Here is a 72,089-nt window from a genome sequence, read left to right on the forward strand (position 1 = left end):
GTCTACCTTTTCGGTATGCTGTCCAACCTACAATAAGGTGACCATCTTACTTCTCAGGTGAAGCAACGAATGTGATCGGCTTCAAATAGAACGAATGCATATCTTCTTAGGCGGCAGACATCACTTACCATCCGGCTTACCATTTCTTGAACTTCATTGCCATGTACAAAAACACACCTTACAGGAAAAGAGAAGCGCTGGCAATATTGCCTATAATATTATGTAAAACTTCCAGAGATTCCAGGATGGTTATTTTTAATGCCCGTTAAAATAAAATTACTCATACGTGAATATATCGTAAGATTAATGATTTTGAATACCAATTCCATTTTATTTGTCACGCCAGACAACATTTCCGACCGGAAATGTCATACAAACCAGAATACAATACTTTAGCGGGTAATTTTAATCCCGGACGAAAACCACAGACGAGGGAAAATACGAATATTTATGTACGAAAACAGTAATATCATTTACAAAAGATAAGAGTGAATTTCAAAAAGTGAAATTGTTTCATAGCTTTATTTTGTTGATAACCAATTAGAATAATAGGAAAGATACAATTGTATTATAACATCGCATGTATCTAGTCCAATTGATCGTATGTAATCATGCTGTTCATAGATATGTCTAATTAAAACCAAAAGAACTTGGTCATATTTAAGGTCGACCTGAAAGGTTTACCTCTGAATGTTAAGTTTGAACTCATCATCGGAAGTGTCTCTGGCTCTGGCTTACTACACAAACCACTAGTAATTATTATAAAAATAAATGTCCCAACTGGTAAGAAATAATTAATTGAACGATTCCAACGACATCTCATATGTTGAAACCGTCAAGCCGTTTGGGCTGCGGGGTCTGTCAAAGAATGAGATAGACATACGCTCGGCAAACATTACCTACCCTTCGTACTTGGGTGAAAAATACGGCAGCCTAACATCACTGTTATAAATGTTAATAAATACTCGAAAATCAATATTGCTTCTACGGTCGGTTAAAACGAAAATATTTACCTCTTTTTTTAAGATTCATATATCAGAACTTTAATTGTTAATTTTAATTTTTATACAAGGGTTTTCATGACGATCTTGTTATTTTTTGCATTTTTTTTTTGTGGAAACCTAGTGCTTTGCTTCTTTTTCCTGCAAATTAACTTATGTATTTAAATAATAGCATGATTTTTAGCTGTAGCAGATATGTTAGTCCTGAAATAGATTATTTTTTAATCTAACCAAACTATGTATATTTCACCGTAATAAAATTGTAAAGCAGTATTATCAAGAAAAGGATATTATGAAAACCCAGTGAAGTAAACCTTCGTGTTCCGTATAAAATATTAATGGAATCACACCGAAGTCTGCCTGTTATTCAACGCAGAATTGAATTTCGGTTTTCGAAAATGAAGGTCCAATTACGGACGTGATATAAAAGTTTGATAATTGGGTTTAGGAATTGAATTGTACGGACTAAATTGTCTTAGGTAATAAATGAGTTCAAAAAAATATTCAAAGGCCTTTCTTTGAATACTTTTTCTCTTTTCAATTAATGAAGCTTCGATCATGTTTTTATTATCATTAAAAAGTACGGCAAATATAAAATCAACACTCCATATGAATTCATGCAAATAAAAAATCCATAATATTCTATTATTTTTTTTACTTCGACGTGTCAACACTATTTATCATTATTATTTATCGCATCATTATTATTTCAACATTCCTCACCTACTTATTACTGTTCAACTAAAAATGTGTTTAAAAATCCTCTTTTGTCTCGTTTCTTCAAGAATTATGCTTAAAGATTTATCTGAAGTAGCAAGTCACCACCTGATGGAAAGTTCTTACCGCACTAACTAACATCTATAACCAATTTCATAAAGAACAATGGCTCTAGCTAAAACTGGACTGAAACTCATGAACTACTTCACGTTAGAAATAGGTGTGGCAGTGTACTTCCCGCTCGCAAACATACATGTCCTACCTAACATATTAGATTTAATATAGAATCTACGGAACCATGTATACAGGGAACGTCTCGCTTTTGGCGTTCCAGAGCAAATATATTTCCGTGGCGTACAACGGAGCTCAATGAGCGGAAATGCGTTGTCCTACTTTCTATCCTTTAAGGTTTTATGCTTTTTGTTCATTTCTAGGTTTTATTTAATGCATTCCGTAATTAAAATGAGGGAACTTTTTTCATAGCGTTACGGCTTTATGAGTTCCTGGTGAAACGCGTTTATTAAACCATTGCGTCTCTAGAGGGCGTTCTCTCGGGGTTGTGACGTCATTCGTTATCAGGGACGAACCTCTAACTAGATCGATTACGTAATTAGTTTGATTGGTGTACTGAAGAATTTTACCAAATATACCAAATAGATATACCATAAAAATTAAAACAATAAATATTTTTACCCGACTGCCAAGGAATGGTTATGTTTTTCCTATTTGTTCTTATATTTTCTAACCTCATAATATCCTTTTATCCGCTTCATACAAATATTTAAAAACGTTTTTTAAAATGTCATTGTGTCTGATAAGTAGTTATATTAGCATGTTATATTGGACAAAATATTGCTATTTTAAAAGTTAAGAAAAGTTTGAACATCGGCTTTTGTCATATGGTAATATATTACAAGCTGACATGGCAAACGTTGTGTTGCCATATAAATAAAAAAATACGTGTGGCATTCGGAGACTGCCGCGGTAAAGCTATTGCATAGTATTTTTTATCAACTTCTGCAATTACAATTATATATTTATTTTATTTATGCAGATTTTTTTTTCTTTTGGTTTGATATTAATTCAAGTTATACTTTAAGTGTGGTGACCGATAAAAAAACATTTTTTTCTTTTATTAAATACATGAGATGTTAATATTGTTCAAAATATTTTTATTATCTTTCAATACATGTCGGTTCTTCAGGAATATTTATCATTGAAACTATAGGTTTATGGTAACTGAAATAAGAAACATAAGTTTGAGACTTGATATCTTCTAAATATCTGGAAAATACTGCGTGTATGGTGGTTCCATATTTTGTTGTGGATTCTTATGGATCATTATTCATATTCAAATTCAATATTTTCGAAAGAAAACTTGTCAACCGCTCTGATTTTTATCAGCGAAGTTGATGTTGAAATCGCCAGCCAAGATAAGTGGAAATTTATTACCATTTGTACGAAGTATTTTCGACCCTTCTTCAGTGTACTCCAGTAAAGTGCGATGAATAAAATGCTCTACCTCGTCTAATTTTGGATTCGGAGAAATGTAAATTGCTACCATGACTATGTGTAGGCCATTTCTAAGCTTGCATAAGCACGCACAAATATCTCCAACAAACGAGCTCCTAACATTAACATCGCTAACGTGTGCAATATTTATTTCAATATTCGGAGTCATAACATTAGTAACATTATTATTATTTTGGTAAATAGCTACCCCACCTTTTGGAACAGTATCTAGTTTGAATTGAACAATACAATTTAAATTAGGTATTTCAATCGGATTGTCAGGCGTCATGCAAGTTTCGGTAAGAAGTAACACATTTGCTTGCCTCGTAACTGAATCTTGTAAATCGTATTTGTGACTATTTAGACTTTGGTTTAGTTGAAAGTAATTATTGAAATGCCATTTCTATTACTAATGAAATCTAATACACTTTGAGATATCGTCTGAACACTATTTAGAGACAGTCTTTTGTATTCCTGCAACAAAGATGCAGTCGATGCAGCTTGCTTTCGATTATGATAAAACTTAAATGTAGAATAATCGTTTTTTTTTTGTCGTGATATACAATTTTTCAATATTAGTCACCCGAGAGAGCGCAACATAAACGAGTTTCTGAGAATGTGCTTATTATACTCATATACTATTTCGTCAAAAGTTCCACCTTGCTATTTATGTATAGTTAGAGCAAGAGCTGAAGTTAATGGAAAATGTTTGCGTTTGGCTATACATTTTCTATCCGATGTTAATGAAATATTTGCTGTTCGTAATAAATCATAATGGCGTTTTGATTTTGTACTGTCAAGTCTGTCAGTTGTAATTGTACGTTTAAAAATTACAAACACTCATTACAAACAACATTACGTTATTTTATTAATCCAGAATTCAACATAGCTTATGTTGATAAAACATATTATTTGGATAATGTGGTAATATAATTTTGAATTTTATAATGGGAATATAAAAAAATACTTCACGCAATTTTAAGATTTCCGCACGGATTATAAAAAAATGTGTATTACTGCCATCTGTTTTCAAGTTGACGAATTAAGGTGTTAGGAATTTTCGTTACGGAATTTCTCGATTCGGTCGCCGCGCTCAAAGCCCGCGATAAAAGCTATGCAATAGCTTAAAATGTTAAGGGTGAACAACCCTTATCACTTAGGGATATGGAAAATAGATAGTAGGCGATTCTCAGACCTACTGAATATGCATAGGTATTAGGTATACATAAAATTTGGTGAAAATCGGTAAATCCGTTTCGGAGGAGTACAGTAACTAACATTAAGATATCACTTATTTTCACACACCAAAAGACAGACAAACTTTTGATTACATACCTTCTCAGTTCTCACAAATCATTTTATTACCTCTCTAAATAATTATACATGATACGTATTAAGCCCTTCCCGCTAATATTATTAATAACCATTAACTCATTAAGGAACTTTAATGGAGATGATTCATATCCGGTGTATCATGAGACAAGCAATTAAGGGCCTTAATTTAATGTTATGTTATGTTATGTGATTTACTTAGTAATAGGTTACATAGGTGTTTTAGGATCTTAATTCGGTCATTTTTTAGGTTACTATAAGTAATATATTTTATTAGACTCCAACATCAGAATGTACCCAGAAATTACAAAATTGACTATCTATTCTAGAAAATGTACCGAATAGAAATTAAACTGTTTTTAACCGACTTCAAAAATGGAGTAGGTTTCTCAATTCGACCGTATATATGTTTGTTTTAATGTTTGTTTGCGGATAACTTCGTCGTTTATAAACCGATTTTGATGATTTATTAAAAAAAAAGTGCATCCTTTTATTATATCAAAGCAAATAATAATCCTACTATTGTTGGGCTTAGTTTGTCTCATAATAAATGTAATTTAGGTTTTGGTACTTGCCCGATTGTATGATAAGTGGCTACTGCCGCTTATGGACATATGAAATCAACCTCAGATAGGATTAGATATTCCTACCTGAGGTCGACCACAGATGCGCCGCTTCCCTGAGGACTAAGCTGGAACACCTCGGAAAAGTATGTCCCCCTTACCACACCCTTCAAACCAGAATACAGCAGCGCTTGACACTACCGTCAATAGGCAGAAATAGGTGTGACGGTGACGCCATCGGAGTCTAACCACAAAGGGTTCTACCACCTTGAAAAATTAAGCATTCGCGTAAATTAACCTACTGACCTAATATACTTCGCCCTGTAGTCTAGAGCGACTACAGGGCGAAGTATATATCAAAATCGAAGTATTCCAACTTAGCCCCCAAAGGCATAAACCTATGATTAACTTAGGTAAACTTGGAATAAGTTCGATTTCGAGTTCGAGTTCGATTCGAATATGAAATCATTTTAACATCAATTTGTTTAATAATTTGCCGCTGACAATACATAAAATACCACCTATTATTATTAACTGAATATTTAGTTTATTAACTCAATTGAAAACAACTAATAATGAACTTGAATCAGATTTATGCGCGAGTACGTAATAGGATGTTAGCATATGAAAATGTGGGAATGCAATGGAATCTATTTTGGAATGTGCTGATTCCAGAACATGATTCTGAATGTGTTATGGAATTTGACAGAAGCCGCAGGTTGTTTACGATTCTAATATTACGCGAATGATTAATTAGATATTGATTTTGTTGGTGTTTGGAAACGCATACTGGAATAATTGTGGTAAATGCGATATATGTAGGTATGACGCTTTGTATTAGATTTATTATAATACCAATAGTATTCTTTATTGAAAGTTACTAGAGTACAGAGGAAATTATGATAAAACAAGATATGTATATCTCTTAAAGCGATTTCTTTTTAACAATGTTGTAAAGTAAAGTAACTCTGTCCGTAGAGACAATACGAACATTGTAGGAAGGAAAGAACAAGGAGTATATTTACCCAAAAAAAATAAAAAAGAAATATGTAGAAATAATATAATCGTATAATTTTGGTAGCTAACCTAGCCCTTAGTAGGTTTCTTTGGGCGACTTCAAGTAGGGCTCAGCTCATCTTTTGAATTTATTACTAATGTCCAAAAGAGGCAGCTATTTCATATTAAGTGCATTACGTGATATACTGCACAAGCTTGTATTCTTCATTGTTCACAAGTGGATCGAATAGAAATATCAGAATTTCCTTTAACTTTTGCATATTCCGTGATATGTAAGATGACAAGAAGATTTATCGGAAAGATTTAAATCGTACTTTATCAGTTTTGTTTTATTCACGAATGAACGAATACACTTTGTTGTCAGCACCACCCCTACAGAGAAACAATAAAAACAAAAAGTTATGATTAAATTATTAAAAAGTAAAAAATGTAATGGACTGCATGCAAATATGGTTTTTAGAAAAGAAACTTTATTCTCATTAAGAAATCGAAATTAAAGGCGAATCCTATATGAAATATAGCAAATGATTTGTAACAACTTATTCATCATCATCAACCCATTACTGTCCCACTGCTGGACACGGGTCTCAGAATGAGAAGGATTAGGGCACAGTCTCCCGCGCTGGCCAAGTGCGTATTGGTAGACTTTACACAACTTTGAAAAATTTTTAAGTTTATGATTTCTCAACTATGCAGGTTTCCTCACGACGTTTTCCTTCACCGTTTAAGCAAGTGATAATTAATTTGTAATACTCACATAACTTTGAAAAATTAGAGGTGCTTGCCTGAGATTTGAACCTCGAACCTCTCGATCAAGAGGCCGAGTTTCTTAACCTCTAGTGTAGGCTATCACTGCTTTTACCCTGCTTGTTTCTAAGATATTTATCAGATACTAATATAATATCTAACAATAGGTTTATCTTGTTAAATTCAGTATACACTGCTTTGCATAAATTCGTATGCGCCCGATATGCGAAGCAGGTACAGAACTAATGTTGTTATGTTATGAATTTGTATAATAATTTCTGTTTATTAATATTTCGCAGTTTCGACTTTAACTATCTCTAATTGTTATTAGACTAAGAAGAAGCTATTTAAACCTACCGTACTACAGGTGGCTTAAAAGGTTCAAAGGAATTAGTATGGTTCGACTTGAAGGGACAATTAGTACACCTATTATTAATGTGAAGCAGTTCTTGCGTTTTAGAAAAAAGGTGTAGGTGTTATCGGACTTACTTAAAAGGCGACAATCGTAATCCGCAAGAGTGGCAACTCATTCGGACAGGCTTATAGTACAACCTCAGTTCCATATATCGTAGGCTAAAGTGATCAGTAGAACTGAAAGCCCTTTCAATCTAACACAAAAACTATCATTTACAAAAAATCCATGCCTAATTGGTACTTCTATCGCATAAAAAATAAGACTTATACAACATATCAAAATTTATTTACAAATCGTCGTGGCCGAGTTTGAACCCGGAACTCTCCCATGGCTTACTATAAGTTAACCGCTCAGCCACGTTAGCCTTAATAAATATAATTATTATTAATAATAAAAACTAAACTTAATAGTAAATTCCCCTAGATCTATAAACATAATCAAGTACTTGCTCTCTAGGGCTGCATTTCAAACACAATCACGTGGCACGAATAGATAACAACTAATCCCCTGTATGCGATGTATGTTGCCAATTATAGCGGACATGTGACTTTATGTCCGTTATATAGAGGTAGAACCCTCTGTTTCGACTCCGGCGGTACCTCCGCCACACCTATTTCTACCTACACACCAAGTAGACTTCATACACCAAGATTTTTTTAAAGAACTCTTAGACGTGGACGTTTCCTCAGATTCATTGTCAGTAATCAATTTGTCCATTAATTTCTTATTAAATTAAAAGTGGGTGCGTTGGATTATTCGGACCCCCCGATTGAGAGGCCGAGCTTCTAACCACTAATCTATTACCGGTAAAGCATTATGTAATTACTTGAATGGTAATCATAGTGCCATTCTTCTAGCAGTAAGCTAGGGAGTGTATTAACGTAATCAGGTACGCGTCCCTCTAGGGTCGCATTAGCTCAGAGACGGTCACGTGGCGCGAATAGATAACTACTAAGCCGTTGCAGTACCGTGTGGTCACAGTGTCAGCGGGAGCGGATTTTGAAATATAGCTTATGCTTAACTTAAATATAATTTCACGTCCGCACGCTTGGCGCTTGCCTCAAAAACTCTACGATTCACTTGATCAAAGGTATACTACAAATTCTTGCAAACCAACATAGAGCACATCAAACGTTGTATCCACACGCTTGTATTTGTAACAGCTTAGTAACATAAAAATATTAAGATAAAATAGTTACAATTAAGTACCAAAGTAAAAATAAAGAAAATACTACAGCTTAATTACGAGTAGTTTTAATACGTACCCAAAAATAGATTGTGTTCTAATTTGAAGAGTTCGATAAAGCCGACTCAACATTAATTTCAACCAAAAAATGGTCGTCATTAAATAAGATTCATACATACCTATTGTACATGTTTAATCGCATCTATATCTAAATGATGATAAAAATGAGAATATAGTACTACTGAATATCATATACACAATATTGTGAAAGTGGAATTTTTTTAACACATTGTAATACTACACCTACTACATTCCGGTTATGTAATATCCTCAGTAAGCACTTAAGAACATACTCGTATTAAATGAAAGGCTCCTATTATTTAAAGCCTACGCCTTTGGAAATATACAGGGTGATTTATATTCTATTTTGAACGTGTTTTCTGATAAATATTAATAACCTCGGTCTGTTTGCGTAATCTATATTTATCAGTTATAAAGTGTTTTATTTGCAAGGAATGATTTTCTTTTATTTTATGGAAATTAAGTACAAAATAAAGTGGTTCAGTACCCTTAGTATATGTTTTTACAAAAAATATACTGTTTTGGTATTGGTTTACGTATTTTCCCATACATTTCCAATCAGCGCCGACAGCGCACTGTATCAGAACTGATTGGAAAAGTATGGGAAATACGTAAACTAATACAAAAACAGTCATCTTTATAAAAACGTAATGACTCATACTTAGGGTACAGAATTCATATCAAATTATTTTTCGGTCTAGTACCGGATTATCTACATATTTTTCAACTTTATGGAGAATCCAGACATAAATCTAAATATATATAACTCAAAGGTGACTGACTGACATAGTCATCTATCAACGCACAGCCCAAACCGCTGGACGGATCGGGCTGAAATAAATATATATAACTCAAAGGTGACTGACTGACATAGTGATCTATCAACGCACAGTCCAAACCGCTGGACGGATCGGGCTGAAATAAATATATATAACTCAAAGGTGACTGACTGACATAGTGATCTATCAACGCACAGCCCAAACCACTGGACGGATCGGGCTGAAATTTGGCATGGTAGTGGTAGGTAGATGTTATGACGTAGACATCCGCTAAGGAAGGATTTTGATCAATTCTACCCCCAAAGGGATAAAATAGGGGATGAAAATACTTCGTAACGCGAGCGAAGCCGCGGGCAAAAGCTCATTTTTTTATAATATTTAAGTAGCAAACGAGCAGTGCAGTCCTAGGTTGACTGCACTGCTGCACTGATGATAAATGGCTACTGCCGCTCGTAGACACCTGTAATCAACACTAGTTAAGACTAAATTCCTATATAAGGATAGCGAATAATGCGTTGTTTCCTCTAACGACCAAGTTGAAACGCCTCGAATAAATAACATATGTATCCCTTACCACACTCTTCAAAGCGGAACACAGCAGCGTGTAACACTGCTGTTATTAGGCAGAAATAGATGTGGCGGTGGTGCCATTGGATTCGAACTATAAAAGATTTTAACACCTTCAACTCACGATGTTTAAAAAAAAGTAACAATTAATATCATTATAATTAACAACTATTGTATATATATACACATAAGTCGTATTAGAGAAGCGTGATGTAATATGGTCTAGGCTGTGGTACATTAAAAGGTTATAACCAAGTATAAGTATGGTAGAATATAATTACAACTTAAAATTTATTTTTAAATTATATTCGCTTACACTGTGGCCACAACCTATTCCGCACGTCCCATATCTAAGCTAAGATCAATAATATGCAATTTCCGAGGCATGACCGCGCGTAATTATAACAGAAATAGTGCGGTTTTCAATGACATTACAATAAAGTCGTTGTGACCAACATAGATCATCAAATCATTTTCTAGATGGGACGTAAAAGATATCAAAAGATACACCTCAAAAATAATTCTTATATATAAAATTCTCGTATCACAATGTTAGTTACCGTAGTCCTTCGAAACGGCTTTACCGATTTTCACCAAATTTTATATGCATATTCAGTAGGTCTGAGAATCGGCTATTATCTATTTTTCATACCTCTAAGTGATAAGGGTTGTTCACCATTAACATTTTTTTATTTACAGGGCAACACAACGTTTGCCGGGTCAGCTAGTACATATTGTCTATATTAAAAATATCAAAATATACTTATAGGCTCATAGCAGAACTTATTTTCTTGTGGGTTCTATAAACTCATAGACAATTATATAAATACCCAAACCACTAACAGAAATATCATTTAAATTCAAGAATCATGATTCCTATTAGGCCGGAGATCGAACCCGTATCACTCTAGTACTCAAACCACTGCACCAGTTTTAATCTATCATTCAAATTCTTTGTTTAGGTATCTATCTAGCCGGGGATCGAACCCAGTATGATATATTATATATGATATATTACCACCCCAAAACTTTCACTTTTAACGCATCCACACTCAAAAAACAAGATTTTTGTAGCAAGTGACCGAAAAGTGAACCGAATCGAATCCGGAACCTCGAGGTTAACTTATATAACATGTTACATCACTCCTGACATTGGACACTGGTACTTTCACTAGCGAAGATGTAACCAGAAAGTCTACGAACGTAAAGGAAATACCCCCTTATTACCCAACACATAGAGGTCATATTACTCTAAACTTAGTATTTAAGATAAATGTTTAAGGTACAATGTAAAACAGACTTTGTTCAGTAGTTTTAGAGTCAATTTCTAAATGTTAAGGTTAATGCAACAGATTTGTAGGACAGTGTATGTTCAGTATCATAAAGGATTCTTGTAGGAAACCCATGCAATTTTATTTTACTCCACTTGCTTCTAAGAAATTCGAATACTTTGAACGGTGCTTCAGTGGTATAATCTAAAATCGATAGAAAGGTGGTAAAACTAGTATAGTAACTTGGGAATATGTATAATACCGCCACACCTTATTCTAGAGTAAAGCAAATTTTAACCGACTTCAAAAAAGGAGGAAGTTAATTCGACCGTATATATGATTTTTTTTTATGTTTGTTGGCGGATAACTTCGTCGTTTATGAACCGATTGTGATGATTTTTTTTTTGTTGGAAGAAATATATTTCAAAGGTGGTCCTATTATAAGGAAATCAGGGTCTAATGATGGCAGACCAAAGAAATCAATATATTTCATTGCATAACGGCGTAAACAGCGTGTCCAATATGAGTGTCGACTTCAGAAATATATACTAAACCAACATTTATTTCAATATTTTTTTACTTCGGTCGTTTGTATTTTTTTGTTAATTTTTACCCGACTGCCAAGGAAGGGTTATGTTTTTCGCGCGTATCTTGTATGTTTGTCTTTCTTTATTTGATCCGATCTAACAAACGGCTGGATGAATTTCAACAGTTAAAGTGTCATTATATTTGTCTCACTGACCCGAGTGTCCTTAGATAGGTGTTAGTAAAAAAAAATCAAAATGGCGGATTTTTGGCGCGAAATAGTAACACATTTAAAAAAAAAAGTTAACCGAACCTATCGAGTAGGGTATCAAATTAAAGGAAATTAAACGGAGATTATAAAAACATATTTGTATGTATATAAAACAGTAAGGTGACTGACTGACTGACTAACTAAATGACTTTTTCATTTTTCAGAAATCAACGTACAGCCTAAACCAAGGTCCTTAGAGTTCTGAAATTTTGCACACAGGTTCCCTATATAGCTTGAATAAGTATTAAGAAAGGTTTTTTGGAAATTCTACCCTTAAGAGGGTAAAATAGGGGAAAACAGATTTTTTAAAATCCTTTAATTTTGAAGCAACTACTATAAAATTTTGTATTTGGCTTTCTGGATAGGAACAAGGACACACTTATTTATCCCCCTCTGAAAAATCAACCCCGTAGAGGGTAAAATAAGGGTTAAAAGTTCATTTGAACAATCGTCAATTTTGAAGCAAACACATTTTGTATCAGGCTTGTTGGATAAAAATAATGAAATGCTACCTCTAACGAGGTAAAATAATGACCGAAACTTTGATTTACTGAAGTTATATATTTTATAGACTGTAAATGGTGAATTTTTTCGCGAAATAGTAACACGTTTTAAAAAAGTTAACCAAACCTATCGAGTAAGGTGTCAAAATAAAGGAAATTAAGAGGAGATTACACATACATTATATAATATATCTTATATATAAAATTCTCGTGTTAGTTACCGTACTCCTCCGAAACGGCTAAACCGATTTTCACCAAATTTTATATACATATTCAGTAGGTCTGAGAATATACTCGTATATACACATCAAAATGACTGTCTGACTAAATGAGAGAGTTGCTGGGCCAGAGATCAACGCAAAGGGAAACCGCTGAACCGCGGAATTTTACACATAGGTTCTTTATATAGCGTAAATGAACACTACGGATAAAATATGATAATATTATTTAAACATCTTCTGTTTTTGAAGCAGACACCTACTATGTAACTTTGTATTTGGCTTTCTGGATAAAAATAATGAAATGCCTATTTCACTGCTTTTGGAAATTCTACTGCAGCCTTTTTGGTGCAGTCGGGTTTTTGATTTTTTAAATTAATTACTTGTTTTACGTTTTAGTGAAAGGATGTAGATTCCGACTCATATATTCCATCCACACTAAAGTCTTCCGAACTGATTACGCGATAATCTGTGGTCGACCTTATAGAACCACCGATATATTGAGTTGGTTATAAATGAGTATGCCATTCATAGATGTGCTACTTATATAATAAAAGCACTTATAAAAAATTGTACTAGAATCCAGTGTGTGATGAACTTTAATTGTACTGGCACATCTCATGTTTAATTCTGAATTTTAGCAGCATGGTGACGTATAGTCCTAGTATCTCACACAGGTGTGGTGAGGGAGTCTTTTGCGAGGCATTCCGGCTTAGTCCTCAAGGGTAGCGGCGCATCTGTGGCCGACCTCAGGTAGGAATCTAATCCTATCGGGCGTGAATTACAGATGTCCATGGGCAACGGTAACCACTTGCCACTTGCATGCTCGTGGGCAACTCCTGTATTATAAAAAAATGTAGGAAAAAATCGGTGTTCAGCAGAAGACCATATAAAGTATTGCATATAATCGTTATGATTTCCTACTATTTTGCTTATAAGTAAATTAGTGTATAAAACTTACGAAACCAAGTAAACATAGTGTCTAGTAGAAATGACAGTTATACTTGGTTTTCATCAACTTTATACAGCTATAACCCGCAGATAATAATAACCTATAGCCCCCTATTAAGTATATTTGGTAATTAGGCGAAGGCGAAAATACATAATTAAGTATAATTGACATGGGGCTCTTCAAGAGTCAAAAATTCTTCTCCAAAGCCGGCGATGCATTGGCGACTCCTCTGGTGTTGCAAATGTCCATAGGCGACTTTGACTCCTCTCCAACAAGTAGCCCGCCTGCAATATCGTTAGGTATAACTAGAAAAAAAAAAAACAAAATATAAATGTGAATTCGCCATTGAGATGTATGTTATGCAATCGTCTCGCTGTAAAATGAGAAAGGAAATAATAATTGGCCGTATTATTACTCTACAAATAATACCCTTTTCTTGCTTTCCTTCTTTGGGTACATTAAAAATTGTCAAGGGTAATAAACAGTCATTTCTATAATTTCACATCGTCTACCTGTAAAATGGGAAAAATAATAAATATTGTACGTAATGTTAAATTACAAATATTTTTCAATTCTTATCAAATTTAAAAGACATGTCTATTCCACATCTGCTCTATGGTTTAGCACCTGTCTCGCCGTGAAATGAGGAAGGAAGTGGCAAGCCACCCTATTACTTGTCTAGTTGTACGCGTCAGTCGAGCCTTCCGCACTATCACTTGTGTGCTTGTAACTAGGGTTGCCACCTTTAGAAAATATCTAGATTCTGTTTGTTTGTATTAAGTAATGCAGTTGCAAACATGCGTGCTGTCTACCTGTACCCTTAGTATGAGTTTTTACGTTTGCACGATTTATTTAACGTTTACGAATTCGCTGATACAGCGCCTCCGTGGACCGTTTCGGAAGTAAAATTTCGCATTATGAGTTTTAAAAAACTGAATAGGCAATTGTAACGGCACTTGATTTTACAAACATAAATAAGATGCAATTATTTTTACATTTTTAATTTCATTTTAATAGCGTTATAGTTCCGTTTTTGAAACATATGCTGCAGAGTTCCGATATGGTCCACGTGGGCGCTGTATGCGCGAATTCGTAATCGATGGACGTTTTCGAGCAAACATAAAAACTCGTCCTAAGGGTACTGATAGTAAGTGGTCATCAACGCAGATCACTGTGATCAACTTTTTATACAACATCTTCTACCATAGATGATCTATCGTATGTAAGTTAGCCAGCACCTATGTCCTTTTACCGAAACTAAGAACTGTTACACGCTAGAAGTAGGTGTGGTGGTGGTACCTACCTGATTAAACCATACTGGCTCTACCACCTTTCACAATGTTCTGCGACGCAAATACACCTGTTTCTCCACCAAACACCAAACACCAAACACAGCAATGCTAACACTACTGTTATAAAACACAACGTAGAAGCGCCTTCTCATCAGAACCACAAAAAGCTACGAGTTTTATCATATTTAACTAATAGTGTATTAAAAAAATGTCAAATCTCAATTTATACATCAAATTATACATAGTACATGGTATAATTATAATATACAATTTAAGCGAAACGTACGCAAGCACCTAAGCAAACGTTGTTTGAGCAAACATTTGCTTTGGATAAGAATTTAACAGAAATTGCTCGCAAAGCTACTTGGAAACTGAGGAATCTTACTTTAATCTTGTAACTTAGTAACTTTAAGGAATTAAGTTCGACTTAGTTATGTGCTACACTATCATTTCTAGGTGATTTTGGGCGGTACGGCATTTAATTTAGAAAAATCTGACAAAAGTTTTTATTTTTTTATATAAAGGTTACAAATAACCTTGGTAACATTTTTTTTTATGCATTACAAATAATATTCATGTAGTCCACTTTTTTTGACTCCGGCGAATCCTTCAAAAGATACCCGGTGCAATGGGAGCAACAGTGAGTTATGTGGGATTTTTCCTTGGAGCTATGTGGAGGACTTCGGAATCTCTAACGAAACAATCGATGTCTTTCGAAAGCGGTGTCCCTGTTGGACCTAGTAATTATGTACGCTCACCAGACCTTCGGGTGTTTACATTTGCAGCCGCATCATACTCATGTAGTCCCTCTCGGATTCGCTAGGTGGCGGTTCAATTGCTTACACTTGCCGCCCACACCCTCGGAAGCTGACTTTAGTCGATTTTTGTCTACAGACACCTTACCTTACCTTTCCTTAGTTCTTATTCTGAGACTACAGAAACGACATAGTCCATCTGATGGCAATTTCCTTTGGTCACTTGCACACATGATTCTGTACCAACGTTACTACCTTCAGGAACAAAATGAAACGCCTCGTGTAGGTTTCCTTCCCTTTAAAAGAGAGCACGCCACTTAACACTGTTATTATAAGGCAGACCGATAAAGTTCCTTGGAAATAGCTCAATAACTTCAAGTTGTTGTAAATTCCTAAAATAATTAAAGGTTACTCGAGATAATTTTCCTTTTACGCTTAATAATTCTTTATATTATGTCAGCTGGCAACAACGATAAATTCGTAACTGTAACTACAAAAATCCAAACTTTTATCAAAATTTGTATGTCCAATAGTTTTGCTTTTATCTCAAACACATTTAAAAATATTTTGCTACCAATATCCTTTGATAAGTAAACTAAAAAGATACTTCACCGCCTTGAAATTGAATGAACCCACAAAAGGATGATTTTATCATTTATCTTTGAATTCTTGACAAATAAAAACATTATAAAGAAAATTTAAATATAAATACGAGTAACTAATACTACGTTATTTACGTAATAAGTAAATACTTCAAACATTTTAGGGACTTTTTAGAACGGAGACGTGGCAAAACTTTATTTACGCAACAATTTCAATTCTCAAAACTGGTTACACTTTCTTGTTAGGAGTGATCAATCTATGTATTTTACTCATCTAAGCCAATATCCCTTAACTGTTGTGGTTGTGATGAATTCGAACGTAACTTTTAAAACCAGGCCAATACACAACAGAATTAAAATGCATACTTTGTTAAAACACTTTAAAAAAATGTTTGAAAAATCCCGTGATGAAACAAAGAAATTATTAAAAGTGTATATCAATCCCGTTTCCAATCAGCATACGTATTCGTTAGATATGCAAAATTCTCTTAATAACATCTTTGTAAAGGATTTAAAAATAAACGCCGTTGCATACTTCCTATGCAATAATATGCAAATTAATCTATCCACGCCTCAGACCAAATGAAATGAAGACGAAACTTCAAGGATCTGTGCATTGGAGGCACAATTTGCATTTAAGTGACTTTGGGCGACTTAGTACATTAATACTACATTATTAATAGTCAATCTATATAATGTTTTGCCTACACAAGATGTAAGGCAATTAAAGTAGGCAGAAATTGTCAAACTTCAATGTTAAATATTGTGATATTTATTTATTAAAACCGGGGCTTAGTAAATCTGAATTATTACATATGTGAAGTTTTTTGCTTCCAAATAAATTTTTAAATTTTATTTGTCTGCTTAACGACCTACATACCTTTTATTGTTTTTTCAGTTGCTATATACGATGTACGTTTAATTTTACTATTTAGTAAAACAATGTAATGTTTTACTATATAATAATGTAATATATTTTAGACTGAACGCAATCAGCTTTACATTGTGTACGTCGTGTTTGTAAAACGGTAGAAATAGGTATTTTTCAATATTTGCTCCAGTTGCTAAGTCTATCCTTTTAAGTCTGGGTTCCACGTTAAGTATAGAAAATTAACACAAAACAAAATCGAGTCGCAGGCGAAATAGAATAAAATGCAAAAAGCAGCTAAGTGCACGCCGAACGAATCATAGTAAAGGGTTCCGTAGTCGGTATTAACAGAGATTTTTACGGCAACAATTATAATAATGTAACATCTGTGTGAGCTTTTGTAAAATGTTGTAAAAAGCATGTCGCCCTTACCACATCCTTCAAACAAGAACACAACACCGCTTAACATTGCTGTTATTAGGCTGAAATAGATATAGAAGTGGTACCGCCGGCGTTTAACCACAGGTTCTTGATACAACAGAAATTGATAGAATAGAAATGTGATTCTTTAAAGGAATTATAAGTTCTACTGTATCATATTATTCTTAATTTTCTACACATCACTAATTAAGAAAGCACATATTAACAAATATTGACATAAATAAAAAGTTTTTGTCAGTATATTTTTAAGACCAAATACTATTTTCCCCATTTACTAATTAATCCACTACACAGCTATAACAATACTTTATAGAACGCACTTAAGTTCCAAATTTCATCCATAATGAGAGTAGCCACCGACAACGTATATACAAATATCATTAAAGGAAATTGGAAAATATTCTAAACTATATATCTACCTCGGGAACCATAAAAATGTTTAAATAGACAAGTATTAATTTCATTTCATTCCTTCGCTTTCGCTTCGCCTACCCTTTCGCTTCATTCAGTGCTTTATTACTTGTCTGCTTACCCTTTCCTTTATTACAAACTTTAATTAACCTGTAATAGTTAACAATTTATTATTAATTTAACGTTTTCCTCGTACTTTTTGCGTTTTTGCGACAGTTAAGAATAAAATATAATTTAATGTATTGTAATTAAGTTCCGAATGCAGCGAATGAAAAATAGTTATTTAATTCTAAATTAATCGAATGACGAAATTTTACGTAATTGAAAAATATTCTAAACTATATATCTACCTCGGGAACCATAAAAATGTTTAAATAGACAAGTATTAATTTCATTTCATTCCTTCGCTTTCGCTTCGCCTACCCTTTCGCTTCATTCAGTGCTTTATTACTTGTCTGCTTACCCTTTCCTTTATTACAAACTTTAATTAACCTGTAATAGTTAACAATTTATTATTAATTTAACGTTTTCCTCGTACTTTTTGCGTTTTTGCGACAGTTAAGAATAAAATATAATTTAATGTATTGTAATTAAGTTCCGAATGCAGCGAATGAAAAATAGTTATTTAATTCTAAATTAATCGAATGACGAAATTTTACGTAATTAAATGAAATTATCTATTGCACAATTATGCTAATTAGAAACGCATAATTAAGACTGTATTTTATTGACTATATTTATTAGTAAATATTTTTTATTTGCAGATGGGTTATTCACGATGATTATTATGGAGTAACTGCGTCTTATTTCTAACAGATGTTTTAACCGATTGTGGAGGGTGTTTTTCGTGCGTGGGTACGACTAGAGCGTGTCTTCGAACGACTTGACGAATTTTTAACCGTCTTCCCAAATAAGAGAGGTTATCTATTCGTCGTGTATATATTTAACATTTGTTTTTTAACATTTGACGTATCGTTATACTTTCCTAAATTGTCAGAGTGGCTATATTTTGAAGCAATCAGATCATTGGTTTCTTAAATCTTTTTTTAGTTCGTAATAGAAACGGAACTCCGACATAACCTTATGTACTACAGTAATTTTGACTATCACTAAATTTAAAACAAGATTTTTATATTGTTTTGCAATAAAACAACCCAATCATTATTACCATGCACCCAAATGACAGTTAAAACCGCGTAATAATTATGAATAAGCATTAAGATTTTCACTTCAATTCAAAGAACGGCAAAGTAGGTTGGTGGCGTAACGAGTGGTGGGACCTCAGTCGAGTGGTAACGCGACGGTCAAACGGTTGTTGCTGAGTGTGTTTATTGTTACGGTCAGTATTTTAATGTTTATGTTTACGTTTGTTAAGTGTTGTGTTTATCTTGTTTATTTTTTGAGCTATCGTTCTCAGTGAATCGTGTTATAATTCAACAAGTAAGTGTTGCAAGCGTTAAGATTCTGGGCTTTTTTGACGTCTCGTTGCAATTTTATTGTTGTATCAATACGTGCTGCAATGCTTTTTAGCCAATAGGTGACATTGCAAAGTATTGGAACAATTTAAACTGAAATGCATTTAACATTTTATCACAAACAAAAAATAAAATCGGAAATGCACTTAGAAGTTTCAATTTCATTTTCTTCGGTATCTAATTACTTTTCACGGTATTTTAATAAAATATCAATAAGAGGGTGCAAAATAGATTAAAAGTTTCAACGTATTATCAATTTGGTTACCACACTGTCAACATAATTATAAACATAAATGTACATAAATGTCTTTGTGTACAATTAAGTAATACCATACGTTTAAACTGCAATGTTCTATGTGATAAGTACATGTGTATAGGTGTATGAGATTTTTTTATGTAAGTTACATTAATCAGTTTTAGCAAAAAGCATTTAAATAATTAGCTGATTAAAATTATAGTTAATTTTAAAAGTCAGTAAAAAACTGTCGAGGCTATAAACCACATTTCGAAATTTGACTTTACTGAATCGAGGCAATATTGATTTGTAAATGTACGTGCACGCGGACCTTGCTTACAGCTAATAAAACTAACTTTGTAAAGTAAACTAGTAGTAAAGAATAATGGAGTCGCCATGCAACGGCAATTTTAAAAGAAAGTTAGGTTAGGTTGGGTTAGCAGGTAGATCTGGTAGATCCATTTGTGATCCGTCTCCGGTGGCACCACTCCCTATTTCTACCTAATAACAGCAGTATTAAGCGCTGGTTTGAAAAATATGGTAAAGGTGATACACTTATCCGAGACGTTCCAACTTAGTTCTCAAGCATCAACGCGTCTGTAGCAGACCTCAGGTAGGAATCTAATCATATCTGGGATTACTTACAGATGTTCATGGACCGTAGTAGCCACTTACCATCAGATGGTCTACATGGGTTTTTTTTAATAGACTTTATTGACCAATAAAAAAAGTGGTACAATATGCGCACTTATACTAAGCATAGATTAGTAAAGATTACTCACTCCTAACAAGAAAATGTACCCAGTTTTGAGAATTGAAATAGTTGCGTAAAAAAGTTTTGCCACGTGTCTGTGCTAAAATGTCCCTAAAATATTTGAAATAATTATTTATTTATTACGTAAATTACGCAGTATTAGTTATTTATTCGTAAATTTTCTCTAAAAATGTTTTTATTTGTCAAGAATTCAAAAAAATAACTTACTAAAATAAGTCGTTTGTGGCTTCATTCAATTTCAAGGCGGCGAAGTATCTTTATTAATCTATGATACTAAGTAGTATTTTCTGCCAGTCAACCTTAAGGATGTGCAGAAAATATAAAGGCCACGGAAAATACATGTAAATGTTACAGATAATTAAAAGAAGGAGAGATGTTTGTATGCTACGTCTATATATATAAAAAAATCTACCACTCATCTCCATAAAGGACCCTCACTGTCGTTATCATACACGACATATATCATTTTTTCCGAAAGAAAACGTCGTAAAGTAATAAGTCTTTCAGATTTTCAATTTCACTGTTTCGGTTTGGGTGCCTGAAACAGGCAATGACTATATATCATTTTTCTCCGCGTTTAGGTTTTTGTATGTCATATTCGTAGTCATTATTAGAATAGAGAAACGAAAATGTTCCAAAAATATATAATTGTTCATTATTATTAATTTTCGTTTACGTTAGTGTGTATCTACATTATGGCAAATAGTCATCAGATATTCCGTTTGGTACAATATCACAAAAATTCAACATTTTTAAAGATATCTTTAATTTTGATTTATTATTCTTTAGTATTTAGCAATAGGTTACTCATAATTCTCTGACGATAAAAATAAATAATGGCAATGGATTGCAGCAATTTCTATTACATACTATAATATGTGCAATGCGCCATCGAAACATATTTTCATATATTCTTGTTAATTGATCTTACAAACTTACGTCCTTGCATTTCATAATGACATGAGATTCATGCGATTATGGTCCTTATTTTCTTATAAGACCACATTAGGTGACTTCGTGAAGCAAATCAATTCTGCTCGACTTATAGGGCATGACTTGAAAAACTTAAGGTCGCACGCTAAACTTGACACCAATGTTAACTAACAAATTAAAATCATCATCATTTTATTATTGGTGCAGTAAATTGGTGAAATATTCCGTTTAGGTAGATTTTTGTGATTCGACTGCCGCGGCTCAACTGCCACGCCTCTTTTTTAAGGGTTCCTAAAAAAGAATCCTATTACTAAGCCTCCGCTGTCCGTCCGACCGGCACAGGGGACACACAAGTTAAAAATTAAAAATAAATGCAATTTCGGTGACACGAAACTCGAACAACTCGCAGTTTGCTATTTATTTTATTAAAAAAGAGAACTTAATTCCTGGTAACATTCTCAGCCAATTAACTCTGTGTAAATGCATAAAAATTGTTAAAATAGTGAAACCGATTATAAATATTATAATGACATACGCATTATATTATTATTTACATACATAACATGCAACTATAGCCTAATTGTAACAGTAAATAGTTCGCGTATTCTGGTTTCAAGGGTGTGGTAAAACAAGGAAATACAAAGATATTTCCTTGTTTATGGAAATCATTTTGGAATGCTTTCATTCCAACTAGTTCCTCAAAGGTAACGATTAATTTGTGATTGAGTATAACTCAATGCATGAAAATTGGGTTAATTAATTTAATTTGGCAATTGATAATGCAGTGTAGGGCATTATCAATTACCAAATTAATTAATTATGAAGGGTTTAAACTTAGTCCTAAAAGGTAGACTAAGTTTGATATACTTATCGTGAAATCCAATCAATTGTTTAGAATTAACAAAAGTTTTACATATACTATGAAGTATACTATATAACACAGTAAGTATGTAATGTTGGATAGTTCTTAATTTTGCGTAAATAAGTAATTATCCAAAATTAATTCCCCTGGAAGTAATTATTAGTAAATTAATTGTCTTCAACAATAAAGCAGTAATAGCCTAGTCTTCAATCAGAGGGTCCAAGGTTCGAATCCGAAGCACGCATTTCTGATTTTTCAATATGTTCATTTCAAAATTTTAATACGTTACGTACGTATTAGAAATTAGCTAGTGCACTATGGCCTAAAACCCTCATTCTCAGAAGATACCCGCATTAGAACAGTAATATATCGACGACAAACCAACCATATAAGACATCGCCACACATACGAACACAGGTAAAAATCTTCCTCACCGTAAACATATAACAAATAATGTGGCAATTCAAGAAGTCTTGCAACTAGCTCGCCCAAAGAATTGTTGTCTGCAGGCGCGATATATCCTAGTGACGTTTATAGACGGTCGATATTTCCGGCCATATCCAGCCACCTGCAGATACGTTACTCAGTATAGATCGTAAAAGACAAAGATATATGACTTTTGATTCATGGGATAATACTTTTTAGGAAATGAAGTTTTGTACTACTTGTGGTTTGATTGCGTTGTGCCTCGACCACTTCTTGCTAAGTTATAACACCTGTTCTAGGTTAGAGAGCGGGGTAAGAAAGATTTTTACGTGACGTCATCCTCCTAATCTAAACTCATGTCTGCCCCTTGGCTAACAATACTTCTGTGGCCGATCTAGGCAGGAGTTTAACAATCCTTAGGATTTATTCCTAGTATCTGTGGTACATTTACTATCAGAACTGCATGCTCGTTTCTACTAAGTGATTAACTTTAAATAATCAATTTACTATACATCATTTTTGCAATTTCAAAAGTAGATAAAATTGAAAATTAGACGAGCTTACCTGTAAGCGAAGTCTGATTATAATTTTATGAATGGTGATCTGAAATATAATTGAGAATTACAATGTAGTATCCTTCTTCCCACTCGTCGGCATCGCGATTGTTTAGCCTTTAAAAACAAAAAAAGTTTAAAGACCACTGACACTGCGTATGACAGTGACAGCTCCGGATTCCTCACTTAATTTAGAGTCTATCATTTCCAACTTAGTCTCCTTGATAATATGCATGCTGTCTATATCTAGGAGACTCTTTTGTTCTTATTGTTGCAGTATGGGTTTTGATTTTGGGAGGGTGGGTAATTATATTTCAGATCACCATTCATAAAATTATAATCAGACTTCGCATACAGGTAAGCTCGTCTAATTTTCAATTTTATTTCATGGTGATCTGAAATATAATTGAGAATTACAATGTAGATGTTTAGAGACAACTGCAACAATGGGACATGTAATTAAATTAAAGATTTATTACCATACATATATATTATTATATGGATTTAATTACATTGCTGAATATTTATTTGTTCTGCATCATATGGATGAGATGTTGTGAAATCCATAGTGCTCAGTGAGATTTATTCTCAATAATAAAACATATATACACTCCTTTGCAAAAAAAACGGGCGGGTTTGATTTTTTAACATTATTGGTAATAATTTAGTTCTTCAGAGGTTTTAATAGCCAAACTATGTTACTGGCACTTAATAAAGAGTCTGGGTATGAAAAAAAGTTCATTCCAAATTCAAAACTTTTGTTTTTTAAATTATTAATCCCTTTTTCATTTTGTGACACTTTTCGCGGGTTTGCGGTTAAAAGGTTATCAAGCAACTAAAAGTAACTTTTCGTTATTTTTAGTACAACAATTTATGTTTATCGCATAATTCTGCCTTATTGTGACTTAAAACAGATATCTTTGTGTCTATCGTAATGGCAGAAAAAGCAATGAGAGCTAGTAAAATTATAGCGCTGCTGGAAGAGGGGTGTAGCCAATGTTACGTCTCACAGCGGTTAAACGTGAGTCGTTCAACCGTACAAAGAACCTGGACTCGATACCAAGAGACAGGTTCCGTTCAGAGAAGGCAAGGTTCTGGGAGAAAACGTTGCACACAGCCGCGAGACGATCGCTTTTTAGTGACTCAGGCGCTGAGGAACCGCAAATGCAGTTACATAGACCTCAAAAGAAACCTTGAAGAGGTACGAGGAGCACAAGTTAGCCTATGGACTGTGAGGAGAAGACTTTTAGCTGCTGATATACGTAGTCGACGACCAGCGCGGGCCCCCAAGTTACTCCGTGAGCACCGGATTGCGCGGTTGAGGTTCGCTAGAAATTGCCTATCTTGGACACCAGGTAACTGGAGTAGCGTACTCTTCTCCGATGAGGCTCGAATTTGTCTGCATGGTGAGGACCGACGTCGGCGAGTGTTACGAAGACCAGGGGAACGCTATGCCGATGTGTGTTTTGAAGAAATCACCCCTTATGGTGGAGGGTCCGTTATGTTTTGGGCGGGCGTAACTTCCAACTATCGTACCGAGATAGTATTCATAGAAAATGGCTCACTAAATGCGCATAGGTACATAACAGAAATCCTTTCTCAAAATGCACAACCCGCACTGACTGTAATTGGTGAAGATGCCATTTACATGGACGATAATGCTCGGGCCCACCGTTCTGGCGACGTAGATGCTTATATGCAAGAGGTCGGTATTCGTCGTTTGGATTGGCCAGCGCGGAGCCCCGACCTTAACCCCATTGAGCATGTTTGGGACCTCCTAAAAAGGCGAGTACGATCTGTCCAACCACCTCCACAAAACATCAGAGAGCTTAAACGTGTAATCTCGACTGAGTGGGAACACATTCCACAGGACACCATCAAAAGCCTGGTGGGAAGCATGCCAAGACGATTACATGCCGTAATCGCTGCAAGAGGAGGTCATACTCGTTATTAATTTTTATTTTTTAATGTCTCTTTTATTAAAATACCATAAAAATACTCGTAGTCTTAATTTCATTATACCCATAAAAATGTCCATTTTAACACGGCTCTCTGTTTACATTGACTAAAACACCGATACCAGGATAAAAGTGTTAAAAAACTAGATTCTCATTGATAATAAGAAATTTCTAGTCATCCAAGCTAATGACATACTAAAAATATAATAATATTTACCCATAGAAAAGCTAAGGTAAAGTGTGTGTGTAAGGTGCCCGTTTTTTTTGCAAAGGAGTTTATATATATATATATAAAATACAATATGAAAATATCATATTAATAAGAAATTTTTCTCTTAATTAGGTATAATTATAAAATATACATAATTATTAGGATTGCTAACTGAATATTTACTCTTACTGTATAATATGGATGAAATGTTCTGAAACACATAGTACTAAGTGAGATTCCCTCTGAATTAGATGAAATAATATTCAGTGCAATAATAATGCAATATTTTTCTCTAAATACACTACTGGAAAAAATTAAGGGATCAAAAAAAAATTCCAAATTTTTCGGTAGTTTTCAACAGGCCGTAACTTTGAGAGAAATGGTCGTATAGGAAATTAAAAAAAAGGAAATTGTAGCTCCAAGTGTCTAGTTTTTGGATTAGAACTTCAAAATTTTGTAGCCTCCGCGGTTTCTGAATAATCGTAGAGAAACCAGCAACAAAAAAATTTTCAAAATTTTTTTAGTTTTTTTTTTGGTCTACGGGCGTGGAAAAATTTTTTTTAGCTTAACCACCATAAGGATCGGATACTTTGTTCATTTAGCTTTAATTTCTTTTTTTAAACACCCTGATACGTCCACTCCTCGCTGAGATATCGGTCTTCAAATGGAAAAGGATCTTTTTGTCTTTGATTATCGATATCTCAGCAACCAATGATCGTACAGAAAGTTAAAGATGGCTTTAAAGAACTTGAATAAATTCCCCTTAACGACTGTCCATTGTTTTTTCGGAGTTTTTTTTTCTTTTCTTTTTGAAAATTTAAGCACATTCTGGAACAAAAATGTGGAAAAAGCTCGGAAAAACATTTTTTTTTTCTCATTTTTAAAAATTATGAGCTTTTCAGAGCAAAAAACATGATCCTTTAATTTTTTCAAAAATTCGATCAAGTGAAACAAAAAAACGGCTGGCTGGATTAATTTGATTCTTTGTAGGGTTTTTGTGGACATATTGAACTGTAAAAGGCACACTTAACATTAGTGGTTTCCTCAATATTTACGATCCAGCGCTTGATTTTCCAAAAAACCACCAAAAGCCCTTTTTTTGTTGCATTTTCAAATTCATGTAAAAAAATTACAGAAAGAAAAAAAATTTTTTTCGAAAAAACAATGGACAGTCGTTAAGGGGAATTTATTCAAGTTCTTGAAAGCCATCTTTAACTTTCTGTACGATCATTGGTTGCTGAGATATCGATAATCAAAGACAAAAAGATCCTTTTCCATTTGAAGACCGATATCTCAGCGAGGAGTGGACGTATCAGGGTGTTTAAAAAAAGAAATTAAAGCTAAATGAACAAAGTATCCGATCCTTATGGTGGTTAAGCTAAAAAAAATTTTTCCACGCCCGTAGACCAAAAAAAAAACTAAAAAAATTTTGAAAATTTTTTTGTTGCTGGTTTCTCTACGATTACTCAGAAACCGCGGAGGCTACAAAATTTTGAAGTTCTAATCCAAAAACTAGACACTTGGAGCTACAATTTCCTTTTTTTTAATTTCCTGTACGACCATTTCGCTTTAAGTTACGGCCTGTTGAAAACTACCGAAAAATTTGGAATTTTTTTTTGATCCCTTAATTTTTTCCAGTACTATATATTATTGCTAAAATTGGCCAATAATAATAATAATAGTAATATTGTAATTTAGTCAGTATTAATGATTATTCAATTCAAGCTTTTGCACCTTGCAAAAAATAAATACATACAAGGTCGAAAATATGTTTTCTACCCTCCATAGTATGTCATAATTATGTGTAGAATGAATTACTTGGTCAATTTTATTGACACAAATAATACTATTTCCTTTGCTATATAGCAATATATGTATAAATATGTTTCATGTGTGATGTGCATTATATAATAATGTACTTTTATATAATACTATACTTAAATGTACCAGTAGGTACATTGTATGTATTCCAATATTATTAAAATAGGAAGCCATCCCATGTTGAATATTAAGGAATTAATACCATTATTTATTGACAAATTATGATTGGGTATTTGATTTGATCTTGGGATGATATATGCCCCATGTGAGATAAATTTATATTTTATGTTGTATAATATATATACCCGGTATAATATTGGGTGTTATACCTACTTTGTTTCTTTATATTAGTGTGCATGTTCAGGAGGGACATGATCATTCTTAGATCAATGAAACATTTTAGTTTTATATGACTTCCTGTTTTTGTAGGTATATATCAGATTTGCAAAAGTTACTTATACTTTTTGCTGTACCATGCTTATGCATGTCCTCTGTAAAGTTACATATCTATATGGTTGGTTGGAAAGCTTATGATGCGTTTCCTTTTGAAATCCAATCTGACTTTCGATCTAACATCTTTTCCTAAAAGTGTGTGTAACTATCAGTTATGTGTATGTATAAGTTGATATCAGTTTTCATAACAGTATTTATGTATATGATTATTTCAAACCCCATTCATGACTAGACCAGAAAAGCTTATCTTGACTCAAAAGTATTTATGCTGAGCATTTCCAGGATTAATTCAGTTTTAATAAGTCAAATATTTTATAACTTCCATGGGGTTCTGGCTTACTTAGCCTGTAATGATTACTAACACAACTGGTTCTAGTTACAGCTCTGCCAGTGATAAATTATTAAGTTATTACCCACATTTTTCTCCATCTTAATTCTTTAAGAAAAGGAAAGTAGATAAATCTTCTATATATAATAATTATAATAATAATTTGTATATATAATATAGTTTTCTTTGTTCCAGGCCAGATGTCTGCCATGTGTGTCCTATATAGTAACGTTCATCACACATACCCCTAAGGAATTCCTATTAATTCTAGGGATGCTAGATTTACATTTGAAAATTGATTGGACATGCAGCTTAATTTCTTTGTTTTATGTTTTATAAGAGCATCTAGGTATACACACTAGGCATAAAAGACCCAAAGAAGATATCATATTAATGGCTGGCCATTCACATGATATAATAATATTGTTATTACTTTATATTATTAATGTGTCACATATTACCATGGTGGACATTATTTACCCTTAGCCTAAGCTTCCTTATGAAATGAGAACAATTTCAGTTTTAGTGTAACTAACATAGACATTATGAAGACTTAAGTGCAATAGCAATTCTCATATTATGCTTGTCTTTATTCCAGGATTAATGGACTGCTGTGTTATTTTTTGACCTGATGACTGGTGTATAAATGTATGATGCATGTTTCTATATAAACCTGGTGTTGCTAAAGGAAATGTTTAAGCAACAATATAAGTAGTATATTAATATTTGATTGCTTTTTGTAATGTTGGGAGTACCAGGCTTCTGTTGTAGAGCATTACATAGGCACCAATAATCTTTAGTCAATTTTTTCATGATGATCAGCCTCATATTTTAAGCAGTTTTACTATACATGTAAAAGTGAAAAACATGTGCAGATATTTAATAATTACCCATATGTTTGTGGACTGAACTTCCAAACCTTTAATTATTACTGTATTTATTCCTATTGAGTCGCTGAAACATAAGTGTAACGAAATCCAAAATGTTAATTTTGTATAAATTCTCACATTTGTACATAAAGTTCACTCTTGACATTCACATATTTGCATTTATGTCACATATGCCATATAAATAAGTAATACTAAACACGGTTTTTGAATTATTTACAAGTATGGACATTTATTATTTAGCACATTTGTATTGTTATAGTATTGCAGGTATTGTTATAGTACCTGGCCATAGAATAAATCATAAAGGTATTTGTGTCCAAAGACAACTCCAGACTTCTGGATTGATTATCACTGTAAACCAGTGTATTAAATAGATAATTTAAAAACTTCAATTCAAGTTACATCTATATATAATAGAGTTATATATATTATGTAAGCTCAATGACTTTAAGTAGGTACTCTGTACCAGTAGTTAAGTGGTGCATTATAGTTCTGATTGTACTCCTTGATACAAATCTCCTTAGAGTTATGCCTTAATAATACGAGTATTTCCTGAAATCCGCAATATCTTGAAATACACCTAATCTGAATGTTAGGATATTCATATACCTAGCCCACAAGATATCAAATCAAACAGCTTTATATAGCTGGTAACTGATTAAATTTTATTATACATAATTTGTATATATGTGAGTAAGAGGTACTACAATATAACCCATGTAATATTGTTTACTTTGAGCCATGTATAGACTATAGGTACCTGTTATTTGCTTATAAAACAGCTGAAATTGAGTAGGAACTATAGAGTATCCATAACAAATCAATGAACTCTGTTCAATTGTGTTGAGGTATTAACACAGAATGCTACTATCAAAGCTAGGACTTCAGACGCTGGTTCCAATATATGAGATACTTATAGTATTCTTTCTTCATGTGACTAAAAATATATTGGACAGATATGTGTCAGTATCAATAAGCCGGAGTCTTGTTTGCTTAATCATTGTCCTCCTGAGGTGGTTCTTTTGAGAGAGCATGCCTTCTGTTCTATTTCAGGTTAACATGAAACAGTTGTCATGTATATACACCAGTGTGTATGTGATAATGTGAGGAGCACATCTATTACCATTTAAGATCGAGCATTGGATTAACTAGTATACCAAGATAATTTTGTCATCAATGTTGTAAGATTTTTATCTTGACACCATATATTAAATTTTAATATCATATAACACAATTGATTTGTGTGGAACGACCAATCTCAACCAATTTCAAATTGGCAACGGGGTGCTGCATAAAACATTTATGTCACAAATGTCTATTTTAGACATTGTTTTCTGATAAGATAGTTAGTCTTCTATCATTTGTAATGCAGCTAAGTGAGTTTCAATGTCTTCAGTATGATTCCGTTACATGAGCTCATGAGCATCATGCTGTGCGGTGAATCCTGATAAGATTCTTATATGCACGGGGTTATATTTGTTATGGGTTAGCGCACCAGCAATGTGATGATTCCTATTTTCTGTTCTCCACCATGTATTGCACATATTTTTATCGTGTGTATTGTGGTGGAGCATAAATTACCTATAATGACCTTTATAGGTAGCACTAGTTAAAGTGTTATTCTGAGAAGAGCATCAAAATGTACCAGGTTGATTTCCTCAGTTCTCATTGGAATATGTTATTCATCCAGTTGCTTCACACATACCTCCCAATTTTAGAGAACTCTGATGATATTATTGTATTCACTCGTTGTCCCAGTATGTTGACATAATATTTTCCATTTCTGTTAGGACACTGTTTTGTCATAAAGTTACAAATATGTTTTGCTATTTGCAATAACTCCATGAATGATTCCTGAAATTATAGCTGGTTCTGAAAACTATTTTGTCAGAGTTGGTATAACAGGGTTGGCATAACCTTGTGTTGTAGCAGCTCTAGCTTGGTGCTTATAAATCATTCATGCTTTATACTGTGTGTTGTTAGTGCAATAGCTAGTGATGGAAGCATTCAAGCCATTTGCCACATATAAGTATTAGCGCAGGTATCTCGTGCTCAATGGCGAATGAGTGAAATGTTTAGTGTCAACAAAGTAACAATTGGAGTATCTCGTACTCGACGGTTCTGATGCTTTGTATATTCGACCACTTGCCACATAGAAATGTTAGCGCGAGTATCTCGTACTCAATGGCGAATGAGTGAAACGTTAAGTGTCAACAAAGTAACACTTGGAGTATCTTGTACTCGACGGTTCTGATGCTTTGTATATTCGACCACTTGCCACATAGAAATGTTAGCGCGAGTATCTCGTACTCAATGGCGAATGAGTGAACCGTTTAGTGTCAACAAAGTAACACTAGGAGTATCTCGTACTCGACGGTTGTGACTCTTTGAATATTTGAACATTTGCCACATATAAATGTTAGGGCCAGCATCTCGTGCTTAATGGTGAACATGGGAAACATTTAGTGTCGACAAAGCGACGCAACGAGTATCTCGTACTCAATGGCTCGGGTGCATTTTATATTTGGACCATTAATTGCTAAATTATATGCATAAAAATGCAAGCATCTTACGGTTAATGGCGAATATGAGCACCGTTTGGTGTCTGTAATGTGCAACAGCGAGATTGGCGTGCATGAATAGTTTTGAAGTTGTAGATACGAGAAAGTTTTTCGAACAATATAGTTTCTTTCTGAGAATATGTTAGTTATTTAGGCATTTTTATAGTCGTGCACACATACTGTAAAAGGTGAATAATACATTATTTTCTTACATACCTGGTAAGTAATTTGTACATAACCTCTGAACCGGTGATCCAATCCGAAGAATTGCTTCGTAAATTCCTGCTACTGCGACTACAACTACGCAGACGTGATTCTTCATTCCTAGTTTCCATTTTCTTCATTTTTTCACTAGCTTTGCTTCACTATACACGTTTAACAAAACTTTGAAAAAATAGTATCACGATGCCTTGGAAGCGCGAAAAAGAAGTGAGGAATCCGGAGCTGTCACTGTCATACGCAGTGTCAGTGGTCTTTAAACTTTTTTTGTTTTTAAAGGCTAAACAATCGCGATGCCGACGAGTGGGAAGAAGGATACTACATTGTAATTCTCAATTATATTTCAGATCACCATGAAATAAAATTACTGTTACCATCGTAACATTAGGTAATGTTTCCTTAGTCGGAACACAATACGACTAACAATATTTTAAAAAAATTGGTAACAGTTTATTCTTACTTGAAATTTTGACCCTGTATAAAAGTATATATATGTAAACATTTATACATTGGAAGCCGTGAATTGCAATTCCACGAAAAAACTCGTTTTTATCAGTTGCAATACTTTTGTGCAAATATTTGAAACGCGGATAGAAATATATTGGCAAAGATGTTTAGTATGATGCAAAGCATGTGTCAATGGATTTTGTAAGGTCTGTGGAACGTTCACAGATGATAAATTGCTTGTAAATCAAGTGAACAGGTCAAGAGTCATGGTTATAAATTGGTAGAGAGGGTAAGACACAATTTTAGAACGTACATGGTTTAAGTTATTATTACTTAGTATAAAATCTACCTTTATAACTATCTTATACAATCAAAGTAAAATTAAGCAGTTATTCAACCAATTACTATCAGCGTTTTGTGCTGGAAAAGTTATTCCTGCTCTAACCGGAATTCGTAGAGCAATTTCAAAAACTGATATTTTTAAAAGACTGATGTAAGACTGAATAGCTAACGAGCGTACAGTCAATATAATAAATGGTCACTACTGACTGTAACCAATTCCATGCAGAATAAAGGTTCTACCTCAATCCTATCACACATGCATTTTCACTTCTGAAGTCCAAAATGATTCTCATATGTAGATCAACCGACAACCCAATTTTGTAAGGTACACAGAAAAATTGTGCACCGGTGATACCTACCGAAATAAACAAAATTCTTTACGAGGCCACTTGCCTCTACAAGCGTTACGTACACTAAGTACCGTGAGCAGAATACGATTATTATATAACTTTTCATACTTCACACATACCTATTATTATACAAGACATTAATATAATCGGCTACTACCACTGCGTCAAGACTTGAAAAAAACACAAGGCTAAATTCTGAATAATGTTTATTCAATATCCATTGAGTAAAATCTTTGAACAGTTTTAATAAGATTGCGTGTGTAAACAGCAATGAATGTCATCCTCGTGCGAGTGTCAATGAAATCGACGAGGTATGACGATAAATATTCTCACGCAAGAAGGTTGCGTCTACCTTTCACTTTCAATGGCGGGTTCCATTTGTGTTTTAATGACTGGTCTTACCGTTTATATTAAAACTATAGGAGAATGTCGAAGTTAATAAAGAAAGTGGAAAATAATTCTGTCTGAGTGGTCACCTTTCTTGTATTGTATTTCTTGCATTGGCAAGAATCCCGATCAAATTTCCCGGAAAGTAAAAATCTAAATAATATACTCCGTACATGAATCTCCTTGACTTTAAATCGCTCTTTTTAATATTGACTGTACTGGTACATAAAATGATATTTGAAAAATATCCCAAAATGTATATCGAAAAGGCTATATACTACATATAATATGCATTTTATGAGCCCAAATAAGATTCTTGTGGCAAATATGGAAACTTAAGTGTTTTAAAGGTAAGTTTCCGTGCCGTTTTTTTGAGGGATTTTGGTTCATTTTCTAACTCTTCTCTCTTACTAGCTGGTAATGTGACATTTGTAAACGGTACATTGTCACCCGTTTTTTATAACAGATGCCGTAATATCGCGTTTGCGGGTGGCATGTTTGTTTGCATAAGAATGGTGGGAGTTCAAGGGAATGAAACGTTAGGGAATAATTTGATTTCTTGACGAATGAGGTTAAGTGCTATAAGGAAACCTATTTGTTTATGCGACGGCTTCTCCGCCTTACTATCGTTTTGCCACTGACAAGCATAAACGGGATTAACATAAATATAGGTTCATACAGATCCTTAAATTTGAAGAAGGGCAAGTATTAGGGATGTAAAGTGAATAAAAAATGCTCAACGAGCTTGGGACCGATTTTGATAAAATATTATATATTTTCTCTAGTCGAATATCATTTTTCTCTATAAATATTTTGAATTTGATTATTCAGGCGTAGGTGAAGAGTGTACCTGGAATATGACGTTGCTGAAACGTGGTATTCTACTTCTGTCACCATTCAAATATTAAAATAGTAGTACAACTATTTAAAATATTCATAGCTTTTTGGAAAAGCAAACATTTGCATTAATATTTTCCAAATAACATCAAAAACAGATTACAACAGGTATCAATCTGACATCAAAAAAGAAAAACAATGCTTCGTGAAACATTACATTGAAACACTGTCCATGTGTTTTTGTGCGAGTGTTTAAAACACATTCAATTTTTATATCTGGGATTTTTGGGTTATCGAATAATATTTGTTGGTTCAATTAAATTTTAGAAAAAAATATATGACAGTTTACGGATCTTTTTTGTATTATACGTCACACTCGACACGATTTTCATTGTACTCGTAATTTGTGCATTCTCAAAAAATCAGCCGAATTTAATAAGCTTCAATTTTGTTCGAAAAGTACTCTTCTCTAAGATATAAAATCATCAACAAACAAAATCAAATCGTTTTATTTCCCGCCCAAAACAATCTAGCGAAATAAAATCAAGGAGAAATAAATTTCAGTTGGAAAAACTTGATTAACTGGAACTTTAGAACACGGGGTTTATGTTGGCTTCAGCTTTCAGTTACATGCAATGGGTATACCGTTAACGAATTTCATTGTGCTGGACGAAGAATTCAGATATGTAACATATCTGGGATTGTTTTTAGGGTTCCGTACCCAAAGGGTAAAAACGGAACCCTATTACTAAGACTTCGCTGTCTGTCCGTCTGTCCGTCTGTCACAGGGCTCTACCGCTTAAACCGTAATAGATAGACACATGAAATTTTGACAGAGGAAGCATAACGGTGGCAGCTATAACAACAAATACTAAAAAAAAAAGTTGAATATTAAGGGGGTCTCCATACAACAAACCGGATTTTTTCGGCATTTTTCGATCTAACTGTTAAACTGTACTAGGAAGACGGTTGAAATTTTTATATATATATTTTTTATATATAGCACTCTTAAGTATTTAATTATTGTCCGCGTTTTTTTCACTAGGGCCCCATTTACTATGGAAAAGAATATCACATGTGTTAATATAGACTATAAAGTTTCTGTGTGCTGAATTTCATCCAAACCTCAAAAGTTTTTTTTATGTGAAAGAGTGACACATCGATCCTCACAAATTTCGTGTCTGTAATATTAGTAAGCTTCCCTTGTAAAATTTGCAAAGTATTCAATAAAAAACAATACGGTAGAAATTCTTGAGTATATCGGTAATGAGGAAACAAATGAGATAATTAGAAAGCTGGCGTCGCTTCTACGAGTCAGAACTGCTTAGTATTACTATTATGCCATAATGCGCTTTTGTTCTGTTATTAAGAACTCGTTAGTTGTTAACGGTTATAACATCTTGCTATATATCTATTTATTTTTATTTATTTTCCATAATATGCACTAAAAAGTTATGGTATAACTGCACTTATACTCGTAGGTAAGTACTCACACTTACTCTTAGTTTTATAGTTTCCCACAATGTTTCAATTCGAAGTAACGTAAGTCATAATTATTTCACATTACATTTAAAAATCATTGATTTTTATTCGGAATATTATGGAATAAGTAAACTTTAATAATTTATCTCCATTTTGTATGTTTATTCAATGAACAGAGAAGCCATACGAGAAACTGTGGAAGAAATGATCCAAGACACTCATTTTCATAGATTTCAATAATTTGTCTTAAATAGGAACTTTTTCTTTTGAAGTCGTTTTAATATTTACATCATCATAAGATTTGATGAACTATGAATATTTGTTAATATATAATTATGTAAATAAAATATGTATCTAATAAATTAAAAACGATTTAGCTCAATTCCAGTTACAATGAAAGAGAAATTAACGTCGTTATCATAAAAGTTAAAAGATTAAATTATCAAATTATTTAATTTACATAAAATACATTCCTATAGAACTCCTTTGGGACATGGAATTTAGATCTAAAGGCGTCTAAATTATATGCAAGCAACGCAATCGACTCCATGTCTGCATAATTTGCATATTTAAAAAACTCATCTAAAATTATTGTAATAGATCAAAAGAGAAAATGTTAATCTACAATAACATATATTTGCATTTATCAAATAGGGATGTGAAAAAGAATCGATTTTTATAATAATCGTTTACTTTTAAAAACATTCGATTGTTAATTAAGTACTTGTATAATAGTAAACGATCAATTATTTCTATTTTCACTTATATTATACACGCGTGCCGCGATTTCAGGACCATTGACGACCTTTTATATCGTCGACAAAAATCGATTATTTCTATAATATTATTTCTGCAATAATCAATTATTTATTTTTCACTCACGCCCATCCCTACTCCCAGAATTCAATAAAAGAGCCGCGCAATCTTTCATAACTTTGCGATTCAATAAGTCAAATTTAATACTATTTAACTGTATAATTAACTGGTCAACTTTGCGGTTCAATGCAAAGTTGATCGTAACTAAATATTGACCTAAAACTTTGAACAATCAGAACGAGCGAACTACGGTCTTGTTTGGAAAACCATTAAAAATACTTTTTGACTGTTGTTTAAACAGTACTGTGGATTTTAAGATCGTAAAGTAGTTTTTTAAGTCAATATTATCATTAATTTTGCTATTTTAAAGTTAGAGCCCTTCGTGGAAGGTTGGGGTGCAACCACCGCCATATTTATTTCTAATTTAACAATAGAGTTAACTGTATTCTAGTCTGAAGGATGTCGTTAAACAGACGCTTAACTTATAAGGGTCTTTCCAACTTAGTCACTTCAGGATATTAGTTACATTAATAAATGTTGGTTCGTTCTTTACACATAATACATAACACAAGATTATGTAACTTTATAACTATTATGTCAAACTCATATAAAACAGGTAGATATGACATAATTATGGGTTGTAGTGATACAGAAGACCACTTTCACTGTTTAGCGTAACTATGTAGGAAAAAAACATACACATACAAATGGCGAACTTAGCATTGAGTCTCGTCATCAACACATTAGAGTGAGAATCCTCTCAGAATGGATTTGGCCATAGTTCACCGCGCTGTAGATATAAATGCGTATTGGTGGACTTCTCATATCTTTGAGGGTTCTTTAAGATTTTAGGTATGCAGGTTTCAGCAATGCCCTTTCCATGAGATTTTACGTTTTGACAAATATGACTGTTTTGATATTTGTTTACGTATTTGCCCATACAAATTCCAATCAGCGCCCGTAGTGGATTGTATCAGAACTATAGTGTCAGTAACGTAACATTAAATGACATTTACGAACATGTGAGGCAGACAAACAGACTTGAGCACTTACTTATTGTTACGTTTACTTAGTCTACTGAAGCAAAAAGAACAGAATAATGGATTGAGTAAACGTAACGTAAAATTGTGGGATGTTTTGAAAACTCGTCGTAAGGGTACAGGTTAAAGCAAGTCATATTTGTAATACGCACATAATTTTGAAAATTCAAAGTTGCATGCCTAGGATTCCAATATTGGACTCCTAAGTCAAGAAGCCGTGTTTTGATCACTAAACTATCACTACGTATTTGGTCTTTTATAGAACTGATTTGCATTTTGCAATAATACTAAGATTAAATATAAATCTACTTTCAAAATCACGTTTTTATGTAACACCGAAGTCTGACCTTATAGATATAAAATAAAAACCGAAAAGTTGCAAGTAGCATGACAGTTATACATTTTAAAGTCAAAATTGTAAGCACTAGTTTTAACCCGCGACTTTATTTACGTCTATACTTTTGTTATTAACAGTTTCATCATCATCAACCCATTACTGTCCCATTGCTGGGCACGGGGCTCCTCTCAGAATGAGAAGGATTAGGCCATAGTTCGCCGCGCTGGTCAAGTGCGAATTGGTAGACTTCACATACCTGTGTAAACTTCTTTTTAAATTTCTCAGATTTGCAGGTTTCCTGACGAAGTTTTCATTCACCGTCTAAGCAAGTGATAATTAATTTATAAAACCCACATAACTTTGAAAAATCAGAGGTGGTGATTTGAACCTCAGACCCCTCGATCAAGAGGCCGAATTTCTCAACCACTAGGCTATAACTGCCTAGAACATATTATATACAGTAAAAAGTGTATTTGAAATTAATAATAATGTACGATTAGATAAGATTAATTTGGGTAGATAAAATACTTGAAAGCCTTGAATATTCTTCAAGACATCATTATAAGTAGGTTTGTTTATGAGTTTGCAAATTAATATTGCCTTGCAGTACGAATTAAGGTCATCCATTGCAAAGCTTGGAACCTCAGCCCGTCTCAGCCTATCTCGGCCTTTGACGATCCGCGTGGCGGAGTGGTCTGTACTTGTCTGATGTAGATGATTCCGGGTTCGGTCTCCGGCCAGACAGATGTATAAATGACGCATTTAAATTTCTGTAACGACATCATATGAAAATTATTATCATTTGAATATCCGATAAGGACAATCACATGACTAAGAGATTTCCATAATAACTTTAGATTTACGGAGTATGACATAGTGTACTTGGCCAATATGGTGGACTATTCCCTTATCTTATTTTATAGGAAAAGATCTATGCACAGCGGTGAGTCTTGCATTGATTATAACAAAAACGTTGAAATTACGTAAAATTAGAAGGTCATGTGAAGATTTAACTACATCTGAGGTCACTTAAGCGCATGAGAAAGACCTCGTTACTAACTTAACATTATTAAGGGTAATTTTGCACGCGTTATGCATGACTGCTTGCACGTTATATTCTTGACGATTGGCGCAGCGGTACAGTCACCATTTCGATCTAACACGGTTCCGGGTTCATTCCCCGGCCAAATATTTATGCTAAATTTGATTTTCTGTTTGGTGACTGAATGTTTGACAATTCTCGTGTGTGTCTATAGCATCTGAGACACAATAAAGTTAATATCACTTCACATCTACATTACTTCTATTGTGATTTTATAACAGCATATTATCAAGGTCACTAGTACGCACGTATTATTGGGAAAAAAATATTCATTTATCTTTATAGGGTTATATATAGGGCCCCGTTAAGCGTATTTAGACTTCTAATCCCAGGCTTAGACCTCCTTGCGCCCGTATAAGCCCGTATAATTCTTATGACCGTTTTCAACAAAAATTCCTTGCTTTTATAATTCATTGACTATTAAATTAATTTTATAAGAAGATTTCATATTTTCTTATTAAACATTAATTATCAGTTACTTATAAATTACACGATTAAATTATTAAATTTATTCTTACTAAGATTTTACTTTACAAAATTTGATTCCTTATTATTTATAAAAACAACAAAAACATATGTTGGTCTTGTATGGCTTATTTACCTTCGTTCGATACCACCTCCTTCAAAATCAGGGCAGTAATTAATAAGCACGACAGATTAATTTAATTAAAATGCCTATAAGATGTTCCAAGTATCAGAATTACATTGTTCTTCCCTCTTACATAATTATTGTTCGTTGACAAAGACCAATATGATAAGATTGAATAAATAATGTAATTTATATTTGAATAATTTCTTACAACAATGAATCTAGCACAGAAATATCTATAATAAATTGTAAATAATAATTATAATGTCGGACTCTAGTAAAAATGTAATTATGAATCATTTGCCACATCCAATACAGCAATTATGATAAAATTATATAATCTGAAAACCTAGATTATGGACATTAAAAGTATAATAATAATTAATCTCTATTTTTATAAAATATCTATATATAAATAAAGTTTGAGTGTCTGTTTAACCGCTTTTTTCTTTATGCATTTGAATATATACAGTACATATACCAAAATAACATTTCTTACAATTTTTGTCTGTCTGTTTGTTTGTTCTGGTTAATCTCTGAAATCTCTCTGGTCCAGCCACCAATTTTGACGGGACTTTTATTGGCAGGTAGCTGATGTAATAAGGAGTAACTTAGGCTACTTATATTTTAGAACTAGCTGTGCCCCTGTTTTTTTAACGCGGGTAAGCCGTAGGGCACAGCTAGTAATAAATAAAATCGTATTTAATACAATATAAAAAGCGTAACTTCTTAATTAATTTTGATATTTCATTTACCTAAATGAACTACGTTTAGCAAAACTATAATTTGTCCTGCTCAAAATTTTATTGTAATCTATTTATGTCAATCAATAAAAAGTACTATTGTATTGTATCGTATTGTTACACTATCAATAGACTATTTAACAATCAATGAAAAACATTTCAATTGTCAACAATACATAAAGCATTGGGAAATTAACTTTTATGCTCAAAATCGTACCTATCTTGTGGATATAGAAAGTGTTTTAGTATTGTTTGAAACATGAAATGTACTTATGATTGTCATGGAATCATTGTTTTGTTAAATTCCTATTGTTTCATGTTTGTTACGTATAGGGAATTATTACTGCTTGCATTGTTACTGTGTGTGACGGGGCAATGAACTTTTGTAGAAGATTATTATTGTTACGATTGTATGTATACTACTATCATTTATCAAATATTGTATTATTTATTATTGTATTAGTAATTTATTACTTATTAATGGTTTGTTATAATTTTGATGATATCCATAATAATAACTGTGTGTATACTTTCGTGTTTCCAATAAAATTGATATAAACAGAGTTTTAAATGAAGATAAAATGCGATTACAGAGGTTTTATGTGTGTATTTTTAGTAATTTCAATCGTTGCAGTTAATTTATTATTTTAATAACGTACGTTAGTCTTTGGCACACGTGATATGCCAAAGAAAAACGTTACTAAGTGTGGAGTTCGACGATGAGTGTAGAGTTCGATTAATAGCGGACTATACACATCATTATTGTCAAAATATTTCTGTTTCACTTGTGGGCACGGATCTCCACTCGAACTAACATCGGTAGGAAAGAATGCTCACTGCATGCCTTCTCTATTCATTACATTACATTTTTGATAAAATTCATTAAATATTCACTTCACACATTCACACAAAATCGAAAACTTTATTTTAATAAGACCCAACTGAAACTCGAATTCCGCTACTTGCTAATTTAGGAAGTAAAGAGCATGACATAACGAGTGAGGAAGTCGGGACCTGTTAACTTGCAAACTATCTCGCTGTTTCTCTGCAACGTGCAATTGGCAGAAAGGCGAGCCTCATTATGCTTGCAAGGAATATTTGTAAGAACAGTAAATTTAATACTTATAATATGTTTTTCGTATTCGAAAACTTATTTTAAAATATGCTATCAGATATCTCATCGAGGTAATGTGAAATCTTTTTGGCTACATCATAATCTTTGTTGTAAACAAAGATAGTAGTTATATTGTTTTGAAATTAAGGATTTTCTGTTAGGGTGTTTATGAAGGAAATAATTAATACTAAATCTACATGACTAACTTTTTTTCATCTATTGTTAGGTTAGAATGTTTATTCAGATTTACGTAATCATCTTTAAAAATAATTACTCTTTATTTAAATATTAAAGCATTTGCTTTGTTGTGTAATCGCAACTCATATTATAACCATACAATTGTATTTATACCATGTACTTTTCTTCTTTTTTCAGACAATGAAGCTGCTTTGGTGCTGCGTTCTAGCAGTATTGACAGTTTCTCAAGCCGCTGTGGATGTAGAACGAACGGTTCAACAAGTGCAAAGCATCCTCAAAGCTAACACGTACTTGCCACGACTTTCAAGAGAAGAAATTCTTCAACTACTCAATGACATAAGAGCTGAAGACGCAAAAACTTCGACATCGAAAGAATCAAAAGAACAATTTAGTACTAAGCCTGCAACTACTACTACTACTGTTGCTCCAACATACAGCTACGAAGAAAATGAAATTAATCCGATAACCCAGCTGCCCGATTTGAATGTAAACTACGTGCTAAACCTTAAAGATGCGGTTGTTTCTGCATCAGCTCAACCTCAAACCGTCGAAGCTACGACCAAATCAAACGAACCAACAGTAATGGTTGTATTGCCATACACACCACGTGATGGTTCATCTTTACAGGAATTATATACAAGACCACCTCGTGTAGAACATATACCTATATCTAAGGTAACTCCGAAACCGGTGAAAACTCTTAAATCGAACGAAGAGATTCTAAAAACTTTGGAGAAAAATGCAGAGCTTGCTAGAAAACAAAAATTAGACTTACCCGCAGAATTGCAAGCATTTTTAGATGCTCACGGATTGAAGGGAAATGCTGGCAATGATCATTTTTTATTGCCCCTAGAAGGATTTAAACCCCTGCCTCCAGCAAGGGTTATTGACGGAACAGTGCAATTGCCGGAAAACATATTACTTACTTACGATTTAATTTCACCAAACACTGAAATTAAAGGCTTAAGTAACGATCAAGTTCCGTCACAAACAAATTTTTTGTATGAACCTTTACGTCCTCAAATTCCATTTGAATTAGACACGTCATCTTCGGAAACTGATGAAAGTGTACTTCCATATGATTTACCGAAACCAAGGAAGACAAAATCTGTTAACGCTCCTAAGACAAATTATGAACCAATTGATTATGACTCTGTTAAAGTAATACCTTTGCGTAAAGGTCCAAATCCAGTTGAAGATGAAAAAGCTACTTTGGAAATTGATCAAAGTAAAAGACAAGCTAATGCAACTGATGATACTGTTAAAGAAACAACTACCACTGCAGATGTTACTGAGGCTGATATTCCTATAACGAACGCTCCTCCAGAATCTGATTCGAAGGCAGAAGCCGATTCAGGTGCATCGATAACAGATCTCGAAGACTCATTCGGGGGACCAGCTCCCGAAATGCCAGGAGATTCGGTTTTGCCTCCACCTAAAAAGAACGGATTTTATTGGATGCTGGATTGGAACAGCTTCCTTGAAGTTGGTGATGGTGATACAAAAGTAAACATTCGTTTTGAGCCCAAATTGGGCGATCCACAAATGTTTTTACCTGTTAATGTACCGTGATTATGATAATTGGATGAGACAATGATGAGTTCTAGTCTAATGGTTGGTTAGTCATATGGTTTCTAGTAGTGGGAGAAACCATGGTATTATTGATAGTAGCGTAATAGCTGTAGTGGAATATCATTAAGAAACCCCCAAGAATGTGGCAACAATGTTTATAATAATGATGTGTCTTCTAGTAATTAGGTAAGGAATTGGTGCGATTCATAGCAGTTTTCTTTTAATTTGAAATCATTAGCGTAATGAGATTATCGCTAAATCGGTTTACATCGCTGCATTCGAGTGAATCACATTATGATTAGAGGTGAAATGAATCGATGGAATGTGAACAATTCAGTGTTTGTTGGAATAGTGGAACGAAAGCGAAATAAGCGAAATCGTCGCGTGAACGTTACACTGAGTTGTTGCTAATACGCCATTTACGATATGTACATAGTAATTTACATTGTATAGTAATAAACTATTTTAGATAGCTGATGAAAATTTATTTCCCTCTTATATTAGTAGAGCTTGCGCTGTAGTTATTTAGTATGAAAGTTTTAATTGAAACTAGCTTACTTTCCTAAAAGTAAATTAATTGCACTATAATAGCAAAGTAATGCTCAGATTGAGCTGCTGGGTATGTTGTAAATGATCACAGGCCACAGCGACTGTTAACCCACCATTTCATATTTAATTGATTCTGCAGCCCTTGCATTCAACCTAGAATAGAAGCGTGTTCTATCTGAGCACAGTTGTGTTGTTATCCCTAGGGACTAAGTCGGAATGCCTCGTGTCTCTCTTTTATTTCAAAGAACACAACAGTACTTAACACTTCTGTTAAGAAATATGATTGATTATATTTAATTTTCTGTACTAAGTAAGGTCATTCATATAAGAAGAATATTAATAGATTTTTAAATTGAATAAGATTCATAAATAATATTAGTAAATTCATATTATCGTGTGAAAAGGCCATCTCGACGTGGAGTTAGGTAGTAATTATATTTCGTGGTAACCAGTGATAGTTCATTTTGTTCGAGATTTGGTCACATTAATTAATATTTGGCGTTCTCAGAACCGATCTTGTTAAGAGAGCTTAGTCCCCGGATACCATCTAATCTCTAATAAGTTATTTTCGAAATGTATTTACAGGGTACCTTGGCGGATTAATTAGGTAAAAGAATAAAGAAAATATTTGTAAAAAGGAAATAAGTTGTTTTTTTATTTAATTAAAATATAGCATATAGCATATGTTAATATTAGTATAACTATTAAAAAGTATAGATATTCAATAAATCTAGATTTCTACCTATTTTTTTACAGTTATATGATACAAATGGTGGCTCTTCCATTCGTAGCTCCGCTAAAGAGGCACCGCTCCTTTCTGAGGGTTATGTTTGAAGAGTGTGGTAAGACAAAACTTTCAGGAGGCGTTACAACTTAGACCTTAGGGACATAATACATGAGCGACAGTTCATATTAACGACCGTGGTCATGTCGTTCTTGTGTCACCTTCCTAAGAGATGTGTGACCTCTTACCATCAAATGAATTACTACTCATTTAATTTAATAACAAAATGAAATGATAACCGCTAATCTGGGCATCCCTTCAACATCTGTAAATAATATATTTATGACACTCCAAATACTGATATATTGATGTATTCTATTTTACGTAGGTATATCATACCGATTCCAGGAAAAAAACTAAAGAACAATTTGAACCACAAAGCAATCCAAATATATTCGTACCGATAAAGTACATTCGACCTTTGTACTTCGAAACTAATTCAGCTTTGCGCAATCCAATACATCACACCACACACGAATTTGCAACTGAAATGCTAAGACATAAATCCTAGCGTTCGGTATATCCAGATGTTCCCAATGTGTGGCGAAACCGTCCTGAATTCAAACTAAGTTTAACATAAGTTATAAATAGCAAGTTATAATAAATAATTTCATTTAATTGTATTTATAGGCTTTGTTTTTTAAACTTTGTTATGTGTGTAAAACATAAATATTTAACAGTGCTTTTGATGACAAAGGAAAAGAAGCTGGTATGAAGCCTTGCATTTTATGTAAAAAATAACTAACGTTGAATGCGGTCGGGTAAAAGTGAATACGTGCCTGCATGAATATTACATAACTAGTTTTTGCCCGCGGCTTCGCCCGCGTTTAAAAGAAAATAATATGACATACTAACATACATAAAACTGAAAATTCGTACCTTCATTGGAATGACAGTTGTTCATTGGAGTTTTTGGAGCAAAAGATCGATTCTCCGATTAATCGATCTTAGATCGCCATCCCTAGTTCCCGTGGGATTTCCAGGATAAAAACTATCCTATGTCCTTTTCGGGTCTCAGACTATCTTTGTACAAAATTTCATTAAAATCGGTTCAGTGGTTTAGCCATGAAGAAGAGACAGACAGAGTTACTTACGGATTTATAATATTAGTAAAGATATAATATTAGTCCTCTAAAACGCCTTAAGAACTTCTTCTGAAAAAACTCAACTCAACTGCAAAATCTCACCTCGTACCTGGATTATATCATGATATTTCCATATAATCTCATTGTTTGAATAAACTTACAAATAAAAGCGTTCGCAGTAAATCCTTACCGGATTAGCAACTGTCATCTTACGCCGACGCCGGCTTTACATACTCGCGCTAAGCGTTATAATCTTAATGTAAGCCTAGCTAAATAATGTAACGTGTCTTCATGTGTTTATTGTGGTTCTACGGATTATATAGAAAAAACAGATTAGGCGCTTACTTAAGAGTAAATCCAGCGATCGATGTTAATTAGGAAATACATTTGTCTTTTATTTTGCTTTAGGATTTTTAAAAGATGGACGTAGCAAACGAGCATGTAGCCCACCTACACGTATTAGTAAGTGGCCACTGCCACTCACAGACATCTGTACCCTTACCATGAGTTTTTAAGTTTTGACAAATATGACGTAAACCGTAAACCAATACTAAAATGTATTGGTTTACGTATTTGCCCATACAAATTCCAATAAGCGCCCCTAGCGGATTGTATCAGAACTATAGTGTCAGTAACGTAACATTAAATTGACAAAATGGCGCTCTATGTTTTGTCTCTCTTTTTTGCGAACATGTGCAAAGACTTGAGCACTTACTTATTGTTACGTTTACTCAGTCTACTGAAGCAAACCGAACAGAATAAAGGATTGAGTAAACGAAACGTAAAATTGTGGGATGTTTTGAAAACTCATGGTAAGGGTACTGATAGGGGTTCTACCTGAAGCCGATCAGAAGTGATACAGGTGACAATCCTGGGGAATAAGATGGTTTCCTCATATCATTGCATCCACCCTCTTCTACCGAATATAAGGACTGATCAAAATAAATAAAGTATCATATCACTATCATCGGTTTCAATAATGATAAAGATACTTCCCTTCCAAAGCATGGAAGCGCCCAATAGTAATGGCTTTTCAAAAAACAAAAGCAAAATATAAGACAAACGTTTTTTTGTAAGGATTTACTGCGAACGCTTTTATTTGTAGGTTTATTCAAACAATGAGATTACATCGGAATATCATGATATAATCCTGTTACGAGGTGAATTTTTGCAGTTGACGTTTTAAGGCGTTTTGGGGAAATCAGTGTATATAGGCACGCACTTTTAATTTAAGTTAAAGTTAGCAAACTATCATGCAGTTCATCTGGTAGTAATCCTACTTACTATCCTGTAAACATTAAACAAGCTTTTTGAAGGTGGTAGAACCCTTTGTGGTTCGACTCCGGCGGCACCACCGCCACACCTATTTCTGCCTTATAACAGCAGTGTGAGGCGCTGCTGTGTTCCGTTTTGAAGAGTGTGGTAAGGGAGACATACTTTTCCGACGCGTTCCAGCTTAGTCCTCAGGGGTAGCGGCGTATCTGGGGTTGATTACAGATGTCCATGGGCGGCAGTAGCCACTTACCATTAGGTGGATGCTGCTGGACTGCATGCTCGTCTGCTACTCCTATATTATAAAAAAAGAAAAAAAGCTGTAAAACTCACTAGGACTTTTGTTATGAGTTATGATGTCATAGATAATGCCATCTTGTAGAATGATTTTTAGGATTCCGTACTCAAAGGGTAAAGCGAAACCCTCCGCTGTCTGTTCGTGAGTCACAGGGCTTTATCTCTTAAACCGTAATAGATAGACACTTGTTTTTTTTTTACAGACGATGCATAATGATGGTCGCTTTAACTACAAATACTAAAAATTAATAAAATAAATATAGTTCAAAAAACTAAAAACACGGTTTTATGATAAACTCAACTAAAAGTCACAAATGTGATGATTTAAGGAATCATATTTCTACTCACTTGTATAGGGGATGTTATCACTATAATTTCTACTCCCAAGTGTTTATATTGTTCAATATACACGCTCTCATGCTGCAATTTAAGAGAATATGCTAATCTACCGAAATAAATGAAGCGAACACTTTCTAAACCCTTTTAAACTCTTAATCTACTGACCCGGAATATTCATGATCCAAACATGGCGAAGTAGGTCTTAATAACACCAAAAACATTAAGCTAAGAAAGGCTGTATGGAGCTTAACCCTTAAGTGGTCAAACTTCAGGATTAAAGTAGAAGTAGATTGAGGAAGTAAAGTTTTGGTGTACATTAATCAAATGGCTGGCTTTTTAGAAGTTTTTATGTTGTTTATCTTGTTACTTTCTTTGTAAGGTTCACTTTGGTACTGGTGTGATGAAAGCAATACCTCATTTTACCACGCCTTTATTAGCTTGACCTGTATGTATGTAACGGAATCTTTCAACTCGATTTTTACCAACTTTAAACGGTCCAATTGTAAAAAAACGTGGAGTGCTCCACTTATCAATTTTCGAAAAGTACCCTACAGTTTTTCCACAATTATACAATTTACTGTTCCTTAATTGATTCCTAGATTGAAAATTATTTTCTACTTTTTAGTTGATTTTATCATAAAAGCGTGTTTTTAGTTTTTTGAACTATATTTATTTTATTAATATTTAGTATTTGTTGTTATAGCGACCATCATTATGCATCGTCTGTAAAAAAATCAAGTGTCTATCTATTACGGTTTAAGAGATAAAGCCCTGTGACTCACGAACAGACAGCGGAGGGTTTCGTTTTATCCTTTGAGTACGGAATCCTAAAAATCATTCTACAAGATGGCATTATAGATATGTTTCAGTACATTTGAGTAAAGGGAAATAACATTATTATTTTCATAGATATATTATCCTACTGACGTAGGGTAGATTGGCAATATGAAACGTCAAGCGAGACTAAAAACTGATTATTTATGTGTATGTGAAATGCCAGTGTGCATCGCTAGTGTTACTGCTAATAATGTATCGATATCGATTAAATAAAGATATCAATAACAAATTTGTTTATTACTTTGTTCAGTTAGTAACTTAAAGAGGATACAATCGCTAAAGACAAGAAATTATAATAGTGAAGACCGCCAATAAATAAAATAAAGAAAAACATCAATGCGCGCAGATATGTAGCTATGAAACAAATTGTAGTAGTTGCTTGCTACCTGTATAATAAATTGATGCAGTTTATGGAGTTTTCATATCTTTTGACAGGTGTAAGGGGGTTAAAAAAAACTATGAACGTTACTCATAAGGTTATTGAACTTTTTGTTCAATCATAATAAAATATAGCCAATAGCACTCCTGTAGGACTACCATGAGTTTACAAACTATTACTCGCTAGCGACTGCGTAAAATAAATGTATGAAAAATTGTACAGCGCCTCTGGTGGTTACTCGTAGAACTAAAATCCGTAGTGACGTAACTCGATACGTAAAAAACCTATCGAAATCAAATCGCTAGCGAATGTCATTATGATCTATTGCCATACAAATTCGGTCCCATGAGTCATTAATTTGACAGACGTTGTCAAGAAATACCGTAACGATAGTAGTTATGTTATTCACTAGCAAAATGACAATAGTTTTCTATTTACCATTTCTATAGTGGCGTTTCTATGCCAACTCATGGTAATGCTACTGAATAGTGTAACTTTCTGACTGTTCGGTTTAGTATTTCCGAAAATTAGCCCTTACAAATAAACAAATAAAATTACAAACTTTACTTTTTTATAATGTTAGTATAGATTGGCCTATGATATACCTTAATTAAAAATAAGTTTAAAAAGACGTTATCAAAATTTACATAGATAAAATCACCCAAAAAATATTAAACCCACAATAATAAAAGGTGAGGTCGGATAAGATTTTATATAAGTTGCACGCAACCTATTTAAACTATATACTTTAGAATTAGAAATATCGATATTTTTTTATCGATATTGTTAATAAGCAACACCAAAAATTTGATAAGAAATAGCAACTATTCACGTATTTGTTATTTTTTTTATTTGTATTTGTGTGCATTTCTAGTGTTAATGTGATAAAATTCGAAGATTTTTCCTATCTTTTGGTATATAACATTTTCGTGATAAGTGCATATTGCATTTATACAGCTAAACAATTAATGTAGTAGTTACATGTGAAATGAGTATTTTTGTGGGTTTTCTTTCTTGGATGTGTTACATACAGGTACAGAACACGTAATCGTGGCTAAACACTTTTACTAAGCACTGTTTAACTGTTTTTGATTAGAAATCTTTCAAAATAAGCGAGATTTATTTTTACGATAACAAACGTCAGGCTGATACAGGCTGATAGCCTATACGTGAATGGTCTCGCCTGTCTCGCTCTAACACACACGTATACTATGCTCTGACTCTTTCGGATTGCCAATCTATTAGTATAATATATCTATGATTATTTTCCAAAGCTAAAAATCAATCTAGTAACTTTGCCTGAACGCTCCATAAGGCGATTTCTCTCGCCTCGAAAATCGTTAATCCTGAGGATATTGATAAGGACAATCGTACAAAATTATTAAAATCGTGTATTGTCATCGGTTTTTGATAATTCTTCAAAATTTTGAATTAAACTGAACGTTCAAAGTGGATGGAAATCGGGCTCAAAGATTCCGTTACTGTTACGTACATACATACATACAAACGTACAACCCAAGCTAATAAAAGCGTGTTAAAAATAGATAGTAGCCGATTCTCAGACCAACTAAATATGCATATAAATTTTAGTTAAAATCGGTAAAGCCGTTTCGGAGGAGTACGGTAACTAACATTGTGACACGAGTTTTTATATATAAGATTTACCACTTCATTCTTAAAAAAATACATCGAAAATCTCTCTACATGCTCAAGTACATACAAATACTAATAACACCCAGTAACATCACAAGACTATCAACAGGACCGAAGCCTGGATATATCCGGCCAAATACTGTGTAAACCCATAAAGGAAGGCACGTATTAAATACATATCTGATACGAAATGATAGCCCATCAATATTCGTGCTTAGCAAGCTACCTCTGAACGGAATTTATCCCGAAACTGAGTTGGTAAGGGATGAATGCCAGCGATAAATAAAGGGCCGTACACAAATATCACGCTTCATTTCTACCGTGTGTGTAAAGGACCTTACGCACCATCCGCGAAAAGAGGGAAAAGATAATTGTATGAATATTACAACTGCTGCTGTGTGCTGCTTAACATTAAAGTGTGGTAGATTTCATTATAATTATACGATATATACAATACGATATATAATATTGACCGCAAACGTATTGCTACCTCTATACACTACTTGGGGTTGATTATAGATGTTGTTGTCTTGTCAACTTCTAGGTGGGTAGATGGTAGGGTAGATGTTAAAAAATCCACCAGAGTTGTCTTATAATGTCACTATGTCTCAGTCGTCGTGTTGCGCTCGACGAGAACATACAGACGTTCTGTATGTACCCTATTGCTCCTGCTTTCCGCGTTCACTAGCCGTGCTACCGCTTGTGCCTTGTGAAATGCAAAGAGACTCCTCCTCAGGAAGACCCGGCCGTGCATACTTCCTTGAGCCCCGTCACAGCGCCGTACGTATCACACGACACGATTCGAGTTTACAGATCGGCTTGGAAGGCAAAGTTAGTGGATTTATCTACTCATCTGGTTAGGTCATACCTCTTACCCTTACCTCTTAAAATTCTATAACATACAGTCCACTATATTGTTAGGTAGACTTGCAAGAGGTATGTGTACCGCCCAGATGCCCATGAACAAAATCACCAATTAAAGTTGGCCTCTTGAGCGTTTGTTACTTCAGTTTAACAGAAATGACTTAATTAGCTGATGTTATAAGGTGTTTTAAAAAAAATTGGGGTTCGCAAAAAACATTGAAATACATGACATTTTCTAGTATTTACGCTTTTAAACGATATTTAATCCGTTTGACACGACTTATTAATCTAAATTAATATAGTCTTTAATTAATTTAAGCTCTCGCTCGTCACTATCGCTAACTCCTACTCAGTGAGACGCTGCGATGAATCGTTTTCACGAAACTGTTTGCATGGTTCACACAATGAGACGGCTTATGGCGGTGCCGACAGAATTGCAAGTGCGAAGTGCGTTATTTATCGCCGTACTTTTTTCTATCGCTTTCATTCCACACGTAATTTAGTTCGCTTTGAACGACGTTCATCAAGTGGCTGGAATATTATATTTAGAAATTGTGTTATAGGGACGGTTTGAGAGCTTTTGGGGTTATCATTTAGACTTAAAGGATTATATTTTGAATTATCCTATGGCTCAATTAAAGCCTCACCTAACAGCCTAAGAATAAATAAACTTTCAAATGTAACACAATTAATTAACCTAGGGATGAACGCAAAGAGTACGGGTCCGATCTTAGCTAATTTAGCTCATTAATAGTTTTTTATTCAGGTCCAAGTATTTAAGTATGTGTGAACTCATCTTTAGGTACTCTTACCCACGACATAGGGAATCCTAGAGTGAGTTGTTAATCCTAGGTGTGTAAAAGGCGACATAAATGTAACTTAACGTAACGCGACATCATCATCATCATCAACCCATTACTGTCCCACTGCTGGGCACGAGTCTCCTCTCAGAATGAGAAGGATTAGGCCATAGTCCACCGCGCTGGCCAAGTGCGTATTGGTAGACTTCACATACCTTTAAGATTATTTTTTTTTATAAATCTTTCAGGTATGCAGGTTTCCTCACGATGTTTTCCTTCATCGTTTAAGCAAGTGATAATTAATTTCTAATACGCACATCAATTTGAAAATCAGAGGTGCGTGCCTGGGATTTGAACCTCGGACCCCTCGATCGAGAGGCCGCGTTTCTTAACCACTAGACTATCACTGCTGCTAACGCGACATAACTCGACTTAAAGGGCACACATTCAAGATAATAAGCAATGTTAACAGTGATAAAATTAATTAAAAATTAAAATAAGTGTACTAAATAAGTGTAATATCTTTAGGTTTATCCTTTACTTGCACTATTATGTTCCATTTTAATTTTTTTTTAAACTAAATATTGATAAGTTTTATCCGTTCAACACAAAATAATTTAATCTTATGTTATATAAGTAAACGTAAACGTTTCAAACGCAAATCTATACGCAAATACCTAAATGATGAGACATCAATATCCGTATTATCCTTGCTTCGTTAACAAGCCCTTATATTCAACTTAAGCTGCGTGCACTGGGGCTTTATAACGGACTAGAGAATTCACTGATACCTACTTAGGTCTAATACTTAGTTCCAGTCTTTAATATTTAGAATATGGTCAGTTTAGTATCGTTTTGCGATATAATAAGCCCTTAACGCAAAAATCATCTATTTTTTTTTTTATAATATAGAAGTAGCAGACGAGCACGCAGTACACCTGACGGTAAGTGGCTACTGCCGCCCATGGACATCTGTATTCAACTCCAGATAGAATTAGATATTCCTACCTGAGGTCGGCCACAGATGCGCGGCTACCCCTGAGGACTAAGCTGGAACGCCTCGGAAAAGTCTGTCTCTCTTACCACACCATTCAAACCAGAACACAGCAGTGCCTACACTGCTGTTATTAGGTAGAGATAGGTGCGGCGGTGGTGCCGCCGGAGTCGAACCACGAAGCGTTCTACCACCTTCAAAATTGATAATATACCTAACTACAATTCCTAATAACACTGTGCAAATAAGTTGTTATGTAATGGCGTTTATCTGACGGTAAGTGGTCACTACCGCCTATGAATATTTGTAACTAACTCAATATAGAACAAGAACTACACACACATACGCGCCCACACACACACACACACACACACACACACACACACATACACACACACGCACACGCACATACACACACACACACGCACATACACACACACACGCACATAGACACACATGCTTATAATATTTCTTAGTGTTGCAGTGCAATTGAATGTTATAGTCCGTAAAATGTAAATCCGTAATTGGCTAATTAGTTTAAGATAGAAAGTATTATATATATCATTTAAGTAGCTGTGGATTTTGTTGAATAAATAAATAAATAAATAAATAAACTCCTGAAGACGAAAATGATGTCCGTATTCACACTTTCACTGAAACGCATGTGTTTACTCGCACATTGCAAAAATAGGTGTGGTGCTACCTCCCAGGTTCTAATTCTACCACTTTTCAAATAAATCAACAGTTTTTTTTTTTCAAATTATCATGTTATAAAGGCCATTTTTATAAATTCTATATCTAAATAGCTGTATAATATAATAATTATGAATAAGATCAATTTATTTATAAAAAAAATATGATTAAAATCTTGAAATCTTCCTGGTAGTACGATAGCAATCGGATCAATTAAATGAAATGAAGAGGTCATTTAGATACGCCTAATTTCTTTCCCAATATGTAAATATTTAATTACCGAAATAAGGTTTTCATCAACTTTTCACGAGATCCCAACGAACCTCATTCATTTACTTTCCTGTACGTCGCCTTATAAAAGCTATAGATTAATGTTTCAGCAATAAATAAAGGGCCGCACACAAATACCACGCTTCATTGCTCGGAGCATAAATCTACGCACAACTGTTTGCATGATCCCTACAATGAGGCTTATGGAGTTACGTGAGAATTGAAAGGGCGAATGCGAAGTGTGTTATTTATTGCCACGTTCTGATGGCTTTTTTCATCGTATTTATTCCCTCACTTTCAAAAACATTTGTATGCATGAGGGATATTATTGTTTTATTCCCCGCTTTTTATCAGAAGCTAATGAGATTCGTAACGTATTTTATGTTTGCCGATAGTAAGGTAAGAGACAATTGACTTTCATTAACGCGCCTGTACACCACCTTATAGAGGATATAGATGCATGTTTCAGCAATAAATAAAAGGCCGTACACAAATAGCACGCTTGATTGCTCGGGGCATAAATCTACGCACAACTGTTTGCATGATCCCTATAATGAGGCTTATGGAGTTACGTAAGAATTGAAAGGGCGAATGCGAAGTACGTTATTTATTGCCACGTTTTGATGGCTTTTTCCACCGTTTTTTCCCTCGTTTTCAACGATATTTGTATGCATGAGGGATATGATATTTATATCATCCCGTTTTTTTATCAGAAGCTAATGAGTTACGTTGCGTATTTTAGGCTTGCCAATAGTAAAGTAAACGCAATGGACAGTCATTAACGTGCCTGTACACCGCCTTATGAAGGCGTTAGATGAATGTTTCCGCAATAAATAAGGTATCGTACACAAATACTACGCTTCATTGCTTGCTAAAAATGTTCGCATGATCCCTACAATGAGGCTTATGGAGTTACGTGAGAATTGAAAGGGCGAATGCGAAGTACGTTATTTATTGCCACGTTTTGATGGCTTTTTCTACCGTTTTTATTTCGCAGTAATGTCCCTCTTTTTAAAAGACATTTGTATGCATGAGGGATATATTTTTTATAATACGCCGCTTTTATTTAAGGTTTCGTTTGCTTTCTGGTGAGGGAAGTGATACGAAAATTCTAATAAAATACTGCTTAAATCTCTAAAATTTCATAAGTGTCTCGAGAATAAGTACACAAACATCTGTACAAGTATACAGTGCCATTGTGATCTGGTAGCAAGTATGTAATGCATACATTGTATGAGGCGTTTCAAGTCCTCAGGGGAGTAATGCATTCGTAGCTGACATCACAATTCGGTAGAACTTGTGTCGTACTTGAAATAGACCATTTCTAATATGTCTATAGCATACATTAGATAGCCATTTAAGATAACTAGTACCTAGTACGTTCACTATGTTAAGGCCTAAAAATACTACTAATACACGATGTAGTCGGATCTACAATGTATAACTTCGATGTAGTCTAGAGAAATACATCTGTAAAGGAGAATGTAATTATTGTTTAGTTTATTGTTGTTTTATTATGATATTGTATTGTTTGCGTGTTTATGGTCCACTTGTTTACATGAAGTGCAAAGGCTTTCTTTTCTTTAAATGTCTAAATTGAACAAACAATCGATTATCTCATGATTTTTTTTATATGTGTCCACTTCTAGATTGAGTAATAAGCTGAGTTTCGATAATTTTATATAAAAAAATATGAGTTATTTTTGGACTATATCTTAACTTGGTACATTTTGGTCCACCATTTTCATTCTCCTTTTCGAGTTGATGATATAATAAATAAAAATAAATCTTCTCCTACGATGTCAAAGTAAGACATCGTGAGGAAATTTATACGCTTGAGAGTTCTGTAATCCGCATTTCTAATTAAACCTATGGCAATGCTTTTAATACGTACACTCACAAATTAAAAAAGGTAATATAAACGAATAATTAAATAACATTGGTATTATCTTTTGAACAATTGCATTGCAGGTATATACGACTTAATGTTGATTTTCTATAGTATAGCGTTTATCTTCGTGTAAATTTTCAAAGTCACCTATGAGAAAACTTGAACCTAATTATGGAAACTCTCAGAAGGGATTCCAGAAATACAAAATATTCTTCCATAATCATAAACATTTACAATAATACATCTTTATTCACTAATTTATGACATCTCCATTATAAAAGACATTGCAAAATTCAGTTGACAATTTATAACGCAAAGCAAGACTGAATATTTCAAAAATATGAAAATAGAATAAGTGTTTAAAAGTGACGTCATTTATGTGATAATTTACGTCACTTAAATACTTATACACCATGGTCCATACATGAATCAGTTTGTGACTAAAACACAATGCTTTTCATAAAAGTAACGTTCCTTTTTCTGACTTGGAGTTGGCAAATGTTTTATAGCCTGAACCTATTAATTCGGTAACTCCTGCCAACTATGAGACTGTAGTGATGATGAAATTTCAGTAATTGTCGCAACGCAATACTCTCATATCAAATGGTAACGAAATGGGAAATTGATAGGCCGGTATCCGACCCGCTATCACACATTGCGTTGCGAACGCATTCCTAATTACCGATCTGTTTAGCGCTTACGTATTTGCTTTGTGGAAATGATAAAGGTTTACGCTTACTCTCAAAGCTCCATAGGATGTTCTGGGAATTCCATAAACACACGGTAGCAAAGGGAGTTGGAACAGAAATGTCAATTATCTGAACTTCTGGCCTCCTGCATTGAACTCTGCATGTTAAAATAACGACCGGCGTGGTATAGCTGTCACCATACCTAAAGGGCGAAGAGTTTCGAGTTCGATAGCACCGCTAATTTCTTTTCTATATAACATAAGTTATCGTAATATATCGACATATCGTAATATAGATAGTCAGACAAGAGTCCGCCATTGTTTCAGGTTTATTTTTCATTAAAAAATAATTCGCTACGAATTATTGTAATCTCTCCTATTGTTTGCCGTTCATTCCAATGGTTAACATTGTTTTAAAAACTTCTGTAGAAATCCCTGGGCTTCGGTCGAAAAAAAACTATTTTCAATGGAATATGAATTTTGCATCAGTATTGAATAAACCTACGTGCATAGCAGATCCACATTCCAATTTAATAATTGGAAAATCATGATAAATTATTCTGAAATATACATTCCAGGAAAATTCTCCACTTGAAATTTAATTGAATTATAAAAATTAATTGAATTGAATTAGGCCACGTGCTAAATATTAAATAGCAAACTACCTACTAATCTACGATTAGTAACAGTCGATCTTGAAACTGTTGTAAATTCGTAGATTGAAGTTTGAGTCGTGTAAATGAACTTCACTTATCATAACGAGATTGTGAAGTGGGTAATTACGAAACAAGATAATTGCCTTAATGGCGGATGTATTGAAATTAATACGATATTGTTCTAAGTGATAAAATTAAATAGCGTAGTTGTGATATTCTAACCAAATTGTGATTGAAATCTCTTTAGTAAGAACATGTACAATGTACAGTCACGAGCATAAATATATGACTATGGGCAGATTAGCAAAAATATCTGACCCAAGAACGAGTTCAGTAATATCTGCCTGCAAGAACGCAGCAAAAATATTTGACATTAATAGGCAGCAAAAATAGCTGATGATAACGTTGATAAAATAATTGTGACCACCTTACGAAGCAAAAATATGTGACAATATTAATCTATTCACTTTTGTTATTCCGGCTCAAAATACAACTCGAACGTCAAGCCGCGTTCTTTTTCTTTTTTATGCTAAATCATAGAATCGTATCAGCCAGTGACTTTATAAATAAGAACTTATTATTATAAAAATAACACATCATGAAAAAAATACAAAATAATTGATTAAAATAATACTATAATAAAAAGAAATTGAATAGGTTTCTAATAATACACTATCAATCAATTCATAAACGTTACTCGGCAACGTTGGATAAAAAGATCGACTACCCACGTTTTAACGATAAAAATATATCAAAGCGACATCATAAAGATGGAACCTATTTCTCCGATAATATTGCTAATTGTAGAACTTGGTATTGCTAATATAAATAATTAAAGTTACATGTATCAATTAACTGTTGCGGTAACTTCTTTTTATATTTTTGTCTTAGCAGAATATTCGTAACCATTTTAGTTTAATAAAGTATAATCTATATAATATTGTTAAAGTCGTTAGGACATATAATTTCTGTTGTATACAGGGTGAAATAGAAGATTTTCCTATAATTTGTCATTTAATCCCAGAATTTAATCCGTATAAGGGACACTATCCGATAGTGGCATTATATAAGGTGTGTATTTTTTTTTCAAAATGAACTGATTCGATTCCCGTATATAGGGATATTTTAAATAATTCGCCAAGTACGAGTCAAACTCGCACATGGAGGCTTCCGTACCACCAGATGTTTACATTAAAAAAATATTTATAACGTGTTTTTTGCTCATATTCTTTCTCCGGAAAAATACATTGGCCCCTTTGACCGGTAGGTTGATTGATATTGACATGAAAGATATTTGTAAATTATGTCACATATTATTGCCCCTTAGTTGACGTCACATGTTATAACACATGTCACAATTATATGATCAACCTTATCATCACATATTTTTGCTGCCTATAATTGTCAGATATTTTTGCTGCGTTCGTGCAGGCATATATAATTGAACTCGTTATTGGGTCACATATTTTTGCTGATCTGCCCATAGTCATATATTTATGCTCGTGACTGTACATAGAACATGAATATAGAAGGTGGTAGAACCCTTTGTGGTACGACTCCGGCGGCACCACTGCGACACATATTTCTGCCTAATGACAGCAGTGTTAGGCACTGCTGTGTTCCGGTTTGAAGGGTGTGGTAAGAGAGACAGACTTTTCAGAGGCGTTCCAGCTTAGTCCTCAGGGGTAGCGGCGCATCTGCATGCTCTTCTGCTACTCCCATATTATAAAAAAAAAACTACTGTATACTTCATCTACCTTTAACACAGTTTTCTTATCTAAAGAACCGAATTTAAAAACCTGGAATATGGAACCTCTTTTTTGAAATTGGTTAAAAATATAGCAGTGAGTGTAGCACAGTAATAAATATCTGGCTGACCGCGTTACTCCAACTATTGTGAACAATTTATTTACACGTTACGATTTCATATATCGTTGCAAGCTGAACGCCATCTGGTGCCGTGTAATTGGAATTCTTCAATAAATAACACGATAAAACAATCGTTTTATTTGTCGTCTAAAATATCGGTGTTATATCTACGTTGATACAATAAAATTCATATTTATAATAAATATAGATATCATGTTATGATACACGTCCTGCTGTTCATAAACCACAAAATCTTATCAATTTCGAAAGGAATTGGTTTTTAATAAAGTCAAAGTAAAGTGTAAGTGTGTTTTAGTAAAGTGGTTTAAATATATATCTCCTTAACCAAATTTTTAAAACAAAACACATAAGTTATTATAAGTTACTCGTATCGAAAGAGACAAACATAAAATATAGAAACGATTAATTCTGTTATACGGTAGATATACGTGTGGCGATCGTGCCAAGCGTTTCAGGTAGAATCTAATCTTCAACTTGCCTACAGAGTGATTTTATCAATGTCCATACAACCATTTAAGATAAGACACAACCACACTACACTGTTGTTATTCTTCCTGCTACTCCATACCTTTTAAAATAGAACACAGTAACACAACACTATGATAAACGGCACTATTGTTTACTATGACGATCTTTCTACTATAGTCTAACCAAAATCCGACCTCCCAATATCTATAGATACCATCAAACTGCTCAACATAAGCTTGGCCGGTGCCCCCACAACTTACATAATACTGAAAGGACAGCAAGTCAACAGAGCGGCAACTAATAAGATGCGAAGTGTGTCATAACTTCAGGAGCCATTGTGTCGTAATCAAAGTTCCGCAGATGTTTCGACCTGCGTTGGAATTGCTGTTTCAATCTCGCATGTACCGAATTTGATTACAGTTGTAATACGGTTTAGTCGAAGATTAGAAATGAAATAGTTGAATAGGTGTAGCTGATGAATTTCAATGGTCACTGAATTATCATTATTGTTGCTCGCTAAGTTGTCAGTTGAATTCTGGATTTCTCAGTCCATTAGAGTTTCATTAAGTACAAAAAGAAAATATTGTCAAGTGAACATTTATTCCTATAAATCCATTCTACGTGCCCTTACATATTAAGTCCCATACATTCAAAGTGAGACAAACATGTTGTGGTCTGGTTATGGTAACAACAGGGACAACAGAAATATTACTGTAAGTTTAGACTATAAGATATAACTAAGCGTACATTCGTATTTGCTAGCGGAAACCCAACAAGTTCTATAAAAGCACCTTCGTAGAGAGCAAAATATTTGACAGCGTGTTGGTCCATAAAAGCTTTTAGAAAGTCGTTGCGTTTCCGTTGCACCAACCGCCCGAGTTGTTTAGTTAGATTATGGGCATCGTTGTTTGTACATATATAGTAAACATATATTTTGACATCTGCAGTTTTTTTCATTATATTTCAAATAAAAACTGTTTTAAATTTTTTAGTCAATCAACAATTTAAAAAATCGTTTAAAAACAGCTGAATTAGCCAAAATCGTGTTGACAATATTGCTGCTGTCGTAATATTTTCACTAATAAAATTGAGACTGCATACAATAAGACCAAACCGATATTCGTATTTGCTAAAAGAAAGCCAACATGTATAAAAGCACCTTCGTAGAGAGCAAAATGTTTGACAGCGTGTTGGTCCATAAAAGCTTTTAGAAAGTCGTTGCGTTTCCGTTGCGCCCACCGCCCGAGGTGTTTAGTTAGATTATGGGCATCGTTGTTTGTACATATATAGTAAACATATATTTTGACATCTGCAGTTTTTTTCATTATATTTCAAATAAAAACTGTTTTAAATTTTTTAGTCAATCAACAATTTAAAAAATCGTTTAAAAACAGCTGAATTAGCCAAAAGCGTGTGTACAATATTGCTGCTGTCGTAATATTTTCATTAATAAAATTGAGACTGCATACAATAAGACCAAACCGATATTCGTATTTGCTAACAGAAAGCCAACATGTATAAAAGCACCTTCGTAGAGAGCAAAATGTTTGACTGCGTTTTGGTCCATAAAAGCTTTTAGAAAGTCGTTGCGTTTCCGTTGGCCAACCGCCCGAGTTGTTTAGTTAGATTATGGGCATCGTTGTTTTATATACAGTAAACATGTATTTTGATATCTGCAGTATTTTTTCATTATAGCTCAAATAAAAACTGTCTCAATCTTTTAGTCAATCGACAATTTAAAAACAGCTTAATTAACCACAAGCGTGTTGACAATATTGCTGCTGCTGTATTTGTATTAATAAAGTTGAGACTATACAAGAAGACCAAGCGGATATTCGTATTTTCTGGTGGAAAGCCAATAAGTTCTTTAAAAGCACCTTCGGAGAGAGCAAAATGTTTGACAGCGTGTTGGTCCATAAAAGCTTTTAGAAAGTCGTTGCGTTTCCGTTGCGCCCACCGCCCGAGGTGTTTAGTTAGATTATGGGCATCGTTGTTTGTACATATATAGTAAACATATATTTTGACATCTGCAGTTTTTTTCATTATATTTCAAATAAAAACTGTTTTAAATTTTTTAGTCAATCAACAATTTAAAAAATCGTTTAAAAACAGCTGAATTAGCCAAAAGCGTGTGTACAATATTGCTGCTGTCGTAATATTTTCATTAATAAAATTGAGACTGCATACAATAAGACCAAACCGATATTCGTATTTGCTAACAGAAAGCCAACATGTATAAAAGCACCTTCGTAGAGAGCAAAATGTTTGACTGCGTTTTGGTCCATAAAAGCTTTTAGAAAGTCGTTGCGTTTCCGTTGGCCAACCGCCCGAGTTGTTTAGTTAGATTATGGGCATCGTTGTTTTATATACAGTAAACATGTATTTTGATATCTGCAGTATTTTTTCATTATAGCTCAAATAAAAACTGTCTCAATCTTTTAGTCAATCGACAATTTAAAAACAGCTTAATTAACCACAAGCGTGTTGACAATATTGCTGCTGCTGTATTTGTATTAATAAAGTTGAGACTATACAAGAAGACCAAGCGGATATTCGTATTTTCTGGTGGAAAGCCAATAAGTTCTTTAAAAGCACCTTCGGAGAGAGCAAAATGTTTGACAGCGTGTTGGTCCATAAAAGCTTTTAGAAAGTCGTTGCGTTTCCGTTGCGCCCACCGCCCGAGGTGTTTAGTTAGATTATGGGTATCGTTGTTTGTATATAAAGTAAATATATGTCTCGGAATTCGCGGTATTATATTCTTTTCTATTTTATATATTTTAAACATTTCCCAATTTAAACATAATGGAACGATAAAGTAGCTAACAATATTGGTTCCTTCGTTATAATTTTAGTAATAAAATTTAGACTTTATGCGGTAAAGTGAAGCGGATATTCAAATTTGCTAGCGGAAAGGCAACAAGCTGTATAAAAGCACCTTCATAGAGTTCAGAATGTCTAACGGTTGTTTAGTTAGATTATGGGCTTTGTGCTTTGTAGATAACGTGAATATATATTTTAACATTCGCAGTTAATATTTCTTTCATTTACGCAAATTAAAACTTTTATATAACTTCTAATAACTTATCAATTTGTTACACAGATTCTGACATTTTTGCTGCTTTCGGAATATTTTTATTAAGAAAATTTAGACTTTATTCGGTAAAGTGAAGCGGATATTCGTATTTGCATGCGGGAAGCCAACAAGCTGCATAAAAGCACCTTCATAGAGTACAGAATGTTTGACAGCGTGTTGGTCCATAAAAGCTTTTAGAAAGTCGGTGGTCCCCGTTGCGTTTCCGTTGCGTCAACCGTTCAAGTTGTTTTATTAGATGATACTCTCTACACAAAGTAAATATATTTTGACATTTTCTGTATATTGTTTTCTGAAATAATAACTGTTTACATTTTTATATTTATATTAATATTATTATCTATTAAATAATTTAAAAACAATAAATGCTACTACACCAAACAAGTTGAAAATATTGCTTATTTTCTAATCATTTACTCTAAAACTTCCTGAAAATAATTGGATAAAAATACGAACTCAAAAGTGAAGTACATTTTGCATTCATACTAAAGAACAGAATTATTTCATGATAAAATATAGAAAAAATATTATTTGGCATGTTAAAATTATATTCCGAGCCATCTTTATTTACTTACAACATCACCACAAACTGCTATTGTAACTCTATTTACTTACAAATTTACTTTCAAAGAGCCAGGCAACTGTATAAAGCATAAAGCAAGAGAAGAAATGTTTCAAAGCATGTTAGTCTGTTTGTGTTAAACCTTGTAGAATATGGTCAGCCCCTGTAACGTTTCCGTTGGCTAACAACCCGAGCTATTTCATTAGAGGCTTACTTGTGGACCACATAAATATATGTGTATTTTGCTGTTTAATCATTTCAAAAATGTTGTTTTTTTTTTTACCTGTTCATACTGACTCTTTTTGCTAAGTACCTCCATGATTGCTGTAATTTTTCGTAGTACAGATTTTTGTAATAACTCATTTCCGAAATAAACACAATATTTTGAATTTACGAGGGAAGCAAACGATTTACTCTTTAAAAAATACATATTATATAACAAAATACATAACATTTAAAAATAACACCAAGATCCAACTTTATTTACGTACAGTATCAGATATTAAAACGGTTATTAATAATTTACTTTGAAAGAGCGAAGAAGCTCTATAAAAGCATATTCATAGAGTAGAAACGTTTGAAACCATGTTGGTCTATAAAAGCTTTTAGAAAGTTGCGTATCCGTTTCGCCAACAGCCCGAGTTGTTTAGTTAGATTATAAGCTTTATGTTATGTGAACAGTGTTTATCTTTTCTTTGATAGTATATTCTAAGAAAAAAAAGACAAATGTTTGATTGTTATTCTTTTAAGACTTTATGTAAAGAGTCTGAAATATGAAAAAGGCCTTGTTCGCTAGTTTCAATCAATTTAATTATTTCATTCAGATTTTTTAAGTCATTATTTTTTAAATATGACGTACATATTCATTATTCTTTATTTTTTATGTTGTAAATATTTAAAATCACATCTTTTTACATATCTTTTTATAGCCATAATCGCGTTCTTATTTCGTGGTCATAATAGATATTGTAGGATATAACATATGAACATAATGATTTTTGTAATTACCAATTTTGGAAATAAACATATTCTGAATTCACAAGGAAAACAAGTTATTTACTCTTTAAAAAATATATAAACATAACATTTAAAGCTTATAGGAAAATCCAACTTTATTTCGTTACAATATTATTAAAACAGTTATTAAGAATTTACTTAAGAGTTAACTGTAAATAATATATCTGAATTTTGATCAAATCTTCTTCGCTAGTAACATAGTACATTTTGTTAATTTTTAATCTTCTTACCGTAATTTTTAGTAGAACAATCTTTTGGATTTTAGACATGTTTTTAAATTTAATAATTTTCAAGTGACAGTATCTGTATTACTTTTTTGATACACTAAAATACCCGATATTACGATCATTTCGAGAATCTTTTCAAAGGTTTTTTCAAAGGTGTCTTCCCGAAGTTACAAAACTAAACTCCCAGAGCTTACGTATGACCATTGGCACTATTACATCCCAGCGTGAGGACTACTAAGAATATCTGCTATCGTTATTCAAATCAAATCCTCAAGATGGCAATACAATCACGGACACAGAGTACATTGTGTCATTAAAGGAACTGTTAGCTGCACCTAAACACGTCTTCATTGTGTTCGTCTTACATGCCACTCTAATCTTGTTTAATTCCTTGCAAATGTATATTGAACACTAGAAGATTAATAATTATTATATATTCAATTCATCCTTATTATATAAATAATAATAACTCTTCTAGGTACCAGTACATATAACTATAATACGGGTACTACTATATTCTGGGTCATTGTTTAAAATTATTCATAATTTTAAACAATGACCCAGAAACGAACCCTCGCACATCTCTACATTAGATAATGTATGTTTTAGTGTATGTAATATGTATGTATTTAGAGCGCAGCATCGTTTTGCCTCAAACCCGAGTTCTTAATATATTTCTACATAACATTATAGTAGACATTCACAATATATTAAGTTTAGTCAACAATTCGCGTTTTGGCGATTATATCGATACTGCATTACGTTTTTCGTATTCAGTGCTGCATCAAGTGTCTAAAAGTTACTGAGACCTGCACTCAAACGTGTGCTAAAAGTAGGCCTGCTTGGACCCTTATAACAGCAGGGGTATTGGGTAACCGGAATTCTTAATTAGTGCTAAATTACATTAGGATAATACTATTTGTTACAATACTGATACACTGTATAATGTAGTATTTCGTAAACATTGGATCTTCTGTTTTATAGTAATTACATTTAAAATACAGTTCATGGGCGGCCGAGTTTCGCTCGACGTCTGAAGTTACTTACTGATTCTAAGAAACCAATTACGTATCCTCTCCCCCCGGACCCTCGTTTAGAGCAGACGTGTACAGTGGACTCCCTATTAGTTGTCTTAAATATTCCTAAAATTAAAAATTTTGGAAGAAAAATTAAAACTTAAATAATAGGAGTGCATAAAGTAAAAATAGTATTAGTGCGCCGGCTTATTACGTGTGTTGTAAGAACAGGAACAGATCCGTCCCGCTCCGACACAAGCGGTCGGCAGATAACACACTCATAAGGAAGCCACAGGTGGTATTGTGACTTCGATTACGTCTATCTCGCTCGCGCGCTGTACTACGTAGCTACGCACTGCTGCACTCTGCGTGTTATAGTCTCCTGGTACAACGCATCGTGAAACGTTCGGACAACATGCCGCTGCGACGAACACCACCAAGCGCCGCTAACGTATCGTCGCCGCTCGTACATTGTGCATCAGACCCTGATATAAGTAACTCGCCAGCGCCGACGGCGCCGTCCGCGTCTGCGCTTATTGCAAGCAGCGAGCCTAATATCACAATGCGTAAACGTAAGCGTGAGGCGGATGAAACTTTTACAAAAGCTGAGATAAAAGCTATGTTCGAGTCGCTGAAACAGGATCAAGAAACTCGTTTTAAAACAATTATGACAACTATTAGTGATGGCATACGGGCTAATACCGAACAAAATGATGTGATACGCAAGTCTATAGACTTTTTAGGTCAGAAATATGATGAGATGGTAAAGAAAGTAAATCAACTAGAGGAAGAGCGATCGGCGGATCGGAGATATATACAGTCGTTGAAGGAAAAAATTGAATACTTTGAGAGAAGCCTCTGTAGTTCCAGCGTCGAAATACGAAATGTTCCTAAAACAGCTGTGGAAACGAAAGGCGATCTAATTGAACTAGTTAAAAAGGTCGGAAATACCATCAGCGTTCCATTACAAACGCTAGATATCCGTGACGTATATCGTATTAATACTCAAAAGGATACCAATAAGACCATCGTCGTTGATCTAACGAGTGTGATGCTCCGAGATAAATTTATCGAATCTTCGAGGACATATAATAAGAAAAATACAAACTCGAAACTTAGTACTGAACATCTGCGAATTAGCGGTACCCGGCAGCCTGTTTATATATCGGAACGTCTTACTCTTCAGGTAAAAAAATTATTCTATCAATCCAGAGAGTTTGCAAAATTAAATAACTATAGATATTGCTGGACCTCCAGAGGCAAAGTATATTTAAGAATATCTGACGGCGCCCAACTAATAAAAATACGCGACTCCTGTGACCTTGAAAAACTTATTAAACAATGACTAGATCACTGTATAGTCATCAGATCACTGTATATCATCTTCTTGTATTTCAAACTTGTAAACTTAATTATTAGAGTTACTAATATATACATTAACGTACACGTACACTCACTACACTACAATCAACACACTGTATCACACACACATATACGCTCACATATACATTTAACCTACTACATATTTATCTGGATGGTTTATTGCATATTTTACTTCATAATATACACTTATTTACTGTTTAAATTAATGCGTGATAAATTATTATCATTATTATTGTTTTTGCTTTTTTATGGATAACATTAGAACCACTATAGAAATTGAACTAGATGACTTACAAGTGTCTCAATCGTACAACTGCGAGCCTGAACAATGTCCCTCATATATATCTAAACATCAACCTTGCTTAAACATTATTACACAAAACATAAGGAGTATCGGGGCAAATTTTGATGAATTTTCTATCTTACTACAAAGAACTATGGTCGATCCCGATATAATATGCTTCACGGAATGTTGGCTATCTTGCAACCCTTATTTACCACAATTACAAAGTTTTAACTGCACCGCTTCTTCTAAATGTTTTAATCAAAATGATGGTCTAGTTCTTTATACAAAATCTCACCTTCTGTGTACAATTTATGAACCAAATTTTCTTGATGCAAACTGTATTATTAATATTATAAATAATAACACCGCCATAGTTTTCATCTATAGACCACCTTCATTCACCAAGATTGATAATTTTATCGACTCACTGGATACCGTGCTAACCTCATTAAATAAATATCAGTCGATAATCGTCAAAGGTGACTTAAACATAGACATTAAGAACGATTCCACAGATCGAAACGCCTCTACCTATCTGAATCTCATGGCATCCCATGGCTTATCCCCTGCGCATACTTTACCAACAAGACAATCAAATTGTTTGGACCATGTCATGTTAAAATGTCGACTATCTTCAACTACATTAATTATTAAAAACGCAATTACGGATCATGACACAATTTTATTATCGCTTATGATTAATAATTTAAAAATAAATTCTCAAACTCGTATTTACAAGAAACTTGACTATCATAAAATTAAATCTCAAATCCTACAAATGAATTTTCAAGACATATTTGAGTGTAATGACTGTGACCGAGCTGCTGAATTACTTATCAGCATGATATCTGATGTAATTAATACACATTGCAAGATCATGAAACTTCCACGTAGGAAGGCCCCGATGAAACCATGGATAACACCTGGACTTGTTCGTTGTATGAGAAACAGAGATAAAATGCATAAAAAACTTAAAAATAACCAGAATAATCAAATTTTAAAAACAACTTACACAAGATATCGCAATTTTTTATCACGCCTCCTAAAAAGACTAAAAATACAGTATGAGAGAACAGAAATTGAGAATGCTAAAAATAGTAAAAAACTTTGGGAAGTTATAAAGAACATCGGACATCTACAACCAAAGAAGTCTATAAGTCAAGAACTATTAAAACTATCTGATACTCCGCAAGAATCGGAGAATATAATCAATAGGTATTTTGCTAACGTCGGCAAAAATATAGTTCATAAGATCCTGTCTCTCAATTACTCACAATCACAACATCAACAACCTATTACTAATTTTAATTTACATTCTTTTGGCCTCATTGAACCCGACATTAATGAGATAATTTCCATAGTAAACTCTTTAAAAACTAGCTCAACATCAGGAATAGATAACATAGCATCGAAACTTGTCAAAGAAAATATCGTATCTCTTGCTGGTCCACTAAATCATATTTGTACCCTATCTATTAATACAGGACGATTTCCTTTAGCTTTTAAAAAATCTATTATATTGCCAATTCATAAATCGGGTCCTCAAAATATTATAAGCAATTTTAGACCCATATCAATACTGCCCACATTCTCTAAAATTCTCGAACGTATACTTAATATAAGACTTATGAATTACCTAGAGGATGCTAAACTTATCTCTGACAACCAATTCGGGTTTAGAAAAAACAAATCCACTTCGGATGCAGTAAGAGAATTGACAGATTACATTGCTAAGGGTTTGGATGCTGGCAAGAAATGTATAGCAATACTGTTAGATCTAGAAAAAGCATTTGATACAATTTCAAATTCACTGCTTTTCATTAAGTTAGAGGCGCTAGGTATTCGTGATCAACAATTAGATCTTTTCAAGGACTATCTAAAAAATCGCACTCAATGTGTTAGAGTGGGTAGTGTGATGAGTGATCCAGAAACAGTTACATATGGAATTCCCCAGGGAAGTATTCTGGGACCTACTCTCTTTCTGGTATACATTAATGAGCTGTGTAATTTAAAACTTGTTAATGGCAAAATTCTTACGTATGCCGACGATACGGCGCTCGTATTTCAGGGACGACACGACTGGTACCGGTACGACAGGTACGACTGGGAACAAGTTTACTCTTGTGCTCAAAAAGGTTTTAATGTAGTAACAAATTGGTTAAAAAACAATCTACTTAGTCTTAACGCAACCAAAACTAAAGTTCTAACCTTCTCGATATTACCAAATCAGCAACCAACCCTACCCCAATACACCATAAAAGCACACGGTAGTAATAACAATTTATTATGTTCAAGTAACAATTGTGAATGTTACACATTAGAAAGAGCTGAAACGGTTAGATACCTAGGAGTTATATTGGACTCGTCATTAAACTTTAAAGAACATATTAAAGCAGTAACAAGCAGATGTCGTAAACTTAGTGCTTTATTTAGAATTATTAGACATGTAATTGATAAACAGACCTTTAGGACAATATATTTTGCACTATGTCAATCTATAATCACTTACTGTATCGATACTTGGGGTGGAGCTGCAAAAACGAATTTATTGCCACTAGAACGAGCTCAACGTACTATACTTAAAGTAAGCAACTTCTTACCATTCAGGTATCCTACAACATCATTATACGAAGAATGCGGCGTATTATCTGTAAGAAAACTTTTTATACTTAAATTAATTCTAAATCAGCATAAGTTCGTTCCTATTAATTCTCTTGACGTGCCTAAGCTAACTAAGCGGAGGGAAGACAGAGTATTCGAAATTAATAAAGTCAAAACAGCATTTGCTAAGAGGTTTCCTCATTTTCTAGGTAGTCTTATCTATAACAAACTTTCCAAAATCAGTAAAATCAATAACTTAAATCTATTTGGCATTAAGAAAGAAATCACCAAAATTCTTTATAACTTTACTTATGATGACACCGAAAATCTTCTCTCAGTTTTAAAATGACACGTATAATTTGTTTACTTAACATACATCCTCACTTCATCACACTGCGTAAGCACATCTCACACACAATAAACACACAAACGCACGCACGCACACACACACACACGCGCGCGCAGACACACACACACACACGCACACACACACGCACACACACACACACACACACACACACACACACACACAGGTACGCACACATACATTCACACATAAAAATACTAATTCACTAATATTATACAACAAAAGAACCTTACACTATATATTGCCGTTATGTTTAAGATTACTTGCACTCAGCACTGTTTCTGTAACTTTGTACATAGAGTTCCTTAGTCTATTATAGTATCCTAGACTCACACCGGGAGAGATCGGTTGCCTATATTACAGGTTCACGCCCAGTTTAGGCAACTGAAGATAAATGTTATGTCCAATCTTACTATAATGTTACCCTGCACCTAATAACAATGTGTACTAAATTGTGTTATTTTATGAAATAAAGATTTTATTATTATTATTATTATTATATTATGTACAAGAGTGCTTTATTAAAAGTACTAAGATTTTACATTAGATTCATCACAATAGCAAAATAAGATGAAGAGCTGCGACATTAAAAAGGACGGTAATTTAAACTTGGGCGCTTTTATATTCATCAAAATGGAATAGGATCACTGGCGCCTAAGGACATTTATCGACATATCAATTCCGAATAAAAAGATACCTATAGCGGACATTGACCACACGAATTACTAAAAATTGCCTCGTGTAAGCTTTCCTTATACCAGAACAGTATTCTTACTTGACGTAAGCAACAGATGCTACCTCTGAGGGCTAACTTGGAACGCCTCGTTACATCTCTTTTACCACACCCTTCAAACCAGAACACAACAGCACATAACACTGTTATAAACAGAAATAGATGTGTCGTTGTCACCAAAGTCGAAATGTCCTTTTTTTTTCTTGTTGACGAGGGGGAAACCTTCAAAAGGTACCCGGCGCCATGGGAGTGACGCCGTGTTATGTGGAATTTTTACCGCACTAAAACCCCCCCGGTGGCCGTCCTCAGCGTTTGGTGGAGAACTCCGGGATCTCCAACGGAACACAACCGGAGTCCTCCTAACGCGATGCCCTTCTATCGGGCTCTGCCCTGGGGGAGCAATTTACGCTCCTCTCTTATCCCCTGGTGATTACAGCGATATGCGACCACACAAAACCGCTGTCCTTCCCGGGGTCGCTTGCTGGACGGTTTGAGCTCCCACTCTTGCCGCCTGCAACCCCGAAAGCCCCTTTTAGTCGCCTCTTACGACAGGTAGGGGATACCGTAGCCCTATTCTGGTCCCGGTACTACAGGGACAAAGTCGAAATGTCCTGACTTACATATTTACTTTATGTCAGTAATGGAGATCGCTCCAATCAAATTAAACCACCAAAGGGGATACGAGTATGGCTGTTGTTTGCGTAACAAAGTCGGGTGTATTTAATGGGGAATGGAGTGAGAAACTATGAAGTCAGGGTAATGAAAGGGATGCGTGTTTAGGATCCCATGGCTACCTTTGAAGATTAAGATGGAATCGCAAATAAAGATATATTACCCTTATTAAAAAAGCAAAAGTTTATGTAATTAGAAATACATTATTATTTTTGAAATTAACTTAACTAATATACAGTTATATATATCATTAAAGATAACACCATAATAATACAGGTAACTCGTGAGGCCTATCTACAATGCATATATAAATAGTTCTCATTGTGTCAATTGTGCTAATCCACACTTGATTATCGTGGTGGACGTGGACTTAAACCCTACTCAATCTCAGAGCTCTTTGCCTAGCAATTGTACGATAATGATTGCAGTCCTTACAGTCATAAATCCTACATAAGACAAGTAACCTTTTCAGTCACATAAAATTCCCCTCAGTACTCTTACCACGAGTTTTTACGTTTTGACAAATATGACTGTTTTGGTATCTGTTTCGTATTTGCAGATACAAATTCCAATCAGCGCCCCTAGCGGATCGTATCAGAACTATAGTGTCAGTAACGTAACATTAAATGACTAAATTGACAA

General features: G+C 33.8%; 1 protein-coding gene across 2 annotated transcripts; it reads left to right on the forward strand.

The window, feature by feature from the left end:
• Window positions 1–19,228: 19,228 nt before the first annotated feature.
• Window positions 19,229–43,555, forward strand: LOC140742867 (uncharacterized). Of its 2 annotated transcripts, none has more exons than XM_073073910.1 (2): window positions 19,229–19,365; window positions 41,689–43,555. In XM_073073910.1, the coding sequence occupies exon 2, from the start codon at window positions 41,692–41,694 to the stop codon at window positions 43,081–43,083; it is 1,392 nt and encodes a 463-aa protein (XP_072930011.1). In that variant the 5' UTR covers window positions 19,229–19,365; window positions 41,689–41,691; the 3' UTR covers window positions 43,084–43,555. The 2 variants fall into 2 exon arrangements, with proteins under 2 accessions (XP_072930011.1, XP_072930019.1); XM_073073918.1 differs by having other exon boundaries at window positions 19,320–19,466.
• Window positions 43,556–72,089: the final 28,534 nt, after the last annotated feature.

Source organism: Epargyreus clarus, unplaced genomic scaffold (assembly GCF_041222505.1).
Source record: "Epargyreus clarus isolate Ecla_fem2 unplaced genomic scaffold, WU_Ecla_fem_2.2 ptg000001l, whole genome shotgun sequence".
Classification (NCBI taxonomy): domain Eukaryota; kingdom Metazoa; phylum Arthropoda; class Insecta; order Lepidoptera; family Hesperiidae; genus Epargyreus; species Epargyreus clarus.

What these genes read in the sequence shown, in the direction of transcription:
- LOC140742867 (XM_073073910.1), top strand. Translation starts at nt 41,692, where the DNA reads ATGAAGCTGCTTTGGTGCTGCGTTCTAGCAGTATTGACAGTTTCTCAA.